Here is a 70873-nt window from a genome sequence, read left to right as displayed (position 1 = left end):
ATTCTGTGAATATCCCCATCCAAAGTGTGCAGCTCCAAGTCTGAGGAACTGCCCCGTCACAGGGTGCAAGATTGAATAGCTTCCAGAGAGACGATGAGAAATGTTAAATGAGAAACAGAGTTGGAAAGCAAATGAGCATAAGTGAGCCAACACACTGTCTGTCAAATATAAAAGCAGTTTTCAAACTGGTGACGGTTGAAAGTAAAGAATTAAATGCTCATATTTATCAGACACAACAACAGCACCCCTACCTGACATGAATTCAGTGCAGCAGTGGATGGTCCTGGGCTCAGCCAAGCTCTAAGGGGCTTCAAGTGGTAACTTTTGACAGATGATGATGATTCCTCCTTCTGCCACCAAGAAAGCCAGCAGCAATGCACAAAATTGCTCCTCAAACCAGAAACGCCTGGTGCTGGCCAGCCCACTGACCATGTTTGTATAGAACTCCTCCAGTCCAGCATCCCTGCCACGTCCTTGTCCCCTTCCCTGATGCTGTGCCAGCTCTGGTTGCAGGAGCGTTTCTGTGCTCGTGGCTCACGGCCCGCAGCTGAGCCCCAGGGAGTGATGGATGTGGGCAGCACAGGTGGTGCAACCCATGCCAAGTTCCCCTATCTCTGCTGGGTGGGTTTCAGGGCAAAATGCTGGCTGTGCTGAGAAAATTCAGGAATAATTCAGCAGATTTGAGGGAAGTTCTAAAGAAAATGGCTGTGCTATTATCTGGTCTGTCTCTTCTAAAAACCTTCCCTGACTCGTTATGTTTGTATGGGTGTAAAAGGCAAGTCCTCATTTTTCACCCCCCTGGTACCTTGGCATGGCAGGGATGAGAACCTCTGCAGGCTCCCTCTAACGGGAGGAGGATGAAACAATCAGATTTACCAAAGCTCACCTGACTCCATCCACTGGAAGACTGTAAATTTACATCCCCTTATGGACCCTTTGGGATGTGGCCATTTTGTACAAGCACAATGCCAACGTCCTGCAATGAACGCACATGACTGGGGGAGAGCAGGAAAGGATTGCAAAGGGCATAGCACCGGGTTTCCCCTGTGTGACATGCAGGCATGTAAAATGGGACAGCGGCCACAGGCAAACCAAAACCAGCAATTAAACCGTTACAAATTCCTTTCAGTTCTTCAATGGAGTTGGGCAAACTTTGCCTGCACTACTGCTGTACGGTTGTCGTAGCTCTGCCCTCAGCCCAGCTCCTAATCACCCTCCAGCTCAAGGGTGTCAAAGCTCAGACCATTTTCTCCAATGTACAGGGAAAGCCAGGAAGCTAGGATGGTGCTGAGACACCCCATGGTGCCCAGTGGGACAGGATGTCCCACAGCCCCAGAAATACAAGCATCAGTGCTATCAGGGCTTGGACATGAGCAGAAACATCCTCCACCTTCTTTCCATCCCTGCTATCCCATAGCCTGTGCCCAGAGGAGAAGCACAAGGGAATTCTGTTCATCTGTCATTCCACAGATGCTGTTACCTCCATGGGTGCCTGCTCCCAGGACCCCTCGTCCTGCCCACCCCAGCACCCTCTGCTCCCACAGAAGCGAGCGAGAAGGGGCTGCTCTGCCATGCAGTTCTTGCTGTCATCAGCAGATGGCCAAATATTACCACACATTCCTCACATTTACATCAGAAAAGGTCACCTAACTGGGTAGAAAACTCCTTTCCCTGCCAGAAGTGTTTATTTATAAAATGGCATACACTTGGTACACTTGGCATTTACTTTTCTATAAGCAATATTACAAAACGTGTGACAAATGTTAACACTCATTTCCTTTCTTACTCTTGGTGTGCTTGCCAAAGTAAAAAGCACTAAGCAAACAAGGAGTAGGATAAAGCTCTGCCCTCAAACACCTAAGCATTATTTCTTATTCCAAATGGATTTCAAATCAAGAGAAAAGCCAAGGCCCAGGGCTGGCCTGTGTTCTCCCAGCTGGCAGGAGGTGGCAGAGCAAAGGCTCTGTCACACAGAGCTGAGAGGCAAGAGGCATTTGAATGCAGAAAGTGTTTCATTAAAAATGTGGAAAAGGCACAGTGAGGGCTGGTTTTTGGAAATACACGGCCTGATCGTGTGTGCTGCTTTGAAGCAGGCGAAGTGCCTACCGCACTGCTGCACCAGGGCTCAGGGGTTCCAGCTTGGTGCTTTAGCGTTGTGTGGTGTCTGAAAATAATCAATACAGGCAGCGGCACCGATGTGACTAACAGGAGCAAAAAGCCAAGGAGTAACCTTTCCAGCATCACCTCAGGGCACACCTGTGCAGACGGCTGGGCTGATTCATCTGCGGCATGTGATGGGCAGTGGAAATGAGCAGCTGTAGCTCGCAGAGCAGGTCCCACATTACCTGATGCTATGCCGTCTTTGCAGGCAGAAATGCATGGCTGTGGTCTGGGCTCTGGGGCCGTTGACCTGCCAGATTCACCTTTGCTGGGGCTGGACAGGAAAAGCAGCTTAGCTCCTGCCTCTGCATCCCATCATCCACATCGGACACAGGGGACAAAGGGAGAAGAAACAGTTCCATCACCTGAGCACACTTTGGGAGATTGATTTTCCTGAAACGCTGAGCTTCCAGTAGCTCGGGAATTGCCATTTAATGTCTAAGTGATGAAGGATTACTCTAGAGTGCCAACTGTAAGCAGACTGATGTGCCTCCCCCTTGATGCAGCACTCCACTTCTCCGCAAGCTGCTTGAGCCCTGTCCCAGCTAGCTGGGTTGTGATGGGGGCACAGGGAAGGTGTCATCTTTCTTCACTGTCACCTACAGGAAAGGCATGGTTGCCCCACTGCCACGTCCCCACCTTGGTCCTGGATGATGTTTGTCAAGCCTGGTGGCCCATCACTCTCAGTTATGCGGAGGTGGTGGGATGGCTTTCTGAAAACGCATAGGACCTAATCTGTGGACTGAGCTGGCAAAGAAGGTAAAAAAGAAGGTAAAATTCATACTTGGGTTCTGCCTTTTGTGCCAAACCATTAGGATTACGTATATGCCCACAGGGCTTTCATGGTGGGAGCCAGTGCTCCCACCTCTCATCCCTGCCTGCAGCCCAAGACTTGGACTTGGAGATGAGGAACTGGGCATAAAACACACAGTGAGACTGAACAGGGAGATCTTCAGAGATCACCTCCCTTGTGTAGGAACCTGATCCCTGGCCCGGATTTGAATGCTGCCGTCATGCTCTGAGATATGAATGCTGCAACAGGAACTATGGCACTTCCCAAGGCTCTTGGACTCCTCTGCCAGCAGCAGCTGGGATGTGCTCACAGCAGTGCACCAGCTCGGGCTCCTGCTGTTTTGGAAACCTGTCCCTAGAAGTCCTTTTTACCTACCGTAACTCATTTCAGGATTTTCTAGCTTTAAAAGAAGCCTGTCACGGCATGGAGACTTAAAAGATTTTTTTCTTCAGCTTAATGTATTTATAAGGTTATCTGTGGCTCAGCAATCTGATTTAATCAATTTGGGCAGATATAATTTAGGTACCAAACTTTTCAATTTGAGAAAATAACTCCCTTTGTCTTCTGAGAGCCCTATTATGACTAAGAGCATCACTGACTTTACGACAAACATAATTCCACCCAGAGACACCAGCAATCTTGGTAGGCAGTTTTAGAAACACGCAATTCTATATATGTCAGAGAAAACAGATGATCTGAAAGTAAAATGGCTCACTAAAGAATAAACAGAGCATCCTGCCAATCTTTTGTGCTCTGGGTTTCCTTGGCTGCAGGTTGGGGACTTTCAGAGGAATATTTGGAGCCCGATCACTGTTTTAATGCCTGGCCCCAAGCAGGGAAGAAAGGGGTCTGCTGTGCGTAAGGAGTGAGCAGGGGACAGGGGATACTTAGACCTGAGGATGGAGATCCTCCCCTGTGATAGAAAAGCACATCCCCAGCCCTGCACGATGCTAGATTTTTGGACAGTAACTGAATGGTGGAAACCGCAAGGTAATCTCCGCACGTGTGCATTAATAACCGCCTGCTCCCGTGCTAATCACGCCAGCCACGAGGCGGCTGCTAAGCAACTAAACCCCGGCGAGAAGGCACTTCTGAGATAATTCTAAAAATAGGCTCTGGCAGGCGAGACAGCGTGAGCACCCGAAGCGGTGACGTCAGGCTCCTTGCTGCCGCCCGCAGCCCGGGCAAACACCTCTGGGCATCCCCAGGGACGGGCAGCAGGGACTGACAGCGGTCACCGACACGGTCGGCAGCCTCTGACATGCTGCTTCTGCTCATCCAGCCCCAACCTGTGCCCAAAGGTGGGAGCAGCCCTACAGCACCTTTTGGGGATGCTGCAGGGCACGGGGATACCCCTGCTGCATCCCTGCCTGGATGGGAAAGGATGCCCTGAGCAAATCTGATGTTAAAAGGAGCAGTTGGATTAAACTGAGAGGACCATGCACATGACTGGAAATGAGAAATGACATCTGGGACTTTGGCATAACCTGTCCTGCCCTGTAGGGCTGGGGCGGGCAGGATGGTGCTGTGGTGGGAGCTGTGGGCAGGGAGGGCCGGTTCCTCGCAGGCGGTGGGCATCCTCCTCCTCCTCGCTACACCACCGCAGGAACAGGAAAGTCTGGGCAGCCACCACCCACGCTTCAGGATGACTGCTGCTGTCAGCAGTGCAGCCATTTCTCTCCTCCAAATACCACTTTCTAGTAAAAGAGGGGCCTGAGGGAGCTGATAAGCAAGGCTCTTTGACAGCAGTAAGAGCCCCAGGGTCGAAGGAGCGGAGGCAGATGAGCACCCCAACAAGCAGTGGGGTCCTGTGCCACCCCCATGCAGACAGCCACAGACCAGTGCCTCCAGGAACCCCAGCAAGCACCTTTGCCATGCTTTCTCCTGCTCCATCACTTCTCCTGAGAGAGCAAGGTGTGGAATTTGGCACCAGCCATTTGGCTGCCTGCTCTTCCCAACAACTTCCTCACCGAGCATAAAAACACACTCAAAAGTAGAAAGAGCAGAGCTAGAAACTTTCACACTCCTTGCAGAGGAAATGACCTCTGAGCTGTGGAGAGGGCCATAAATTTCCCAGCAAACATACTTGAGGTGTGGGTGTGTGTTCATCTCCCAAATACCAGCGTTGCCTCCAGTGGGAGCAAGAGCAAGCCCACCATTAACACGCAGCGCTTGATCTCAGCGCCTTTTGTGCACCAACACTGCCGGTGAAACAAATACCAGGCTTTGATAAAATGAGCGTGTGTCAACAGACTTCTGACTCACGAGGTTTCAAAGGGAGAGTCGGGAGGAGCCTGTTGCAGTACTTTTTATCAGGCCATGACACAGACATCCAGGCAGGAAATCCTGCCATGCCCTGGGCCTACCTCGCTCAGAGCAACGCCAAGATCTCGGTGCACTCGGAAGTAGATTTCCAAGGGAGATGCCCTGTACCCATTCACTCTACATGCACCATCTCACAAAACCTCTCTACGAACCCAGAAGGAGAGCTCAGACAAAATACAATGCCCATAAACATTTTACAGAAGGTTTCTCATCACCCATCCCTGTCACTGATGTGACAACGTGACAAGTGTCACGTGTGGGGTGGCACCAGGATGCTCAGCCTGTAGCTGCTGCTGCCATGAATGTACTCACTGCTCCCCTTCATGGGTTACTCTGATTGCTTGTTAAAAAGCCGAGGGCTTGATACCTCCCAGCTGTGAAGTACAAAGAAAACCTTTCGAGAGATCTTGCACCGCAAATGTACTTGCCTGTGCTGGTCTGTATCTGGGAGATAAATGAAGCCCAGCACACTTGAAAGAGCTTCTTAATCTTTGAAAAGCAAACCAAACCCAATAATCCTTTGTACTTTCATTATACCATCCACCCAGTTTCCTTTACTCTCCTTCCAGCAGTGCTTGTGGCAGACAGACGGCCTGGCCTGGCTCCCTTGTGGGGTTGGTCGCACAGGGGCGCCGGCACCTGGGAAGGAGAGGGGCAAGGAGGGCGAGAAAGGGGAGAAAAAGGGACCTGGAGGGACAGCCTTAGAGCAAGGAAAAGAACAGCCTCTCTAGAACGCAGGCACGGCCTAGCTTGATGCATGGCACCTACAGGCAGGTTTTTGCCCCATCCCTCCTACCCGGAGGTGGAAGCACTGCAGAGCAGAACTCCCAGGGCACCCAGAGGCACCTCACAGAGGTTCACCCCACTCGCAGTCAGCTGCTCTAGCAAAGGGTCTCCCCAGCACTCTGCCAGCAGCACAAGCTGCGTGGTTTCTTTTTTTACAAATGCCAATGATCTTTTCCGAGAGATATTGTGGAGCCCCCGAGGCCACCTCTGAACGTCCTGCTCCCCACAAGACCTGAATTCAGCAGGCCAAGATATGCTGGTGTCTGCTCCAAACTGCCTTTGCCTGCCACAGCCTTGACTCATCCCAGGCAGCCAAAGGGCTTCTGCTCCGCTGTCTTATCACTGCTTCAAGGAATACAGGAAGAGATTTGAGCTCTCTGGCATCAGGATGTTTTGAAAAATGACTCAAGGGAGCAGTGAGTTTGCCAACTTTTCCCTGCATCTCTTGGTCCAAGGCATTTTTACCTTTTTAACCATCAGGGCAGGTTCAGATTCTCAGTGAGTGGAAGGGAAGGAAATACTCCTAGGACCAGTGCTCAATGTGTTTGCCAAGAAGAGGCATTAGGAAGACCATAAACTTCTACTTGCCAGAGCTCCCCAGGACACCTCTGCTCTCCTGGTGACTCCTCTTACATGTCCACAGCTCCCTGCCACAAAACTCAGGGAGCCCAACTCAGCCACAAAAAGGAACTACCACCACTGCACCCCTCCAGCACAATGGGAGGATGCTACAAAACCAGGAGCATGTTGCTAGGCTTTATTTCCCCCCTAGGCTCGACCATGAAGTCTCTTCAATAACATTTTTATGGCTCCATCAATCTTATTTAAACTTCAGTATAAATAAATTGCAGCACATTCACAGTCCCATCACGGTGCTCTGACTCACCCAGTCCCAGCAGACGCTGTATATTAAATTAATTTTGGAATGTATTCCAAAGAAATTGTTTCAGCTTCTTCAGCTGGAGAACTCCCCATGCCTTCATCAGGGCAAAGCAACACTGGATATCTAATAGGAGGACTTTAATTAGCTGGTGATTAGCCTCATTAGGACTCAATTCATTAATAATGTAAGTCACCCCCCCTCTCCCTTGGCTCAGTGGAGGAGGGGGAAATAATTATTACACTCATGTGGGGGACAATGCAGCGTGCATTCAGGGTTTCCTTTCCTACACAGGACAAGGATCCCTCACTGGATACGGGGCCAAACTGCATCTCGTTACACTTGAGGCAGCTCTAACACACCAAACAGACTTCATATTTACTCTGGCATTACTCAGAGCAGGGTTAAGTCCACAGACTAAAATATTTACCAACTAGGTGGAAAAAAATGTATTTTCCAGCTCTTAATTTCTGCTTCATCCAACGCATACGGCTTCACTTATGCCCATGGGAAACATACGAGACTGATGGGATCAGGGACAGAGGTAACCAGGCCACCTGCCAAACACAAAAATTCCTGTACAGCTGGTTCAGACCCACGTCTCTCATTAAAAATATTTGGGCTATTATTTTCCAGCTAGCTTTGGCCCTTGTAGACTACCCCCCTGGTACTGCAGGCTGAAAGCTTGTTTGCTTGAGGTTTGTCTTTTGGTTCCATCCTTGCGATGTAAGTTAGGGTCCTGTGGAATGTAAAAGAATATATATATATATTTAAAGGAAAATGTAACCTGAACCCAACATTTTGTCCTGTTTTGTTCTGACACAAGGGTGCAATGTCACCCCCGGGACCACAGGTGGGTGCCAGGGCGCCTTCCTGCAGTGCCGGGTGAACAGGCTGCAGCACCACAGCGTGCAGGGAGATGCTGAAGTGCCCAACATGCTTAGAAATAAGAAAAGTGTAATTAAACTGAATCACTATTTGACTGACTGGCTGACAAGATAATTAGCTGTCCCACACAGCTAATTAGCAAATTCCTGAGGCTGCAGTAACCAGCAGACCTAAAGCATACCAAACTCCTTGCTAATTCAGCCTTGCTGCACGTCTCCTCTTCTGACGCAGCCTTATCTCCTCTGAGCAAAGCCTGTGCGTGAGCAGGAGACACCTGCCTGTTTAGCTGTGGTTCCCAACCAGGGACATCAGCCCATTGCTTTCTGCATGGGAAGACACTTTCTCCTCGCACCCTGGGCTGCGCAGCTTTGCCAGGGGTGCAGGCACAGACAGCCCCGGTGCTCCCACAGCCCAGAAGACAGGCTGTGCCCATCACCTTTCAGCTCAGCTCTCTTAGAGCCAAGCCAGTTTCCCAGCAGGAGACGGAGAGGTGCTGCAGAGACAAGGACTTCCCAGGCAAAAGGGCATTTCAACCAGCCCTGACAAAGCTACTGAAATACATCACAGTGCAGCAAGATGCACTGTGTTCCACCAGCATGTTTCATTGTGCTTTGCCATCTCTGGCTGTGCCCCGGGTACCGACCTGCACCTGTACTGCACAGCCCGCCAGCCAGCTCCAGCCACCGCCTGACCTTTGCTCAGCCGTGCTGTTCGATCCTGGAAAACAACTACAGGCACTGAGGCTTTCTGATTTTCCTTCTGCATCACATCAGGCTGCCTGGCAAGGGATGCTCAGTCACATCCACATCCTGCAGCTTTCCTTGAGAGCACCCGGTCCCCTCTGGAGCGCAGAGGCCAGGGGAGAAGGTTTGTTCGGTCCCACTGCTCTCCCCATGAGGCACCTCCATGCCCTGCAGGCATCCCAGATACATCCTGGGGCACCACTGGGAGAAGCCCCTGGTTCCCCACCCTGCCTCCAAGCTACAGGGTGCTGCGGCACAGCCCAGCCGGCCTCGGGCAGCTCCCAGCTTCCTCCCCTGCCCATCTCCCATCCCTGTGCAGGAGCAGGGGGCACCGCTTGCTTCGGTACTGGAAATAAAACCCAAGGTCTCTGGCTCCTGAAACCACACTTCAGTTAACCAACAGAATTTTTGGTGCCAAGTGTGGCCAGAATCAGCCCCACTCCTGCCAGCAGCACTGGAAAGCAGGGGGTTTGGGCAGCAGGCGCTGCGAGGCACTGCAAACACCATGGCAGCTGATAACGTCTGCCCGTGATGACTCACCGCTGTTGATTTGGGCAGAAGCAAGAAAAATAGCCTGAAATGTGCCTGCTCGGCATTCATATCCACAGTGATGGGATATTAGCTCTGAGCACGTCCCCGATCCCCCTCCCTCTTTCAGTTCAGCATCGCTGAAATTTGTTTTTCTGCACTGGAAAGGTGATATATTGACAGCCATGTATTTGGGGAATCGGTTTGTGTCACTGCCAGAGATGTCACATTCAAATGGATCACATCTGCATCAACAAAATACCTGGCACCGTTTGACCTTCTCATCTCCCCAGGCAATTTTTCTTCCTTTCTCTTTTTCCCCGAAGCTGCTCAATTATTACCTTTGTTACCATAGGGGTGCCTGACAGAGCCAATACTCCCGATGGCTTTTCAGGGCTGTTTTTGCAGGGCTGTTCTCCCCAAACAGAGGGGTGAGGTATTTTGCCACAGCTGCCAGGCAGGACCCCGACCCCAGGGAGCTGCAGAGGTGACCAAGCACCACTACCAGCGCATCATAGCCAGGGATGGGGTCAAACAGTGCAACGTGACCTCAGACATCAAACCACCACACTGCAGCATGGGCAGCAGCTCATCTCGAGCTGTCAGGTCACATTTCTGGTGCTGAGCCTCAGCGTACTGAGTCCTCAAACATTATTTTTCAGGCACTGGTCCCCTCCCCCCCCCCGAGAAGTAGCATCTCCTAGAACCACAGGTGTGAATGAGCCAGGGCTGCTCACCAAGAAGTCAGGAGCTGCTGCAGTGACCACGTGGCATCACGGGGGCTTGTGTTCCTGGCTCACCCTTTGTCCTGTTCCCCTCTCCCTTTCTTTCCTCACTTCAACATGTATAGCAGTGCTGTGTGAGCATGAACAGCCTCCCCATGGAAAGGGCTTCATGCCTGTATTCCAGCTTTAAGTGCTAAGAGGTTGAAAACAACCGTCCAGGTGTAAGCATCAAAAAGTCAATGGGTGGAGGGAGTTTTCCAAGGGGCAATGGTTGCAGCTATGCCTGGAGAGTCCTGACCACAATCCTGCACGTCTGCATCAGCAGCCATGCTTGTGTTCTGCCCAAGAAGTACTTGCAAGGTTAATGTTTCTCATAAAAGCCTTATTTTTGCAATTATAAAATTGAAAAACTTAATGATCCTTGTATTGAGCAAAACTGGCCATGGAGAGCCACAGCCATAAAACCTTACCTGCAGGGAAAAGCAGCCTGCCCATCCAAATGACCATTTATCTTGTTATTACACACATCCCTATTCATTTCTATTTTTTCCAATAATTTCCATTTTCTTTTCCCTTTTCAAAAGCAAAGAACCACAGAGGAGCTATCTGAAACCACATGAATGAAGAAGAAAGGCTGCTGCACCGACAAGCACCCTCCGCAGCTGTCAAAGCGTACATAACCTGCTCTCTTTGAGAGAAAAGGAGCTGGTGAGGCTCGTCGTTATCGACGGAAGGATGGACAGAAGGGAGGACGCAGAGAAGGCTGCGTGAAATCTCTGGTTATCACCAGAGGGGGCAATAAGATTCATATCTGAAGTCTGTTGTGCTTAGTGGTAGCATTTGCCATTCAGCCCTGGGCAGCACACACAGAGCAGCCAGCACATGTACCATGCAGTGCTCGCTTCTTGGTTGGAAACTCCATTTACAAACCCAGGGGAAAATGCTTGCTGCACGGTGCTGGATGTGCCACCCCACCAAACAGGAATTTCCGTCATCCAGTAAGTAATTCTCAATTTTGCACAAAGTCTTTTATCCACGTGGGGGTGAAACACTAGGGTAGGGGCTTGTTGAAGCGTTTTGCTTGGAAGGACGGGGACACTGGTGGTCCCACAGCACATTTGTATGGAGGTGCAGCCGGGGCTGTGTGGAGCCACCACAGATCATTTTGGTGAGCCCCTCAGCCAGCGCTGGGCCTGGGGCAGGGTCTCTGCCCCCAGGGTCACTTCACATGGCAAAGGGAATAATGCATGGCCATGGGGATAACAGGCAAAACACACCAAACACAGAAAGGCGGCGCACAAGCAGCAATCTCCCAGCCAACACAAGTACTGCAGGACTCCTGTGTGTCTCCTCCACGCCTCTCCTGATTTGCATAGCCAAAAGATGGCAGCACTTTCTCACATATGTGCCACCACAACGCTCTCTCTCCCCTAAAAACGCACACACGCTTGTACAACTCCAGACCAACCCAGCTGCCGCCACATCCACCCGTCTCACCTGCCGATGGCCACGGGGCCAGGTGGGCAGTGGTGAGGCTGGTGTCACCCACGGCCACTGGTGGCAGAGCCAGCGGTAACGATGGCATAGGCACGTGGCCATCCACACCGGCACCCTGTGGGCATAGGCTGCCCAGTCAGGCAGCTGCGGGAAGGGACTCGCTCTTAGTTTTCTGAAACCTTTGTTATTATTATTTTAAAAAGGAAAAAAAATAAATAAACATTAACAAAATTTTCCCTCAGCCTAATTTTACATTCAGAAGACGTTGCATTCTCTGCCACACTGTGTGGTATGGCTCCCAGCACAGCCTCTCCTGGGTTAGGTGTAGTAGCAGACAGAGAAAACACTCAGCTTTGATTTTCCCCTTTCCCAAGGTGGTAATTCCACCCCAAGTTGTGAATGCCATTAATTCCACTTGCCTTTCCCCTGCCCCTCCTCCTAACCTGCACCCATTTCTCGTGTCCATCTGCTTCACTCACTGCTGAGCATTTCCCAGCCGGCCCCTGCAAACCCTCGGTTACCTGCATGGCTCTGCCAGGCCGCTGCCAGTGCCCAGAACCAGAGCAACGCCTTCTTCAGTCCTGAAGAAAATACTACCTGGATTTTAACTTGGAGGAAAATACATTCAAATTTTAGGCCAGGTGAGGCAAGGGCAGCAAGCAGGCCTGCCACACAGTCACTGGCAATCCTTTCCCCTCCTTTTTCTCAATATTTTCTGTGCTGCTTGAGCAGCTGAGCTGCCCGAGCTGCTGGACACTGCTGGGTCCAGCACTCCCAGCAATGACCAGGCTGGGGTGGACGCTGCCTTGCCCAGAGGAGCAGCAAAGCCAAGGAGAGCCCAGCACTGCTCTGCCAAACCCAGCTGGCAGCTCAGCAGCATTGCTAAGGGACAGGCAGCAACAAACATTACAGCAACCTCCATGGGATACACGATCTCTACTGTGTCCCTTGCAAAATGAAAGCACAATGTCTCCCAGCCTCACTTGCAGGCGTTTTGTTTTGGTCCTGGTGGTGCTCAGGGTTGCCTTGCTTGCACAAACCAGGCACCTGAGCTGCTTGCTTAAGACAAAGCTGCAGGGAAGCAACTTTTCTCCAACCTCCACCCCAGCACCTGCAGGGGGTGGGCACCATACCGTGGATTTTGGGGATGTGTTAGCAGTTTTTGTGTTGCATCTGAAATACACGTTCAGAGCATAAGTTTGTGACTTCTGCCATGGCTGCAAGGGCATTAATCCCCAAAAGAGCCAAGGCGGACCTCTGGGATAAACATGGGTTCCCCAGGAACCCAGCCTCCTGGGGAGACAGAAAGCCCCAGCAGGGAAAATTGTTATCCTCTGCAGCAGTTTATAACCATCGAGAACAGGCAGAGGCCAGCAGCAGTCACGGCTTAACAGCAGTGATTTCAGGCTTTGTTTTCAAACTGCTTATTTATATCACGTTAGGATGCAGATAGGAGCCTTTCTCAGTCTGGCATTGTTTGACACCCTGGGTGTTTCCAGGGAAGTCAGTGGAGGGGCACAAAGTAAATCAGTGCAGAATTGGGCTCCATGAAAAAAAAACACCACCACCACCAACAACAAAAAACTGTCCTTAGTGGAGAACCCAGTTCCCAAAATCAGCTAGCGGAGACAAACCACTTAACTAAAATAAATCATTGTGAAGGCAATTCAGAGAACAAGAGAGAAAATTGCTTTTGTTCTCCAGTCACAAACTCCAGACTGACAATCGCACTGGGTACTTCCATGCTTTCTTGCTGGCTGGCCCTTTCCCAGCCATAGGGTCTTGTTTGCACCTAGTCTTGCAGTCCTCACGTAGCAGAAAGAGGCCACCGGGTGGCCTCATTCAGGTCACGTAACAGTTTGGGTGGTGGCAAAGGAATAGGAAAATTAGGTGGCCAGAGGTGCTGCAAGTATGACCCTGCTCTTCCATGGTTACCTGCCTGACCTGGATCCTGCGGTGCTGGTCTGACCGCCCCATTGCTGCCCGTAAAGATCATATATTACTGGTGATGACAAGATTCAGGCTGGAGGCAGCCTCATTTCAGCAGTGGGAGCCATGATTCATTTCCTGTGGCCTATAGCTTGCGCGACATATGGCAATGTTTTTTTAAAACCCTGGGGTGGAGACAAGGAGTGACAGCACATGCCCAAGGAGGGTGCACGACCACGTCCATCTGACAGCAAAGCTGGCACGTTGCTGTGGGTAGGATCCTGCCTCCCTCCCTGCCCCGAGGAAACTCATGGACCCCATGAGAGCCACCTCCAATGCTCTCCATCCTGGCATCCCAACCTTCCGCCTCACCCAGGTGACAATGGAGCTGCACTGTGAGTGCTTGCTTGGGTTTGATTTTGTTTTTAATGGTGAGTCCAAGCAAGAAAACACTCATGGCAAACCATGTATCTTTTGGTGAATTCAAGGAGGTTAGATTCCACCTTGCAATAACAATTTGGGATGCTCCTTGTCCTGTCCTGGGTGGTCTCACTTCTCCTGAGATGCCGAAAGGTGGATTTAGCCACCCTATGGAGTGGATTTTGCCTCCGCGCAGGACCACTGCCTGGGCAAATCTGATGCAACTAAACCTTTTGGGACTCCAAACTAAATCACTTAAAGGAACTTGAAAAAAAAAAAAAAAAAAAAAAAAAAAGGTAGCCAGAAGTACAGAGTGCAAGCTCTAATACATTCAATAAGTCATCGGTGACAACTGAAACTAACTTATCAGTGCAGTTGTGGAAGTGGTACTTAATTAACATTCTCATGGTTTCCTGCCCTGAGCATCCAGAACTCCATTCAGAAAGTGGCTGGAGGAAACTGTGTTGATGGTAGGGATGCAAGTATTAGGCATGTTGCATCTAAAAGCACCCATCAAAAAAATTAAAAATTAAAAATAAAGAAGCAATCTATCCTTCAAAAAAATCCTTAAATAGATACCAATTTAGTTGCAACGGGGCACAGCCATTTAGCATATGCCATTAATTGTGTAGGCTCCATCACTGAGCGGAGACACGGCCACTGCCAGAATATTCAGACATATTCCCCAAATGGCATATTAATAATGAGATCTTTCATAGGAGGATCCGTGACTCATTTGAGAAGAAAAATGGGTCATTCACTGCACTGAGCCATCTGAAGAAAACGGCAGCTTTTTTTGGGGAGGGAGTTGTTCAGTTTCAACCAGAAAATGGAGAAGGCAAAGGGGGAGAGGACGGGTGGCTGGTGCTGCTGGATGACATTAGCAGTGCTTCCATTTTAGAGTTAAAATCCCCACCCTGAGAGGCATTTCATGCCTTGTAGGGCTGGATGCTAAAAAAAATAAAATCAGGAATGGAAGAAACTGCGAGTGTTGCTCAGCATCGCCTTGCCCTGCTCCACCCAAAGCTACAAGCTGTGGCCCATCCTTCCCAAAGTCCTGTCCTGGTGTCCCCTGGGGTTGAAGGCACCACATGCACAGGGATGCTTTGGATACCTGCTGGTTCTCAGCTACCTTCCCAGGTAGATGAGGTTTCCAGGTTTCTGGAATAATGTGCAATAGAGGAAGAGTTTATGGTAGATGCTGAATACACACAAAAATGTCAAATCAGAGAGAGCCTTTTCGGTGCCCTGCCTGTGTTTCTGCCTGCACTCACTCAAGCAGGAGCTGCTCCCTGCTCCTGTGTGATGCTGATTGCATGCATGTGGGGCCCAGGGTGATAAATAATACAGAAATCCTCATTGGCACAAGTATGTAGGGGGGATTGGTTGGGTTACACGCAAAATGACAGCCAGCTCCCCCGCACAGCTACAGCAGAGCCTTTGAGAGGAGTTAACGCATAATAACAGGGCAGGTTACAAAGCTGGCTTTTAAGATTTCATTATAACCATAAATCTTACTGCTACTACAGAATTGTAATCGCTTTCACAACCCAGCTAAATCCAGGGTAACTTTCTGTATTAGATGAATGCATTCATCATTCCCATTCAGCAGTTACTTGGACCCATGACTTTCCATGATGCTTTGGAGATTAGCAAAGACCACAACCCTTTCCTGAGGGCATTTGTCCTCTGCCCTGATGAAAAGACTCACATTTCTTTGCTTTATCCCTCCCTTCTGCTGTTGCCTTCTCCTCCCTCTGCCCTCGACCTTCCACTTCAGAGCCATGGGCCCAGCCGGAGGGAGGAGGCGATGGGGAAAGGATGCCCCTGTGCTGCACGCAGGGTGTTCCCTCCTCATGCAGACACAAAACAACCTCTGTCTGTAGACCTGCTGCAGTGTCCTACCTCCCAATTTAATTATCTCAACAAGATAAAAGAGGAATTAATGGCAAGTGGATTTTCTCGGTTAAACAAATACTTGACAACCAACACTGAGCTCTTAAACTGCCACTGGACTGTGGATAAATTGACTCTCATGAACCAATGGCCACTGAGTCTAAACAGCAACCAAATCAAATTAATTTCCTCTTCAGGATAAAAACACCTTCCCCACCCCCTTCAACAGCCACCTCTGAACATTGGACCTGGTCTTGCAGCACCGTTTTCCCCTGGCGCTCCACAGGTTTGCACCACCAAGTGAAAATCAGTAAGCATTTAATCCAGGCTGGCCCTTTCCCAGACCACAAAGCCTTCAGGCACTCTGGAAGCTGAAAGTGGTGGCTATTTCTCCTGAGAAATACCCCGCCAGACCCTACCTCCTGTCCCCATCACACAGGTGATGGTTATCCCCCAGCCTTCGTCCTGGTTAAGCCTCCCCACCTCCCTACCCTGCACCATGCCCAGACCTCTGAGTGCACCCAGATGAGGATATTTTATTGCAGTCCTCTCCATGCTAACAGGGTACAAGAAAGAAATCTCTTCCTGCAAACGCTTTCCTTTCCCTCCCTTAACAAGGTCTCCAGCAACTTGGATTTACTGTTATCCCAAGCAACTTCATGATACAACGAGCGGACATCAGACAGGATGAGCAGAGCAAACCCACCCTGACTGTGGGGTTATTACCCGGTCTGGGCAGAGGGATGTGGCTGTAACACACGTCACACCCCAGCAAAGTTTCCATTTGGAAATATGCTCTGTAGCCATGCCAGTCACTCATACACAGCCCTGACGAGTGCTGGTACATCAGCACCCTGATAGGCAGCTCCACAAACACTGCAATCAACAGCCGAGAATAATTTTCAAGAAATACAAATGAGCAAATATCCAGTTGCCATGGCAACCCCAAGAGCCGGACGGTATTTTAACAGATGACAAAACACAGCTCTGGTTAGCCAGTGCAGCAGGAGCTCTGCATGCACAGCCCCCTCTGAGGACACCACCCAAAGGAGCCCAAGGAGCATCACCTCCTCCTGCTGAGAGCAGCCCTGGCCGAGGCAGTGGCACAGCCAGGCATGGAGGACACAGAGGACACAGAGGACACGGAGCAGCAGGAGGGCAGCAGGGTGGCTGCAGCAGCATCCTCTTTAAGCAGCACTGGTGACTTCTGTGTGCTGGTGCCAGCTGTGACTCCCTTCTCTACCACATCATCTGCCTTCTGGCACAGTGACCCTCAAGGATGACCGGCTTTACCAGCAGGAACCAATTACTCTCTCATTAGTTCTGATCAACAGCACCTCTGATGATTTGCAACTGGGAATGGAAGTTTCCAGCCAATGTGCCAAGCCCCTGCCAAGAAAAAAGCATTTAATAAAAGAGCTGTCACCCTATTTACACCACACCAAAAAGGACTGCAAACCCAGGGACTGGTGCTCTCTGTCATGTTAGATTCCACTGGAAGCCCACACCTTCCCTGTTACCCCCCAGTGGGGGCAGAAACCCCCATGGCACAGAAAGGAAGCCCTCAATACACCAAAGTCTTTCTCCTGCTCAGGGGCTACATCCTACTCAATGCCTTCTTGTAAATGGCCCCAGAACATGGCCGCACCCCTTTCCTGGGGCAGAAGCAGTCTGAAAGGCTTTTAAAAATGCACTTGCCTTCTCAGCACCCCAAGTTTGGCTTATCAACCTTGCACATAAGTGCTAAATGCTCGAGAGATGCACAGACCAAAGACAAACCAGACTCTGGGCAGATTTTATGCACATTCCCAGGTTTTCAAAATGTAATGGCATTGGCAAAGGGTGGTGCGGGCTGCTCACAGCTGCACAAACCAAATGCACTGAGCCCTGCCCCTGCCTCCTGCTGCCCTCCCCACATCACAGCACCCACTAGCCGTTTTGGTGGCTCAGAGGCTGGAGCTTGTCCTTGCAGCTTCCTCTCCCAGACATCCATCAGTGAATTTCAAGATACAAAAAGAAACTAATAATAGAAAAAAAGAGAATTAAAAGGCAGTTGGTCCAGGCAGTCCCATCCCTCCTGCCTGTCATGACAGAGCTGGGGGCAACATCATCTCTACAGACCAAGAAACGCGGTACAGGAGGACAAAGACATTTGTCACCAATAGGTGATTATTTTGTTTGCTCCCAGTGTATGCAACTGGCTTATCCTGAGTTTCATGTGTTACAGAGGAAGATATTCAGCTCCTAAAAATCACAGAGGTGTAACAGGAGCCTCCTGCAGCCATTGCTTGCAAGTGAAGGAGTTGGGGGGAGTCCCCGGCTGTCAGCCTTGCAGGGCCTGTGGCCAGCAGCACAGAGGCAGCCAAGGCAAGAGGGCAGCTGGGGATCACAGGCAGGGGCACAGAAAAATAAATAAATAAATAAATAAATAAAATAATTTTTAAAAAATAGGAGAATCCTGGAGCCTGGGGAGAAAGCAGGGGAGGTTCACAAAACAAAGCCCCTGTTAACTCTGGCACCAACTTTCTGGTCATGCAAGTTCACTTCTTTTTTACCTGGAAATGAAGACATTGATTGGAGATGACAGCTTCCATAGGCTCTGCCCATTAGCAATAGTTTTAGTCACTGTAGGGTCCAACTCTTCAAACACTTTCCCAAGGGAACTTTCCAGACCTTTCTTTCAAAATGTCTTAAGCCCCTTGCAGGGAAAAGTGGGGCTCTTGGCTTGAGGGGTGCCAAGCCCCGCGGTGCTGAGGGGAACTAGTGGTGGGGAGGCAGCACCAGCCCCAGGCCCAGCACTGCCTGCACCCAGCCACCTCCTCCAGTGCCCAGCATTTTGCTAAGCTTGTCTGAACCAGGAAGGCCCTGTTCCACAGCTGGTTTCTTTACAAACCCTTGTTATCTGTATGCATTGTCTTCTGATAGCAGATGAAGCACAGGCCTGGAGAAACCACATGCATTACCTCCTGCCCCACATGCCAAAACCATCCTAAAAACCTTATTTTCACATGTAAGAGGAGGAAAAGCAGAAAGAGAAGGCAATGCATGCATGGTATCCACAAGAACTGGTATAATTTTATGGGTTAACCCATGCATCAGTGGCCATGGTGCCTTTGAGGAGCCGGGCTGCTCACAGCACCCACCCAAGGACTCACCAACTGCGGCCTGATGCCTTCTTGCCACCTTGGCCCAGCTGCTTTTTCTTCCCTTCAGCACCATTTGTTGCTCAGCCACCAGTTCTGGGGGACAGCAATTTGTCTAACCCATTAGCCACTAAAAGAAAAACAAAACAACCAACCCCCAAAGGCTGTTCTCCATGGAGAAGCAGGGGGAGTCTTCCTCAGTTGACTCACTCCAGCCACATAGCAGCAATAACTAACTAACGGAGAAGATTTGATGTCCCTGGAGGAAATAAATGGCCTTTGTCTTCTGGAATCTTGCAGGCTGACAAAAAATTGAGTGTGTGCTTGCCTCCTGTCCATCTCACATCTCAACCAAGATCTTCTGCCGGGGTGCGAGGTTCCACACATGTCTGCGACCGAGGAAAGACACAGCCTCCAGGCCAGCGCCATGACAGCCTGGCGGCACGAGGCATTCCCCACTTCACACCCTGATGCCAGAGGGCTTGATTTTCAGGGGGAATTATGGCACTGAGCCCCGGTCCCCAGTCTTGGGAAGGGCAAAGGCTGGGGCCAGCCGACAGGTTCAACGTCAGAGCGCAGGGGAGCTGGGAGACCCTGAACAGCACACTTTCTCCCTATATATATTTCTCCCTTGCCTTCCCTTTATAAATATCTTATATAAATACAAATTTGTTATATATATATATTTTAAAAGTATATCTTTTAAATATATTCCAGAGATGATAACATTACCTCATTTTAGAAACGGGCTCCTACACTCATTCCCACCGACAGCCACATCCTTACCCCCACCAGCTTTCACATTTTCACTCCAAGCTCCCAGTTTAGCCAAAAGCAGCAGTGACACTGGGGGAAGCTGTGTCACCCCTGTTGCCCTTTACCTAACTGCACCCAATGTAATCACTCTGGAAAGTGTGAGCTTTCAGATGTTATATGTTTCAGATGGTGACATCAGGGGCAACCGAAGAATTTTATGTGGATGCTTTTACTCATCCTCACAAGGGATTTGCCTTGGTTTTGTGTCAAGAGGTCCCTGCCCTGCCTGGGACACCCTGTGGAGAAGCTCCTTCACCTCCAGAGAAGCCACCATGCCTTGCAGGTGGTTTTAAAAGGAGAAGGAAATTTGGTTTCTTATTTTATTGGTGTGTGGGGAAAGAAATCTATCTATCTATCTATCTATCTATCTATCTATCTATCTATCTATCTATCTATCTATGTCCTATTCAAAGGACCTGTGAAAATGATGATGTTTTATATGCCAGTGACAAGTTTATAGGAAGCAATTAAGGGGCATTAATATTACATTTTCTCTTTAACAGCAAAAAGTCGAACCTGCCCACAGCTGAGACGCACAGACATGCTGTTTAGCACATGTGCATGTTATATGCACACACATACACACAGATATCCCCTTACAGCACAGCACAGCTGCTCCAGGCACTTCCACCCACACTGAGTTGCTTCACCCCAACCAGGCAGGGCCCAGCCCTGGCCCCAGCCCTTCCCCGTGTGTTCCCATTCCTCTGCTTCTGCCTGAGGTGCCCTCACAGAGCCGCATGCTCTGAGGGAGAAGGGCATTTTTAAAATTCTCTTTTTATTCTAACATTACTTGTATTTTTTTCTTTTTATTTCTTATTTTATTCTTTTTTAATTTAGTTTTTTTGTTATTACTATTATTAGTTTTTATTAGTTTATTTGTTCTATCTTTTAATTCTATCTTTTTTATTTTCTCATTTTTTATTTGATAATTTAATCTATCTTTTAATTCTATCTTTATTTTCCTTTATAACTTTTTCTTTATTATTATTATTTTAGTTGTTGATTTTATGTTTTAAGGAAGCTCAACAGCGCTTCTCTCCCCTCAGGCACCCCACTGGGCTCCCCCACAGCACCACTTACACAAAACCCCACAAATCCCCCCCAAATACAAGAAGCAGGGTGCCAACCCCTATCAAGCGACTGAAACACAACCACCACCCCAGATGAGCCTCCCCCAGAACAATGCCCCTGCTGGGTGAGGGCACCCCGCTGCCCCCAGCTGGCACACGTCAGCCCCATCCCATCCTCCTGTCACCCACCCATCCCCAATGGGTGTTGGTGGCCCAATGCTGCCCACCTGCCCTCGGCCCTGGGGGGCTCCAGGTGAGGCAAGGGCCAGGCACGAGGCATGGCCCGGGGGGGAGGGGCAGGTTGGGGAACCCACTGCTGCCCCCCAGCTCCGAGCCAGAGCCACCTCCGTTGCTTATTTCAGTGGGGACAAATAAAATGCCTGTGACACAAAGGCATTTTGCGTAACTTAACAGAAAACAACACCTTTTCCCTGCTCATCACATATCAGCAGCCATTTTTTTATTTTTTTATTTTATTTATTTATTTATTTTTGCTAATGGTTTGGTGTATTGATAAAATAACAGATTTCCTCCAACCTGGTGCAATAGTTTATTTAAAATCCAACCCCAAGCTTAAATCCGGGGCCTCCTTCGCTCTGCAGCATGCCTCCTGTCACCGCTTCCCTGTGGGGAGAGCTCCGCGGCTCCAGCCTGCGCAGGAGGCCTCCTCCATCCCGTGACGTCCCGGCCAGCTTGTCCCCACCGAGGCAGCACAAAGCCGGGGTGCAGGATCAGTCCAGAGCCAGCGAGGGGATTTTGCAGACGAAGGGGAAGGCTCGGCCACAGGCGTTGTCATTCCAGGAGCGCAGCGCTGCCCCAAAACAAGGCGTTAGTGGGGATTGAGGTTCAAGGCCTTTAGGGATTTGGCTTGTGGCACAGGCAAGGCCTCACTGTGCTTCAGCAAGAGCCCATGGTATGAGTGAGGACCCTGGTCGAGGGATGTGTTTTGCAGCAGACCACGTGTGGGAGGGGTAGATGACAAAATTTGACCTTTGACTAAATTTATGGATTCTCTAAAGTGATGTTCCCTTCCTGCTCTGGGAGAGGAGATGGGCTGTAAGCAGAGGGAAAGCACGTGTGTGTGTATGTGTAGTTATAAAGAAAACACCCTTCTCTAAGAAGAAAAAGAGAAAATAATAATAATAAAGATTTAAAAAAATGCAAATCACCACCCTGCCAGTAGCCTCTCCAGAAAAGCCCAAGCAGCAGCTGGAATTTATTCACATGCAAACAGCACTCAGCGCACCCTTGAGCGCCCCGTGCTGTGCTTACCGCTGCTGGCCCGGTACCAGATCTGCACGCAGTCCTCCTCCTCCGGGATGGAGTGGATGCCATCATCGGGCTGGCTGCCGTCCCAGTAGTTGTAGTCGTAGGAGGAGCCGTCCGTCCACTCGAAGTTACCCTCCTGCAGGACAAGGGCAGAGGGAGAAATGTGGCCACAGCAGAGCTGCCAACCCCCAGGCACCCATGGCCATGTGCCCAAGCAGAGATGGGTGCAAGACAGCCCAAGGACATGGGGAGAACTGGCCAAGCAGCATGTTGGGGTTGTGCAGCCGAAAACTTACAGGGAAGTGAAGTTTTACAATAAATTTTGCAGGTAATGCCCGGGACCGCTGCAGATGCAGAGGCAGGGGCACTCACCTGCCGCAGGTCATTGAGCCCCGTCCAGATGTCGGTGGGGATGCCGGGCACACGGCTGTTTACCAGGTCATACACAAAGACGTTTTCTTCCCAGCTGGCAAAACAGCACAAAACACAGCAGTTGAGAGGTTACAGCAGGCATGGTGTCATGGACGTTCCCCTTATCTTCTGCCCCAGAGCTGGACAAATGGGCCCCTCTTTTGTGATTGCTGGTGGGAGATTTGGTGCTGGGTCTTTGCAAAAGGTGTGTAGGGTGAGGGAGAGGGAGTGTGTATAATCGTGTTAGATCTCTACCCCTTTTTCAAGTATAAAAAATGCACTTTGCAGGGAACTTGGGGAATATTACAGCACTATTCCTGCCAGCACAGCTAAAGGCATTTTCTACACCATCTTTGCATGCCCAAGGCATCAGGCCTGCCCCAGCTGTTGCACAGAGGTTGTGCTGCCTCGGTGTCACTGTGCCTGCATCCCTACTTCCCCAGGAGGAGGACGTGCCCGCAGCTCTCACCTGTGAATGGAGGCCAGCTTCGCTGATCTGATGCCAATAGAGAACTCGGCACAGTAGAGGTCAGCTTCAGCCCAGGTTTTGTTGATGGGGAAGTACCGGTAGCAGTGGCCTTCATACTCCGTCCAGAAGAGAGGGCAGGAGTAGGCGTGCACGGGCTCTGGCAGGGCTGGGGCAAAGCAGAGGACATGCAGGTGGTACAGGAGAAGCAGCGCCCAACCCTGCTCCCCGCCAACAAAATAAAGCCACATACGTGGAAAAAAGCAGATTTTGCAGAAGCCAGGCAAAAGGTAGCTAAAACCCAAAGAAATTGTGCAATAGCCACAAGTTTCCAAATTTTAGTGTCTACCTAGGAAAATCAGGAGGCTTGCAATGCAAGCCTGTTTGATGTGGCTTCAGGCAGGGGGTGCTTTAAATGGAGGCACTCACTTGTGCTACTGCAGATGACAAGATAAGGGCTGCTCTCGCCCCCATCAGACAGCACTGGAGCCACTGTGCTAGGACAGAGCTGGCGCTGGGGCTGCAGGGTCGCGGCCACATGCTGCTCTCCTGCTCACACCTATAAACCCAGATTGCATCTCCCCCCCCAGCGACCCCCCTCGCTGCCCCCTTGTCCCGGCCTGGTGGCAGCCGTGCATGTAGACACGCCTTGGATTTTGGACCAAAAATAGCCCCGTGGAGGCTGCAGGGAGCGGTGCCGCTCTATCTGCCTCCCTGGGAGATAAGAGCTGGGGCCCCACAGAGCCACGAAGGCTCTTCAGCAGGACAGGGGAGCTCCCCCAGATGAGGCTATTTTGGGGGTGCAGGAGGCATTTCTGGAGCCTTTGCATAATATAAACACTGCAGCAGCATTAACACGTCCCTCTGCCAGCCTCCTCCAAGCAGAAGGGAGGACACGGAGCACACACCATGTCCTGACAAACAGTAACACATGCACAGTCCCCAAAATCATGTAGTAAATAGGTTTAACCCTTGTACCTCCTGGCTTTTGAGCCCTGGGGTGTCACCAGTTCCCCCAGAGCCAGCTCCTGCATCCCCACTGGGTCCTGGCAGAGCAACCATGGAGCTGGGAGCAGGGGTTAGGGCACACCGAGTCCTTGGGAGAGGCAGATGCCACTGAGCTACCCAAGCAGGTAACAGACTTAAGCCCAAAGAGGTCAGGGCGCTGCTGAAGGGCCTCTGGTGTTGAAGGGCCTGGGGGGAAATCGCTGTGACCGCGGGTCATTGGTGGGCAGAGCGAATCCCTGCCAACAGCCACATCCGATGTAGTAGCAGTGAAGGCAATGTTGGTATAGAGAAAAAGGAGAAATGAGATGAATCCAAAGCTGAGTGGAGCTGAACTCTTCTCCAGCAGCTCCAAGTGATAATTTAATGTATCATCAGCTCTTCGGCACAGGGTCTCTGAGCATTTCCTAAACACCCCTCCTGAAGCTGCTTTACAGCACACAGCAGAGGAGAAGCCACAAAGGCAAAGGGCACTTTTGTTCTTCTGACGTCCAAGGCAGCCGCACTTCACACCCCTGCTGCACTCCCTGCAGGAGCCGTGCCTTTGGGCAGCTCGCAGGGGCTGCACAGCCTCTGTGAGGGGTAAGGCCAAGGCACACCTGGTCGGAAGCAAGAGGAGCAGCTTTAGAGGAGTGTGGCAAAGCCAAAAAGGCAGCTCAGAGGTGGTGCAGGGCTCAGAACAACATCCAGCCAGACTTGCTTTGGAAAATCCTTAGAACAGCCTGCAGAAGGGTGAATTATTGCTGTTGTGCCAACAGAGTAGGACCAGGAATGCCACAAGCTGATGCGATTTCCTGCAGCATGGCACTGGCCAGGGGCCCCTGTCCGTACCGCCAGCAGACACGGCCAGCAACTGTCTCTTTTATAGAGGTGTAAAAAGCCCCAACGAACTCTTCACCTCCAGCAGCATGGTGGCAAAATTCACGGGGCTGAACCCAGCAGTACCCTGCCTTCCCATGGCACTGCGAACCACAGCGGGTCCCCAGCACCCCCCTCTTTGTCCCGAGCAGCCAAAACCTAGTGCGAGATGGAGACAGTCATCCTTTGTTATTCTGTGCTGCTTCCCATTAGGTAGCATTAATTTGATGAGCTTCAGCGAACCAGAGGTGCCTGAAGGAATTTAAGGTTAAATATACCAAAAAGGAAAAGAAGGGAGGTCAGCATTTAATTAGCATCCTCTCTGTCGGGTCAGGATCAGAGGCTCAGACACTCTCTTTGGAGAAGGACTTCTGCTCTTACATTTACAGGCAGCAACAACTGGGGGTGCTGCCCTGATCTGGGAACTGCAGGGGCTATTTTTAGCAGGAAAGCCGTAAGAAATTGTATGCATGTGTGTATGAGCATACTCACAGCTCTGTAGGAAAACCTCATAACCTAAGCCAGCAGCTGATAGTGGTATTTGATGTAAAAAGAAAGGGGGGAAGCACTGGGGGGATATTCAGACCAGATTCTCACCTTTACGTGTCCCAGCAAAACATTGCCCTCGGCAGCATCAGCTCCTCTGGGCTGGAGCTGCACCTGCAGCAAAGCCACCACCTGTGGGACCATGTCCCTGCCATCCCTTTGTCCCCAGACTTCTGGCAGAAAATGAGGGCACGAATCCTTCCATCCTTCCTTTGCCTGTTTGCAGTGCAGCAGTTTTGTGGCCAGAGATGTGTTAAAACGCAGCAACAGCAAAATGGTTGTCTAAACTTGGCTGAAGATAAGATCCGTGTCAGGCAGATAATACTTACCCAGAAAAGCTGGAAAACAGGAATTTGGGGTCAGAAAAAGAGCTCTGCACTCTCTGAATTTGCTTTGGTGCCAATACAACTGGATTCTTCCTATTTAGTGATTTGCTGAGACCCAGCTCAGAGGCACCAGGATCCCCCTAACTGGGAAAACCCCATGTCAGAGCTGTGTAGAGTGTGACACAGCTCTGGCAGAGTTTCACTTCCTCAAGTGGTTGCTTTCCAGTGACAAATTATTGAGGGAGAAAACCCCAGGCAGTCCATCAGCCTGTTTCTCCCTGGGATGCTACTGAAGGAGCAAAGCACCGACTGCGCGACTCCCTGACTCAGCAGTGAAGGCGAAGGGCAGGCTTGTCCCTACCAGCTCCATGCCAAGGCTTCGTGCTGCTTCTCCTGCAGCCAGTAGCTTTGAGAGACAAAGGCTGGGGTTAGGACAGGGTCACTGGGAGATGCCCAAGCAGGGAAGACCCCTGAGGGGAAGCAGCTCCACTGAAGCGCTTTGGGCAGCGGGTAGGGTTGGGTCAGCAGCTGATGGCTCACCAAAAGCTTGTAGGTGCTCAGAGAGACCTCACTGACTAAGATGGTCTTAAAACCCCATTCCTGGCACATCTGTAAGCTGATGCTGCCTTCTGACCTCAAAAAGCAACCTACCTTGCATCAGAGCTGCTGACTGATGGGCACTCAGAGGGGGGCTGAGACTGCAGGGCCAGAAGCAGGCAGCCCCAGGACGCTCCAGGACAGCTCCAGCTGAAGCTTGGCTGGGGATAGGGGTCACAGTGCCACCTGGGGCAGAGCCCACGTCCTACTTATTGATTTAAACCAAAGAATAAGGGGAATTTGAGGGGCAGGAGCACGTAGCAGAGTCTAAGACTGCTACCATGTGATGCTGACATGCCTCAGATCACCAAGGGCTTTAGGAGCACATCCTTAACACTGACACCGTGCTCCTTACTGACAAACAACCCCACCTTCATGCTGTTTGTAACACAAATCTTTCATTAACAGATAAAAAAGCCTCATGCTCAGTGGGCACATTCAAAACAAGCAGCTCATGGGGGGGGGGGGGGGGGGGTTGGTCTCCTTGTATCTGGGGGACACAGGGAGCCAGAGGGGATGGCAGCCACTGATGGACACGGAGACCATTTAATGACCTGATGGTATCTTACACACACTGAAGTGGGGTTTTTAAGTGCACATTAGAAATGTCCAAGTAAAACTTTAAACAGCTGTTGAAGCATTTGGGAAAGTGACTTCCCTTCACGCAGAGTGTTTTGCTTTTTAAATCCCTGTAACAAAACCAAGCTGTCTCTACAGATTAAAATCTTCTGCCACATCCATTTGGAGATGCGAGGCTGCCACAGCCGCCCCCCTGCAGCCCGCAGTAACAGATAAGAGTTATCTTGCATTTTTTCTCCTTAATTAGTGCTGGTGAAGCTCTCGTTGATTGGCTGGCTGGGAGGAAACCCAGGCTCTATCACTCCTTTTTCTCACAAAGTCTCAGAATGACACTTATGGGTCCCTTTCTGCTCTCAGCAGCCGTAAACGTGACGGGGCACACCGCACAATGAGCACAGGCTCCCGCTCCCCCCAGCCCCATCAGAAAGTTTGCAGGAAACCAAAGTGACACAGAGAGGCTGCTGCCATGCCGTGTTCCAGGCTTACAACCAGCCCAGAAAAAAAGTGGGGAACGGGGAGGGAATCACACAACAGCGGCCTTTTTTCAGGGACAGGAGGTGCTCCTCTGGCACCCTGGCACACCAGCTCGCATTGCTAGGGGTGAAAGCCCAGCTGCCTGCACACAAAGCCAGAAGAGAGAGCCTCAGCGTCCAGGGGAGAGAGCAGGGCTCCTTGGGGCACCCAAGAGAAGAAGAAAATTGATGTCGAGGCAAGCCTGAGATTTCTGGAGCGAGACAAACTGGCGAGTCAGCTGCCGCCCCTCCAAGACCCCCTAAACCCCGCTTCGAGGCCATCCCCATCCTGCACCATCCTGCACGGGCAGTGTGGGATTAAATCCCCTCCTGGCGCTTTGCACTCACCTTGGCTGATCTTGATGTTGGTCTGGGGGAAAGCCCCGACGGCCAGCAGCGCGGCGGCCAGCAGCGCGCACACGGCGCGGCCCCAGCCCATCACCGCGGCACCGGGCGGCTCCGCGGCCGCGGCGGGACAGGGGCGGCTGCGGGCAGGGGGCGGCTGCGGGCAGGGACCGCCCCGCACCTCCCCGCTGCGGCCCTCCGCCCTCCACGGCCCACGAGAGGGGGGGGGGGGGGGGGGGGGGGGGAAGAAGGGGAGAAGATGCTTTTCGTAGGTCCCCCCCTACCCCAGGAGCAAGGCAGAGATGCTTCTCGTGGGTTTCTCCACCCCACGAGTGAGGCGGAGAAGCTTTTTGAGGGTTTCTCCCCCGCCTAGGATCAAGGAGGAGATGGTTTTTGTGGCTTTTATTTCTTATATTTAAATATGTCATCACCTCTTTTTGCACCTTCTTTACTTTTTTTTTTGGTGATGTTGCAGAAACAAGCCTGCTCCATTTGCTCACACACTGCATGTGCTGTGCTCATGCAGCCCCATGACATCAGACAGCCTGCAGCAACAAACAGCAATGGGATGGAGGCTCTTCCACATCTCCTTTCTGTGGTCAGAACTGTATTTGGAAATAAACTTCAGTTTTTAAAAATCTTGTGTAAAGTCCTTCTCAAGGAACAGGTAAGGGGAACAGATTACACACAAGTGCTATGAAACGCCGTGGCCCTGCTCCACTTCCAATTTCTGACCTCAGCCAGCACTGAAGGAGCTGCTTGGGAACGCAGCCAGTGCCTGTCCCATTTTATTCTCAGCCACAGATGAACATTTTCATGTTTTTCTGGGACTTGAGTTGGGATGACTCCTGTTTTCACAGGCAGGATACAAGTAGAAAGAATTTGGGATGCCACAAAGCTTTCAGTTAAGTATCCAGGCTTATTCCAGAGACAGCAGCTCATGAGATCCTATATTAGATTTTCTTTGCATTAAATAAAACTTTTTAAGAAAACTCCTTCCCCTTTCATTTGTAGTTCCATACACTGATCCAAAATGTTTGCATTGGCTGTTGAACAGCTGACGGAGTTTCTTCTCCAAAATGAAGATCCAGAAAGTCCTGTGCTGAGCCCTGCTGCCTTGCGGGTAACATCCTTCTGTAGTTTGATTTGTGAATCAGCTGTAAGCAAGATATGGATTTTCATGTGGACACAATGGTGATAAATAAAGCAATTTTAAAACTACATAATAATTTGGAACCTACTCCTGCAGAGGACAAACCCACAGCCCTGTTCAAACACACACATCAGACCCGTGCTTCAGCTGTATGCACACCGGCTGGGAGCCCTGCCCAGCAGGAGCAAGGCACTGGGCTGGCCATCAAGTCACCAGCTCTGCCTCAGTGTCCCCTAAATAACTCTGGGATCATCTGCAGTAGGAAGGGGTGAACTTTCCAGCTTTCCTCGTGCCATGGACGTAACTGAGCTCAACACAACGATTAACTCTGCCAACAACTACCACCTCCGCATGCATGGCACAATTAAATAGATTTTTATTTTCAATAAATATACAATCTGCATCATACCAGACAATATGCTGTGGAAAAAAAAAGAAAAATGTACAGAAGCAACCAACAGGACAGCCCGACTGCAGCTAAGTTCACGTGGTGACCTCAAAAACTACCTTGGTTAACACACACAACACAGAAAGAGCCACTGCAGTCTGTCAGGAGTTAAAACTGTGCATTTTGGGTGTTTTTAACTGCAAAAGTCCCCACAGCAGGTTTCTTTTGCACAACACAGGGAAGTATTGGAAAGTATAAGTGCTACTGGAGACGTTTACTTCGCTATATCACGGTATCTACTTGACACACACAGACTGCTATGGAGAGTGGCAGACCTTACTGCTGACGGTACATCAGACCCGCGTGCACAGGGCTGCGTGTGCCTGGCACGTACTAACAAGAGCTTAATTCTGTTGAAACGAGTACAAGGACAAAACTGGAGCCAGAATCGATTTCACCACAGCTTCTACCATTTAAAAAAACATCCTAGCCTAATTACCACGTTCACCAATGAGAGCACACAGGTACGTATATCTCCGAGAGGACGAGTCATGGATTTGGACCGTAAGGAGAGCAGAGGCAACTCAAAACTCTTCCCCATCTCGGCATGTCCAGTGACACCTCCGCCTGCAGCCCGCCCTCCTCTGGACGATGCTCTCCATCGCTAAAAAACAGTGAAACCGGACGCGGGTAGCAACAGGTCCGGCTGGCCAGGCCGCTGGTGGCCCCAGGGGAGCTGCTGGCATGGGACCCAGTGGGATATGGTTGGTGCTGCGGAGGTTTGCACAGAGGCCAGTGCAGCCAGGCGGGGACCGGCAGCCGCTTCAGTCCAATGGAGCTGCTGTGGGGTGGGTGTGAGGTTGGGTGTTTTGGTGGTTGGGGTTGTTTTCCCCCACCTCGTCCGCCTGCTCAGTTTGGCTGCTGCTGGTGCCACAGCTCATGTCACCTCCAGGGACGCCGGGGAGACGCGGTCACACTCCTCCCGGGAGCGCAGGCTGTGCCACTGCTCCACGGCCGTCCGGTGCGCGTTGAGCATCCGGCGCCAGTGGTTGGACTCAGGGGCACCCGTGGAGTATTGGCCGATGACAATCCTCCCGATGAAGTCGTTGCTGCTCTTCACGTTATGCCCGTACACTGTGGGAAGCAGAAACAGGGACAGGTCAAGGTAAGTGCACTGCCTGTCCACCCTGAGCCCTGCCTGCTCAAGGATGGCCATCTCCTGCGGCCATGCCACCCCAGCACCACACGGGGTGGCTCCTGTGGCCTCCCCCAAAACCAAATCCACCCTTAATAGTGAGCATCTCGCTTGCCACACGCGGATGGTAGGACACCAAGGGAGAATGTTTCTTGAACAGGCTTTGCAGAAGGTGTAACCTGGAGGCTGGAGTTTTCAGCATGTAGCTCAGCACCTCAAAATCATCCAGAAGACCCACCGAGCAGTTTGGAAGCAATAAGAAGCTGTACTGCAGGTTAAAATACAGCTCAAATAAATAGGACCCACAAATCTAGGGTGATATTTAGCAAGAACACGGTGAACAATTACACCTTCTAAAGAACAGCCAGAATCTTTGTCCAGGCACACCGGGATGCTGAAACACGCGGAACAGCCTAGACCTGGGTGAATGAACAAGAATCACCCTCTGGAGTATGACATCCTTGTCATCCTTCAAATGCAAACATTAATGACTCCTTCTAGCAATAATCGTATCATTCCCAAATTGAAGACACGAATAACACACACACAGGCTGTCAGCAGGATGTTTATACAGAACCAATTTTCCATAATTATCACTTGTTAAAAGTCCAGGGAAGTAACCAAGGGAGAGATGCAAGCCTAACGCCCCGTCCTTTGTATTAGCCCAGCCTCGCGGAACAAAAGCTTGCAGACAGCCACAAACTATAATTACGGGCCTGATCCTGGCAAATGCTGCGCGCTCCTGTTGGACAGGCATAAAAGCACTTTGTGTTTTGAAAAATAAAGCTTCAGATCATTAGAACATTGAACCAAAAGTCTGCAAAAGCTGAAGCCAGGATATCCACAGGCACTGGCTAGAATATTAAAGATTAAAAACCTTTCCCATGAAAGAGGGGGAGTTTTAAGAACAAATGTCTGCAGGGGCTCCAAAATCCATGCAGGTTTGTGCATCCAGAGGAGGTTCAAAGGTGGGTGCTGGCACAGAGCCCCTCCAGCACTGCCAGCAGAGCCAAATCCGGGATCCCTCACTGCAGTACCAAATGCACCCTTCCAGGCAGGAAGGTCACTGAGCAGCAGGCACCCGGCCCCTATTTAGGGGTGCATTTGCTATCTTAATATATTCTGTGATTAATTAATATTGCTTGAATATGCTACCTAGCATATCTGCCATCTCCATCCTTATGCAAGTGCTGATTGCAAGCTGCTGTACCAGGATGGGACCTTACTCTGGGTGACTCAGGTGCTGCCTGCTAGTGCAGTCCTGAAATAAAAACGCGCAAGCTTGCATCTCACTTCGTGGCTTCTGACAGCTCTGACACATGCAGTTTAAGGGCTGAGATGCTCTGCTCATCGAATAACTTGGGGATGTTTTTGGAAACAGCAGAGATGGTGTTTTCATGGACACAGGAGCCATGCAGGCTGCTCTGTGCCACCATGGCACATCCAGCATTGTGGCCAGTCCACTTACCACTAGCTCAGCTGTCTACACCACAACGCTCTTGGCTATGCAAGCAAAACCTTCACACATCCCCAGCAATTCTCCAAGTTAATGCAATAAAAACATAGCATTAGAACTCAGATCATGTTAGAGGTACCTCCCCACATTAGGAAGTCCATATCTTCCCAGATTGCCACCATCAATTATCTTGAGGTGATGCCATCAGCTCTCTGAGTGCCTCTCCAAATGCCAGTGTCCAGGGGACAGCTCTGTGCTCTTTGGAAAGGCCACCTTCTGAGGATGTGGTGAGGAACTTTAAGCCATCCATTCCCAACCAGTATGCAGCCTGCCAGAGTTATTAATGAGGTCTCCTACAAGGCAATGGATCACAAATGTAGCTAGCATGACTATGCTAAATGACCTGCTATGATTTATTATCCTAGTGAAAACAAATATTATGATAAAATCACATAGAAGTACCCCCAAATCTTCCCTATTTTTTTTCCTTTTTTTTTTTTCCCCTTCTCTCCTTTATTTCAAGCATGAAAGAAGATGAAGCTTAATCCTAGGAGACGATACCAAATCAAACCATGAAGTCTTAAAGCCACCAATTACTCAGTTTAAATTAGCAGTGGCAAAGTATCCCAGGCATACTGATTTTTCACAAATAACCCATGTCAGTACTGTGAAATGAGAAGGTGTGTTACAGCTCCTCATTTTGGGACAGTTTATTTTACCATTGATCCAAGTATTTTGAATTCTTATAACGTGAAGCACCTTGCTAGAAGTGTTACCTGTTAAACAGAGAAGGCTTTTTACATTTCTAATGGAACAGTTTGAATCCATAGGACTCATCCCCTCATCTCTATGGAGAATGTGACCTCTAATCTCATCCTGTTGGGTAATTAGCATGCTGATCCCTTCAGGGTATTAATGTGCTAATTATACAAGAGTCGTTGCTTCTATCATTAACGAATTTAGATACCACAGAGGTAGACCTACTGCTGAAGAAGAGAGGAGATGCTTTTCAAGGCCAAATGCTTATTCACAACACATCTGTGGACCATAAGCAGCGGCACTATATCCCACACAGGTTTACAGACTTGCAGTTTCCCATGGCAGCTTTCCCTAAAGATGACCCACCGTTTGTGTGCCCACAATCCAGATCCACAAGCCTTTAAAATTCTAGGACATGCCTTTCTTGGAGGTTAATTGCTTCGTTCTGCTCTCAGAAAGGCCATTGTTTGCCGAGCAAGTTTGCTTACAGTTCGAACACAGAGTTCCCACGTGGACCTTACCCAGGAGCAGGTGCTGACAGTACCATCGCAGAAATAAGCCCTTCCCTTTGCCCACACTCAGGAGCACCATTTCCCCTGTTGCTGTCACTGGTTCTTCCAAGAACGGCTCAGAAAACAGAACTGCAAAGCCCACAAAGCCAGGTGAGGAAAGCTGAAAGCAGAGCCTGGCTCCATCGGTCGCGCTCGATGCATGGTGGGCTGGAGCAACACGCTCCCGTTCTTTGTTTCTCGTGCAGCCATTACTTTTCAGTCAAACAGACGAGGAATCATTCCTCAAGCACCGACCAGCGTGTGCTGGCCACCACCTCGGGAGGAAGAAAGCCCTGGCTGTTCCTTTTCACCTCCTGCACCAGGCAGAGGAGCCCGGGCAGCTCCGGTCCCACAGGCCGCAGCTGGGCACTGCTCCGGGCCACGGGTAGGCCACGAGCGGGCTGAGCCACACAGCCTGAGGTCTGAGCACTGCCTTCCAGTGGCCAAAGGGAGGTCAGAGGAGATTTCAGACTAAGTGTGCTCCCGCTAACTCCGTGGGGCTGCTCAGAAGCAGACAATGAGGTAATTACCATGTGGGTCTTTCAGAGTGACCCAGCCTCTGGTTGTGGACAGGTAGGCACTGCTTTCCAGTTAAGAAACCTATTTTCCTGACAGAAGCCACACACCTGATCTCATCAGCTCTCTTTCCACCATCGCAGTAATTTACACAACAGCAACATCCATTTCCAGGCCAACACAGAGCAAAAAGCAATTAAGGAAGCAGAGGTCAAACCAATTCCTTCTGCAGCTGCTCTTTACTGAGGGATGCATTTGGAATCAGAAATTCTTCTTTAAAAAAATCTCTTTCTAGCAGAAATGCTGAAATATAAAAGAAAATTGGGTTCACTCATGTCCACTAAAAGGGTTGAATTCTTGAGGACAAGCACTGTGATGTAAATCAAACACTTCTATGCTTCCTGCTTATCAATGCATTGATTCTAAGTGATCCATATCAAACTGGAGGCAGCCTGTGTGCTCAGGGAAGCTTTGCTTGGAGCAGGGACCAGTGCAGCAGCCATTCCCCATTCCCCATGGGGCACAGGATGGGCTGGATCGCACCCCAGGGCCAGGCTGGGCACGACCACACAACCACAACTGCCATCAGCCTGATTCCATCACTCCAAAAACTGGCTCCGGCGTGGACTTTCCCTCCTCTCCTCCCAGCCTTCGTCACATCAAATTGCTTTTAACCATTTGACAGCTTTGTCTGTTGCTATGCCACCAGGCACTTGCCTCTGACCCCTGAGTTTGCCTGGACAGCGTCAGCCCAGGCACTGGATCCAGCCCAAACACCCTTTGCCTTCCTCTGCCTCTGCACTGACACTTCCACACAAGTTCTTGTGAAGAGCATGACAGCAAGATATTTGTGATTTATGACCAATTTGCACAGTAAAGTTTAAACTGGCATTTCAAATATAACTCCTTTAACTGAGTATATTAGCAGCCCTGAAATAGCAAGGAAGACGTACCAACTCACATTTTCTTAAGCTATCTGCAGAAGCATCTTGCTTGGCTGGAACCACGCAGCATCTGCATCCCCTGAAAGCCCCAGGCCAGATGTGCCCAAGCTTTTCCCATCATTGTGGTGCTGAGCAGCTCTGCTGCCGCCTGCAGGCATGCTGGGCCCAGGGCCACAGCCCCAGAGCCTCTCCCCAGGCACTGGCCCCAGACCCAGTCCCAGAGCTGGCAGACAAATCCCAGCACACAGCAGTGGGTGGGCACAAAGAATGTAACTTCTCCAGCCTCCTCCATCAGTTACCTGCAAGGCAAGTGGAACCTCAAAACTCCGAGAGAGGGTACAAATGACAAGCAGGAATCGGCCTCTGGTTTTTTATCTGTTTTCTCCTTCAGGTTAGACATCAAGCAGAACACGTTGACCCGATTTATACGTCTGCCATCAGCTTATTTACAGAATATTCGCTAACAAATAACCCCCAAAGTGTGGTGGTTTCACATTTATCAATTTAATCTCCACCAGGCTCCAGCTTGCATGGGAAACTCATTTACCAGCATCTCCTTCATCCTCTGTGGACGCCCAGCTGCAGCAGCAATCTGAACCAACTGAGCGTGCAGCCAAATCCTAGCTATGCACATACCCACCTGCTGCTTCATAGGGGAAACCACCACAAATTCAAGGGAACTTTCTTTGGAAAACCATCTCCTCTCCTCATCCTGCTGCAAGGGCAGCCCCAGTGCTCCAGCTGGAGCATGTGCAGGCTACTGAGAAGAGGCAAAACCAATTCACAAACTCCTGCATGGCTTTCTCCTGGTAAGCAGCACTTTGTGGCATTCACAACAGCAAATCGATTGTACAAAGGCCTTTTTTCTTCCTGCATGTCCCATCATTTGTTTCCTAATTAAACAGATCTAATCAAAGCAGAGCTCCAAGTAGCCAAGCTACACGCAGAAATTAAAGCAGTGACCAGAGAAGCGTGTGCTGTCCCAAAGGGCGCTGCAGGGCTCAGCCCCCTGGCAGCTCAGGTCCCTTCCAGGTTGGGGGCATTCAACCAGCACAGTAATTCACACCCAGCAGTTAGAAAGCAAATGCCTAACCTGTGCCAGCAAGGCAAACACGTTACCAGTCTCTCCACCTGTCATAGATGGACTACTGGAAACGAGGGGAAAAACAACAACAACAACAAAATAAACCACTAAGACATGTAAATACAGAGGTTGGATTTACGCACAGAGCATTATGCTTCGATGCAATCAAGTTTTCATAGCTTTGGAGGCAAAGCAGACAAGGCAGCAAGCCCCCACGCAGAAGCATCCCAGCTGGGAGGGGGGTAGTGCGCTCCTGCACCTCCAGCAGCCACGGTCATCTCATCTCCAGGCTGCCCCGCCGCCTCAGCAGCTAGCGCCTGATTTCTCCTCATTTGATACACAGGAAGATTACACCCAGTGAGACGCTTCAGCAATTTCTTTCACCATGGCATGAGCAAAACAAGATAAAGGAGCAAGGCTGAGAGAGGTGTGACACTGTTTAAATTAATGGGCTTGGGAAAATCAAGGAGTGCTGGAGGTTGGCCTGGAGAGAGGAAGCTTTGGTCCTTTCTTTAGGAGAAAAAAGATTCCTAAAAAATTCTAGAGACCTCCAGAAAAATACTATTTTGCCATGCCTGCAGTGATGCACAGACTGAAGGCACAGATTTCTTATTAACAAGGTCGGTCAGATTGAAGAGTCTTCATTCTGCCTTGCTTGCAAGCAACAGATTGGCTTGGGAAGCACAAACATCTTGGTGCTCTCACCACTATTAATCCTGTCTCGCTCATGAAATCAGATAGTCTGTGCAAAAAGCCAAACCCAGCCCCAAGCATCTTCCTCGAGCAGCCCTAGACCTGCAGTACAGGCGGGGGCTGCCGGACTCCCGGCATCACAGGGAGACCGGCATCTTCTCTCCACAGCAGCTTGCCCACAGCCTCAAGGCCGTATCTGATTATTTTTATAATAATCCTGGGTGTGGTTGCTTGGTTCCATCACCCCAAGAGCGGAGATGCCCTTGCAGGACCTGCTGGGTCATGTTGTGTGGAGCAAAGCAGCAGCACCGCTGTTCTCACTAGAGCTGGGCACAGACCATATGGTGCCTAGTGCATAAATGCATTAAGTATTTTATAATGCCAGACACAAAGGCCAATTTCTGATCTAAATTAAACAGGTATAAATCCTGAGAAAATCCTCTGCTGACATCAATGTTTTTCTTTCTTTTCCCTTTGACTAAGAATAGGATTACACAGATTTAAACACAGATTAGATTCCACTTCAGACGTGCAATATTTATATATTCCTGATATATGGAATATATAGATACCACAGTGCTTCAGAAGCACAGGTCTAATAGAAAAAAAATTCTAGCAGCTAATTGCCTATCTATTCATCTAAGAGATATTATGGTACCCAAAATGATAGCACTAAAATCAGAAGCCACCTCTTATTACTGTGTGCCAGCACAAAGAAAAAATTCATTTGATTCTTATTAAAGGAGACAGTTTTCCCCCATATATGTGTGCAAAAGACAGTACCTGAATATATGTATTTTTTTCATAAAAAGCAATAGGAGATACAAGAGATCAGTATCTGAAGCAGCCAGTCAGAAATTAGATGTGTAATGACCCCAAACAGATTGGGTTTTCCATCCCTGCAAATGGGCACCTGAAGATGATGAAAGCATGACCTTCAGATGCCAACATACAGCCAGGCAAATCAAAATTCACATGTATTTCCAGAGAAGCCTGAGGCCAAATCCATTATCTGCCTTCAACCTGGTCAGCTAACTTGAACATTTGAAAATCAGCCTGTTAATTAAAAAAATAACATTAAAAAGCCTTAATATGTCTCCATCCCATTCCCGGGACTCTTAAAAATCTCATGCAGGCCCAGTAAAAACCAAAAACATCACCCTGACTCCAAAGCCTACACCATGAGTCTGACCAGTCATCCAGAATGAATCCTAGTTAGGTTTATTTCAAGCTGCTTCGGGTAAATGTGGGTTTGGGATCTGTAAGCCTTTGGTACAATGGTTTGCCTGTCTGCCTAGCTTTGGCTTGCCTGGAAGGTGTGGTGCTGATGACGACCTTCAGCTTTGGCCCATCTCTCCAGGGTTTTCTGCCCGGTTTAAAATTGCTCTCCCCTTCATCTTCACCAACAACTGCCCCAGAAACACTGTCGTGTGGATCAATAGCACCCCAAACAATTTTCTAACATGCAAAAAATACCCATTAGACAGTGTACAAAATCAATCAGGTTTGTACCAGACCATCTCCACCAGCCACAAGAGCAAAGGGCTACAGTTGTGAGCCTGTGCTCCCAAGTGTCTGTTTGTGCCACTAGTGACCACTTATTCCAGATCTTGATCCACCTGAAATATCCACCTCCAGCATGAAGTCAGGATTTCAAGGAAGACGCCGTCCTTCTTTCATGCTGTAATGGCACAGAAGGAATGAATATGCTCCAGCAAGCACTATTTCCTCAAAAAGAAATCATTTCAGCCAAAGCAAACTGAACTACCCCAAACTAAACCATTATCAACACATCCTGAGAAGGATTTTCCTCCTCTAAAAATTCAAACTTCATTAAATGGTCCTTAAATTTTCCCAAAGGCCAAGGGAAAGGGAAAACGAGGCAGTAGAGGAACAAGGTATATTACTATTGAACAGCAATCTGTTATTTTAATTAAGCACTCTCTGTTAACTGGAAGTTAATTAGAGCCGTGGGATAAAGCATCAGTGTGATCTTGTGGGCTGAAGACACGAATTGTAACAGCACTTGGTGGTGTTGTCAGAGCCCCTGCAGTGCGTGGAAGCCCTTGAAAGCACGGGTGTAGGTTTTCAATATCTCTCTGTTCAACAACAATTCACTGGGAACTCAAAAAACAAACAAAACAAAAAAGAAAAAAGAAAACCAACTTGGTCCTAAATCATCATTAAAGCATACTGAACAGTGAAGAGACTCATAAAATCCTACAAATGGTTCAGAAGAGAAAGTGCCTGCAAGCTGTAAGCGTTCAGAAGATGTTAACAAGTCACCAAGATGTGGTTTGCTCCGGAGCTCTGGTGGTTTTTATTGGGCCATCTGGGCTTTGCTGCAACGCAAACAGCATTACCGCCGATTGTTATTAACAACGTTATAATCATTAACAAAATACCACAGTGCTCAGATTTCAGGTGTCATCTTACCTCCTGTCGTGCAGCCGGGGCTTTCGGAAGGTTAGGCTGGGATTTAGAGGACAGCCTGCCCAAAACCCATCAGCAGGGAGAGCACACCTCTACACGCCAGCATCCAGCCCTCTGGAGCACAGGGCTCCAGGCACAGCCCCTCAAACATCTCTTTGTGTGCTCGGAAATGCCCTCGGAGCATCACTGGAAGGCAGCAGCTGACAGCCCTGCTGCTGGGACCAAACTCCACACCTCCCTCACCAAGGGACAAGGAATAATTAATGCCTTTGTTCACAGGTATATGCAGCTAGGAGAACATGTTGTCCTTTAAAGCCCTGTTTGTCTGCAGGAGACAAATTCTGCCTGCACCCAAGCAGACGACGGCCCGTGGCGGGTGGCGGCCACGCTGCCAAAAACAGCACGCGGAACAAAGCACCACACCGAAATGTGCCTGTCTGCCACCATCTGTAAACAGATGCTCATCACCTAGACAAGGTGTTTGATGGAGTAAATTAAAAATCAACATCCTCCCCATGAGATATTGCCTCACTAATTGTCTTTTTTTTCTGTCAGGACATTAGATTTCGTTTGAATACCAAGCATTTTCCTGGTTTTAGCCTCTTTTGGCAAGAAGCCGTGTACAGCTGACATTCTGGTGGAGACAGCCTCCCCCGGAGCTCAACCCACCCCATTTTAGGCACCAGGGTGGGATACTGAGGCAGTGACACCTCCAGCAAGCATCTGAGGTAGGCACAGAGGGGAAGGCAGACAGAAAACTTGTACAGGGGACCCTGCCCCAACGGAGAAGGAAGGAGAAGCACTTTGGTCTATAAATGCCAACAATCTCCAGTGTACAATGATAATATGTCCAAGGAGGAGAAACTATCTAAGAACTGGTCCAGAATGCCCCAAACCTCAGCTAAGGCAGTTTGTGTGCCCCGACCTGGAGGCACGCACTGCCCGTCTCCCACAGAGGCCATATGTCGATCCCACGGCCAGTCCAAAGGACAGGACACCACAAGGAGAGAGGTGGCTTCTAGAGAGCTGCCCGCTTGGAGGGTTGGCGCGCACCGTCTTTAGGAAAGCCACAGGAAAAACATGCACAAATTGTTATTACAGTGCACTGAAAGCCAGACAGTCTATTCAGGACCAAAAAAAGAAAAAAAAAAAAAAAAAAAAAAACGGCAGAAAAAATAATAATCATACTTTGTCTAGATAGTGCATCACTTTGTGGTGGAGCTACACAGAGGGAGGCAGGAGCCCCAGCTGATAGGGACTGGCACGGCTCCACTGCCTTCAAATGAAGCCAAGCCAATGTAAAGACAGCTGCAGACTGGGTCCAAAATATGAAGCCACAAAAAGGGCTCCTTTAAATTATTGAAGATATACTCGATTTCTGGCTCCCACAACAGCTTTTGTGGCTCTCTATCCATTCAAAGCATCATCAGCCACCCTTCAAGCAGGATTATTTTCCTTTTCAATTGGACTTTGACTCAACAGCAAATTTAATTAACTGACCTAATGGACTAGAGCTGTGGATTGAAAAAATAAAAAAATAAAAATCAACTCCCACAAAACAAACAACAAAAAGAACCACCATTTCAGCAAAAACAAAAGAAAACAACCTAGAGCAAAAATGCGGCTTGTGCTCCTGCTTTGTAGAGATGCAAAAGAAACCAAGACCTCAGCTGTGCTCCTCACGCTGTGAGGTCCAGAGAGCTCCTCTGCTCTGGCAACCATTTGCTCTTTACTGTCTTGTATTGGAAGATCCCAAAGCCCTTTACCAGTTTCCCTAACTTGCCAAGTGCAGGCTACGTGGGGAATGCTGCCTCCCCACCCCAGGACTTTAATTTCACTAAAACCACAAAGATCCACCCAACCAATGCTGCAACCCCTGCTGGGGACACACTTCCACCAGTGTCCAGAAACTGAAGGTGGCTCTCAGCCTTCACCACCACCACATCCCCGTGATGCCACAGGTGTCTGTGCAGGCTTCCTCACAGGTCCTCATGATGGGACAGGTCTCAGTTCCTCTGCTAACCAGACAGGAGACATGCAACGCAGCAGCGAGCAGAAGACTGAAAACACAGCGATGTGAGTGACACATCTCTATTCTGGCACCCACAAACCCCACGAGTGCCTGAGCTGATCTCTATACACGTGGCTTTTAAACTTTTCCCATTGGTACCTGCTAGCAGCTACTGCTGGAGACAGGACGGAGCTGCATGGAGCTTTGGTTTCTCCTGGAATGACAATGCAGGCTGATCTCAACGTGCTGTGTGACCTTGGGCAGCCTCTCCGCCTGATCCCGTCCCATCTCATCCCGACGGCCATCTCCATGGTCACAGCATCACTCACTGCCCATCAGACAACAGAGTCCCAACTGCAGCAACGATGCCCACAGCCATGCCATGCCTGCATCATCCCTCAGCAGCGACAAGGACTTGGCCCCACTGCTCCTCTGCACACTCCTCACCAGCTCCGGAGCTGCCATTGACATTTTTGGATTATTTATTGCAACTTTCAAAGCAAGCACCGCGTTACTTAACAACGAAGTGCCACTTAAAAGGCATGCCACTGCAATCTGGCTGCATTACGTATGGTTATGAATCAACTGACAAGTGACTTATTTTAAAATACATCCATTTGCATGCAACAACAAAAAAGTGAAATAAATCAGACATCCACGCATCAATGCCAACTTCATCAGCTGCTGTGAGGAGCAGTGCATTCCACTCATCCTCCCTGACTGTGCAGAGCTGATACTGTTTGCCTTCTGTTGTACTCTTAGAAAAAGGGGAAAACAAAGAAAAGAGAATTTCACATCCGTCACGTGAGCACCTGACAGAAGCTTCCAAGAACAAATTCATCACTGCACATGAAAGGTACAGTCAAGAACGACAAGCACGCAAAGCAGTGATTAATTAGGCCTTTTGCTGAGGAAATTTTCGTACATGAAGGGTAGGATTTAAATCGCTGATCAGCATCACTTCTGCTATGACACGTTTGGAAACAAGCTAATGGGTTGGAATTAGGCTCGTGTGCAGGCTGTGACACCTGTATCTGCCACATAAGAAATAAAATAAGAAAATACTTCAAAATATTTTCTTTCAGATGCAGATTCCTTTCTCTTCTTCAAAAAGAAACAGTGAGTAATGGGTGGAAAGCTGTGAAAAATAGAAGTAAAAAAAGTTTTGGGAAGCACAGGAACCCCGAGTGGCCAAGGGTGCAGGTATGTCCCCAAACCCACCACTTGGACCCAGCTCCTGGGCACCTGCGGTGAAGTTGTATTGTGGGAGGGAAACCCACCACCTCCTAGGGGTCCCATACTTCCAAGGAGCAGAAGAAAAAGCCACCAGCCACAGCAGTTTCTACAGCAGAACTGCCTGGAGGGCCACAACGCTGTCTCAGCTCTACCAGCGCCCAGCTCCCAGCCTACAGCACAGCCAGGCAGGGCCCCTTCATCCCCATGCTCCACTACATTGGCTCTGAACAGCACACCCAACTGCCAGTTTCTACTGAGCACTTTCATACCTAGAGAACAAAAATAAGAGATTCAGAAACCATATAAAGTAATAATTCCCATCCAAGCCAAGCATCTCCAGCACTGGCAGAGCTCTCATGTGAGGTCAGCACCTGCAAGGTCTGGGGACCCCATCTGTGATGCTCCTCCAGGCTTGCCCCCAAATCCCAGCCTTTCAAAAACAGAGGTATGAACAAACCCACTAATGGAAGAGGTGATGTCAGTGTCAAACACCTGCACCTGCCTCATCTCCAAGGCAAAAGTTATCTTTGCCAATGTTTGGGCTTTGGGATCGCTCAGGGCTCCTCTCATTCTTCCGATTTTTGACTTCATGTCAAGTTGGCTACTGCCAAGAACTATAATTAATGCACAAAACCATTCCCAGCGGCACCAATCAAGCACAGAACAGCCATGGTGCTTCTCCAGCAGCTCCAGCCTTCAGCTGGGGAAAGGCTTTTGCAGAGGACAGCGTACAGACCGAGCTTCCCCAGAGACTCCAGCACTGGTTGCCCCTTGCGCAGCAGCTACCAGACAGGCACCATCCTGCACGGGTTCCTCTGCACACCTGCAACTACTTCTTCGTTCACCTTAGAGACAACCAAGGCCATGCTAGACCAGTAAGAGCAGTACATTTACCTGTGAACACCAAGCTGGCATTTTCCAGTTCTTCTTGGGGAACCTTGAAGCTGAAGGACTCATTGTAAAAGGGATCTATCGTTCCTCGCATGCAGGAGGTTTTCTTGGTTTTGGTTAACTTCAATCCATGAACAAGCTGAATTTTCACAAAGGGATCTGACAAAAACATCAGAAAAAAAAAAAAAAAAAAAAAAAAAAAAAAAACAGAGGCTGCAAAGTTACTGGTGTAGTGAGCCGATGCTCCTGGTTCGGGAAGGTTTGGCACAGCTGGGCATGCGGGAGCGGGGCTGGACCACGCTGGAGAACGGCGCTGGGAAAGGAGCAGGACTCTTACCGCCACACAGTGGAGAGACAAAAGTCGGGCAGCTGGCTTAAAAGTGCTCCTTGCTGAAACCATGCTGAGCACAATTAATGACAGCCTTGACTCAGACCAAATGCGCTGCTCTTTCTGGAAAATGCCAATTTTCTGGCAGCAGCAGCGGCTGGGGCAGGGAGCATGGCAAAAACCCACCAGGACATGTACATGAAGCAATTACCAACTCAGGAACAGCAGGGAACAATGCATGGACACTGTGAAAATCGAACATTGCCTCCAGAGCAGCTAGTTACCCTAAATAAAACCACTGCAATATTAACATTCATGCAGTGCTTGGCACCTGCAAATCAGAGCACAGCCTTAAATGGGCTGCCTTACAGCACGAAGCGTTGGGGTAAGCTGGGCTCCTGGTTTCTCGCTTCGCTCTGGGTCAGAGATTTTGACTTCAAGCAAGATGAAGGTATTCATACTCTCTATTTTATCTCAGGGTAAGTGTTCTGGACACTGTGGTTATTGCTAGCTATACATATAAAATGAGTATCTGGTGCCTTGTATTAATAGGAACTGAGCATCCAAAATCCTCCTGGGTCCCCCCCAAATTGCAGCCTTGCTGCTGATCTGCTTTAGAAGCACACAAAAGCTGTGCATGAGTAATGTGAGAAATACCCTGCCCTTTACCTGAACCTTGGCTCATGTCTGTCTGAAGAAGCTGTTTTGCTCTAATGATGTCCACGTTCAGTCTTCCTGCGCTGGGTAGGTAGTTTAGTGACAACAGCAGCTCCCCCAGCTCGACTTCATTCTACAGGGAAAAGGCAATGTGGAAATTCAGAACAAAGCTTGGAGGGGAAGGAAAAAGCAGGAAGATAAATTAAATAAAACCCATTTGCCTGAGTGCCTGAAAAACAAATTTTAGTCACACTCTAAGCTGCAACCAAGAACCATCTGGTGGTATCTTGTGCTGAGCAGAAACAAGAAACAATACTATCCCCAGATGAAGATCTGTTCCTTAAACCTCTGACCACTCATCAGCTTTTCAGAAGACACTGCAAAGAGGACCTATAAGAAGGAAGGAATACAGGGTCAGTAGTTTCTACCCCCTTCATTTTGAGTGGTTCCACGTGATTCTACTCAACCTCACCTCCTGATTAACGCACACAACACGGACCCCATTGGAGAAGGCCTTCTCCTCCCTCCCCAGCCCCCATGGACCACCACCAGCCACCTGGGAACTTCAGGTAAGGCTCAGGCAGGAGATGGTTTATGCACCCCTGGGGCACATGAAGAAATCCAGAGCTGTCCCCTTGGTACCCAGCTCTGTCCTACCCAGAGACCACAGCAGGATGCACTGGTGCATGCCCGGCTTAACCCTGCCCTTGCTTTTTGTCAGGCTGTATCACAGCCATCGCTTCACTTGAATATAGCTGTTCAGACATTATTTCCTTTCCTTTCACTTAATGGTGCTTAAAAACAGTAATTAAAATAAATAAATAAATAAATATGGAGAACTGAAAGCACTGCTCCTCAGACATGGCAGCACAGAACAACCTCTTCCCCTTAGCACGACCTGGCTCAGAGATGCTGCTGTTCTCGGCTGCAAAATAAGCACAAGGAAGCAATGCTGGAGGTGCAGAGCACACCTACCTGCCCTGGCAGGGCACCACTCCTTCAAACTTGTCCCAGGTCCATGCAGGAGCCCAGAGCTAGCTCTGCATCCCCGATGGCAGCACAAGCCAAAGCCCAGCCTAAACATGACGCCACCGCCCACTCACAGGAGAAGAGGAGCTGCCACGGTACTGCAATCATAGCGAAAGGCTTAAATATCTTTAACGCTGCCCCAAATATTAGATTACAGAAATCACAAAGTGACTGGGTAGGCAATAAAGAAAAAAAATCTCTGAGACACAGCCACAACCTGAGCTGGCCCGAAGAACCAAATTCATCAGCAGATGGGAACCCGGTGCCCATCCCAGGCAGAGCTGCGAACACAAACGCACCCAAATTCTCTCCAGACCCCTGGGTCCTCGGTGTGGCACGGGACTGCACCCGCTGCCTGGCAGGAAGGCAGCACACCAGCAGCTCCTGCTGCCCGCCGGCCATTCGGCTCCTCACCTAACAAGCCCAGCGCTAAATCTGACGTCAGGTAATCATATTAAAAGTTCTCCCCCAGGCATTTTGTCTCCTCTGTTCCCATTGACTACTCCCGGCAAAGGTGGCAGGATGCGCTCTGCATGCAGGAGCAGGTGGCAGGCTGAGGGAGCCCTGCACCTCCAATGCAATACAATACAACCTATTTTTATTTTTTTATTTATTTTGCCTTCTAAGGAAAATATGCCAATAGGCTGCCTGATCCTATGCCAAAAACACATGCCCTACTCATACACTTGACTGCCCCAAAGCCACGCCAGCAGCATCAACCCCCAGCTAGCCATCCCGATGGCATCTCTGCACCCTTGCTACAGCCTCTCTCCCATGCTATAGAAAGCATCTGATTTCTTAACTCTAACCCTTTCGTCACAGCATCTCTTGGGTCACATTACGTGGCAGGATGTGATTACACAGCACATGGACCCCTCTTTACCACGTGCTGCAACCCGTTCTGCTGCTGCTTCAGTATTTCTGCTTTTCCTGGAAGGCAACTTGCTTCCTTCAGCCTTTATTTTGAAGAGAACTGTGATGTGGGGCTTCATATGGTATTTTCAATTATTTCAACCAGAAAGACATTTCCCAACACCTGAACCAACACATACGCAGTGCTCACACCCCTTGGAAGGTCAAGCCACACCTAAACAAACCATTGTGCCCACCTGTAGCACAAGGCAAGGATCTAGGAATCTAGGACAGCATTGCATGCGAGGTAATTTCAATGACCAATTCTATCATTTTTGCTTTGATTTTCCCCCAAAACCTCTGACACATTTATCACTGAGAATGGTCCCCCAAGCAGGACCATGGTAGCAGACAGCAGACCTGGCCAGGAGCCCAGGGGCAGCACAAAACCACCCCGATGCTGTCACTCGGGATGAGTTCTTCCTGCCTTCTGGCTAACAAACCACAAGGGCTAATCTCAAAGTTCACACCTGGCTTGTAAAATCTATTACGAGCATGGTAACGAAGCACTCAGCATCCACAGCACACAAACAGGACCCACCTGAGGTATCCCTCAACCTCAGCTCGTTTTTTTATAACACCAGCAATGTTTTTAATGCATCCAGGCTTTAATGCTCGCATTCACTGCTGGGCTGGGCTCCATGCAGACTTTAATTCCTAGAAATTCAGGTACATTTAGACAGCACAAATTAGGAAACTAATTAGTGATGCTATTACCAGCTGGGAAGAGACAGTCAAACAGTTTAGCCTGTAAATATCAAGCTCCTGACACAGCTAGGAGGCCGGGCAGGAAGGTAGGACCTTTCAGATCACCTCAAACTTAGAGTGCTGGGGATCCACGGTAAAATTTGGGGTAATTACTTCTGGACCCACCCATGGGGGAACCTGTGAACCTTAACCAAGACGTGCAGGAATCGAGGGGCTCCTTGGCCAAAGGAGAGGCTGCAGGAAGGGGTCCCTCGGGGAGGCTCAGCAGGGACATGCAGGTCTCCCCTGAGGGTCTGCACCAATGGGAGCAAAATTGCTCCATCTTTTACACCCACAAAAACCAGGCTGGGTGTCCCTGAGGCCAAGCCAAGTTTATTCAAAGAGCCCCTGCAACGTAAGCACCATGGTGTCACCCAACATGCAGCCTTGCTAGGGAAAGGTAAAGCTAAATCCCTGATTTTCAGGAGGACCTAAACTAACAGCAGTATTGGCAGCTTGGCAAGAACCTTTTTGACCATTTGGGTCAAAAATAAATTTGAGTGAGGAGAGATATAAAATGCTGTATTTTGTAAGTGTGATCCACCAAAGTCAGAAGACTACAACCAGCTTTAATCAGTCTCAGCTCAGGCTTAATTTCCCAAATCCCAGTAGTGCCTTCTGTCTCTTGCTGCTTTTCAAGTGTGTCCAGATTTTTGCTAATTATCTTAGGGGAAGTAAGGTACAAGCCAGTCCAGAAAGACCGTGGCAGGATGAGTGTGCTCAAAAACAAAGCAGCCCCACGGCAAGGCGGAACAACAAAAGTGTTCCTGGTGATAACAAAAGGTGCTTTCAGAAGGAAACCCAGCTCCCCGAATAGCTTCCAGTATGAGTGACTCAGACCTTTAAAAGCACTTAACTTGAGCAGTGAACTGCCTCTGATCCTATAAACTCATTATTTCTACTTTAGCTGCAATGATCTAGGAATCGTCTCAAATCCTGCCACAGTGGCCAAGGGGACACCGAGCACTCAAGAAAACATCCATGGTTGGTAGCTACCATGTGTTTCTCCCCAGAACATCGAATGAGCACCTCCACCCTGTGATGTCCAACCATGCTCACCAGCCTCCCCTGTTGTTTGGCCACTTGTCGTTTGCAGTCATCATTAAGCAACAGGCAAGGACCCAACTGCGTGCGCCAAGAAGCCCTAGACCCAAGGTGCACCGCCTCACGTTTTTGCTCCCTGCTCTTTCCCCAGCAAGCTCACACCAGGCATGCCCTTGCTGATGTGACAGCCTCACTAACAAGGGATGCTGATGGCACACTTTGTGTCGGACAGGGAAATGGGATGGAGGCAGAGGAGCTGTTAAAGGATTCAGTGCTCAGCATGCAGAACAGACGTAACTGGGGAGATTCTGGAGTTCACCGTACAATGGACAAAAAGGACCCTTCTCATTAGAGGACAGGCAGGAGACCCAGCTCAGGGATGGATACATGGATGTAGAGGTCTCATGGTGCAGGGGCTGGCCAGGGTGCTCCTCCAGCACACGGACCTGCTGAGCTTGGGCACCCACACTGCGCTGCCATAGCTGCTGACCCCTGTGGCTATTTATAGGTATTTTTATCAGCAAGAACAACATCAAGACGTCTTCCTGGGGAGACTCCAGGCACAGCAGCACAGCTGTTGTTCTGTGGCACACCGAAGCCTCCCCAAATCTCACACCCATGTATCAGCTGAGCGCAGAAGAGAGGGATGCGAGCTTAAGCACAAGACACGTCACCAGCACATTGGTCATGGCAGTGGAGGGAAGTGTCTGAATTTTCCTTTTCCTCCATCTTTGCATCAGAAAACTGAAACGCTGCTGGTTTTGCCTATGTGAACACAAGATGTTCACAGAACACAATGTGCAGAGGTGCCCCTCAGGCACGGCTGCGCAAAGGCATGGTTGAGTTACCATTATTATGCTGATGACGCGCTGATTTGTGCCGAGATCCCAGATGACCCTGGGAAAGCAATTTCCTGTTTGATTAGGTGCCTAAGTGACACAAGCCTAGATGTCTGAGACTCTCCTGAAGCTCTCATTTACATTTCACTCCCGGCTGTTCCCCTCCGCAGCTTATTTCACAGCCATCCTTGGGCTCGCCTTGATCCAGAACCTTCTACCCTTACTACTTGATTTGAACCAAACACACAAATGATAAATATATTTTTTCCTTTTCTGTCCTCTCTCAAACACAACAAGGCTGTGCCAAGGGAAAAAGAGTTTTTAATTAATGCCACTTGCACATCTTGTTTGGATCAGGGCAATTCCTTACTCGCAGCCCCCCCGAGCTGTTCACTTCGTACTGCTACAACACCAGCAAAATCCTGCAGCTAAAAACTCTCCCCAGTTCCCGATGGGAACCAGAGCACATTACATCAGCACAGACATCTATGCAACGCTCCTAATGAAGTTTCAGATTGATTTTCCTCCTCAAGGTTATCTGTGATGATACCTCCAGGCACAGCAGAAAACTGATGGCTTAGAACAGTTTGCTCTAACAGGCTCTCTACAGCATCCCGTGACACACAGCGATCATTTCGGGGAGGCTGGGCTATTAAGGACCAGAACCTGAAATACATACACACACACATATATATACACACATATAGATACACACACGCACCAATGGAGAAAAATGTTAGCTATGTAATAGAGGCTGAGCAGATACATAGTGAAGAGAGTCACAAAATCCTTTCCAAAGTCATTGCAAATTCACATAGCCACAAGGAAACCATTTATTCCCACCCACCCTCCCAGGAGATACTGCCCACCTCGAGGTTCTCTGATATTTTGGAGCTTTCTGGCAACAGGACAAAAGCAGCTCACAAACAGTGTGTTTACAGGAGCCGTGCCACAAGTCCTGCTTCTGCAAACACACACCTCGGGGTAAGGGAGGTTCGCAGGCGTTTGCTCTCTGTGTGGCACCTGCAGCGATGTGCAGTTCCCCCGACTCTGCCTCTTTGCCAGACCCACCAGCGTCCTCCATAATGACACCAGCGGGGAGAAGCAGCTTCTTATTTTCACCTCACATGGGGAGGCAGTGCAAGGGGAACTGCCCACAGGGCAGGGACCAGTCCCTAGAGGAAGGACTGTTTCTGATCCGGATCCCTGGGCTGTACGAGTCAAACAGCCCCGATGTTTCAGCCATAAAGCAAGGATCCATCTGGGAACCTGAAACAGGAGCAGAACGTCCACCTGCTACCTGTTCCCACCAGCAACTGCAAGAGGAGGTATCTCTGATTTGCCTCTCTCATGAAAAAGCCTCCGGGCACAAGATGGAAGGTTTGCTGCAGGGAGCACCAGCACCTCTTCTGGACTCCTCCTCAACAAAATAATCCCCACAGCATCGCGGTCCTCCTCAGAAAGGGCAAGGAGCGAACGACACATGGATGAAGGGAGGAGGTGACTGAGGTGACAGCTGGAAGCAGAAGAGACAGATAAGGGCAAAAAGAGAAAATGTTCAAGAAGAAAAACTTCCCAGTGCTGGAGCTTTAAAGACTGAAAAAAGGGGGGAAACCAACCAACCAAAAAAAAATCTGGAATGGACCTGGGGAAAAAAATGGAGAAAAGATACAAAGAAAAATGGTAGAATGCCATAAGCCAAAACACTACAACAAACCACAGATTTAGAGCTGAAGTGTTGTCGGGAGTCAAGGCCAGCTGGGAAGGGAGCATGAAGACCTCGGAGCCAGCTGTGCTCCTGCTGAGGCTGCCCCACGGCCACCGTCACCGTCCCTCAGCACCAGGCACCCAAGGGTGGCGGCAGCTCCCCAGACCCTGCCTCTAGCCAGGCACGGGCAAACCACCAGCTGGATTTCAGCATCCCCTTAATGAGAAAGCAGACATACATAACCAAGCCACGTTCATCAGCAGTGATTCTGCATCACCCCTTTAATTAAGCAGCTGCTAATCTTCTGGACAGCTTAAAAAAAAAAAAAAAAAAAAAAGCCCTGACAATGCTCACTTCCATATTTAATTTCCTGCAACTCTGTTTTACCAGCATGGAGCCCCCTTCCATGCTGACACACACGAGGTTGAACCAACACTGCGCCAAGGCTCTCTGAACAAAGTCTCCAGACACCTTTCCATCTGTCCTACGCCCGTATGAGAGATGTGCACTGGCATGTTTTTTTTAATAATACCCAGTGCTACCAAACACAAAGGTTCCCCATGTTCCCCAGGATGGCTCCTTCTCAGACTGCAGTGGGCAAGCCCAGGAGTGCCGGTGCCAGGAACAAACCCAGTGCAGGCACAACTGCGGGCTCCAAGCAGCGTGCCAGGGCCACCCGCCTGCACACCACAATTCAAGGTAATGTGCAAAAGAACTGCCCCAAAGTGAATCATTACCTGAATTTCAAATTCCCTCCTTGCTTTTCCTTCCCTAGCAAGGCATGGTGAGAACAACAGTACAATGCTTGCCGTAGGCTTATCCCTGAGATGGGAATCAAAAACTGTAGAGCCCTGCCACAGGAGAGCTATTTGTGCAGCACATGCTGTTTTGAATGGACAAAGATGACAGCTCCTTAAAAGACTGTCACTCTACTGCTCTCATAGTATGAAGTTAAAAAAGCAAGTCCAATACTTATCCCCTCTATTATAGAAATGGCTTAATTTGAGGGGAGAAGGAATTTTTGTGCTATTTTCCCGGACTGCAACCACGCAAGTTTTTTTCTTTTGCAGAATGATCTCCAAGCTCTCATTACTGCTGGTCTAAAACGTTTATTCCTGCCTACTCAAATCTGCCAAAAGAGAAATGAATCATATGTCAATAAAACTTGGGGTCCTGAACATGTGTTTTGGAATTAATCTTAACAGAGAAATGTGTGAATCTGAACACAGCCACGGCAAGGGCTGCCAACTTCATTCATGGTAATTAAGCAAAGCCACACACATTTAAGGGGATATTTAAGGAGCGCAGAGCGTTCCTATGGGGACTGGACTCAATGCTCCTCCATGAGCAGCTACTGCACTTCAGAAACGCTCTAATTATCCTAGGAAAAAAAAAAAGTCATCCAGAACTACTAGGGATAACGAATTTGGCAGTACCTGCACTGACATTTCCTACAAGGAGTCAGACTTTTTGCTTGTTTGCTGGCCCTGATCACATACTGGGCAGCAGCTCACCTGTGCCTCCATTTTGGACACAATCTCACCAAATGCTGAACACACTTTCCAAACCAAGAAAGTGCTTCTGTACAGGTATGGTCTTTCACCTGATGTTTAGCACTGAGTATCTCCTTGCACTGATTCCTCAAGAGGACAGCACGCTGCTCGCCCATATTCAGCTTCCCTGGTGACACGATACGCTCCTGATATAACAACTGTATGTACCCTGGCACGATGAGCAGTCCAGTTCATCCGACTGGCTACACAAATTTTCATGCCGTCCGTTAACGAGCAGCTCCGTGACGGGGCAATGGAGACGTTCTGCTACCGAACACACCGTGCCTGTGCCCACCCGGGAGCTGCACACCCCATCGCACAGCTTGCAGGAGCTTACCCCGGTCCAACCCCAGTGCAGCCGGGGAGTTGCTGCTGCAGGAGCTGGACCATGGCTCAGTCTGGGAGACAGGCACCCGTCCCACCAACATTGTGCCCCAAAACACTGCTGGCACTGCTGTTCATGGTCCCGTGCTGAGGCTCTGGGCTTGAAGGGGCTTAGGGTGAGGGTGGGACCAGAGCTCAGTACCTGCCCTTTTCAGCACATACCTTGGCAATGGATTCCAGGTAGCAAAGCAGATGGTTATCTTAGCTGAGCCCATTTAGGCTATTTTCCCTGCTCTTCTGCAAACCTTGTCCCGTCCCACCCCATCGCTATGAATCAAAAACCCTTCTCTACAGCTCCAGCTGCCTGGATTCACTTCCCTCCATCTCACCACGCTTCTGTCTATAAATGCCAGTTAAAAAAAAGAAAAACCACCACATATTTTCTGTCTTCCATCTTTACATTTCTCATCTACGCCTGTCTGTCTTTCTCTCCCTCCGTGGCTGGTTTTACAAGCACCTGTTGCAGTGCTTTCTTCCACACGGGCTCCATCACTGGTGGCGGAGCTGCTACCGCTCAGCCTCGCAGCCCCGGGCAAGCCAGCCCAGCCTGGAAAGTTTTCATCACCTAATCATCAGGGTGGCACCACTGAGGCTCTGTCTGGCTCTCAGGAAACCCACAATACCTTCTGTAAAAGACAGTACCAGCGCCGGTGGGTTGTTCTGTCCTATTCTATCCTGATCCCACTACACAAAATGCACTTGGGCAGCCTCAGATTCAACCAACAAGAAGTGATTAAAGGCTGCTCCATAACCAACTAAGAAAAAAAATGATAAGTATTGAAAAAAAGTCAACATGTCAAATCTATCATATCAAAGGCAGAATCTTTCAATTGGCAAACAAAAATTTCAAATTTCTAGCCTAAGCATTACTGTTATTGAAAGACATTAAAATGCAGATTTTCAAAGTAATAAGCTTTATTGTTTTACTGCTTCCAGGATTTATTTTAACCCTTTGATCGATGCTTTTATCTTTAATCTGCACAAGCAGAAAATGAACCCTAGTCAATGAGCTTTAAAACCTTATCAGTGAGAAAACATGGAAAAATGATATAATACATCCTCCCTGGATGTCCTAGTACAAACACTGCTATTCTCTTTGCAGTCTGGCAGTTAGTTAGTGCCCAGCTAGAAAGAACAATGAAATATGAGAAGACACTTATCTAAAGCCACAAAACAAGGCACTTAAATGACCGAGGTGCAAAGGATTTTTTGGTTAAATCAAGATTTGACTTTACCTGTTTGCCATCTTATGGAAAAAGTCTTGTAAGGTTAAGCCTGTCCATTCACAGAGTTTTCTTTTTCTCCTTAATTTTACAAAAAAATCAAAATGCCAATTCCTGCATAAATAATTTAGCTGAAATCCTGCTGGAGCAGCCAGCACTGCTGAAAGCAGCAGCAGCTTTCAGTGGAACTTTGGAGAGGCCGAAGGAAATGCTGGCTCCTGGCCAGGCACGTGAAGGCTGAGATGGTCTTGGCGAACCAGGGTAGGCATTAGCTGTGCAGTGACTCCAGGTTACTAATAAAGAGATGCAGAATGCAGAGACGTGTTTGTCATGCAAAGGCAAAGAAAAAAAAATTAAAAAAAGCAAAGCTGCATGGCATGAGTCACAGGAGGATAAGAGGGATGCAAAGAGACTTCTATCCTCAGATATATATCATTGCTGAACCTATGATGAACCACCAAGACCAACAAGAAAAAAACAATCATGTGTATTCATGAATAAACATTTGGGAAAAAAGGTGGTGAGAGGAGCCCAAGAATATCTGTTCTTGTTTATTTTCCTTATGCACATTTGCCCCTGCCTCTCCAACCATAACACAAAGCGGACCGCAGCACAGACACCAGAGAGCCCACAGTTTTCACTCGCACTCAATTTTCAGATCTTTCCTTTTTGCATGAAAAAATGTCCTGGCTAATCCCGTAATGCTACTGTTTCTACTCCAGCAAATCCAGCCAGCTCTCCTCCAGTTATCAGAGTCTTGATTCTCCTATCCCTGAGCTCTGAGGAAGCACAAAGCTCTCTCCAGTCTCTACGCACCCAGGGCCTGGCAGAGACCTTACTGACTGCGCACAAACACTGCCTGGCTGGCTTTTCTTCCCACCAGCACCTGATGACAATTCCCATTCCAAATCACGCTCTCAGGCCCACTACAAACCAGAGACAAGGTCAATGATCTGATGTTCACCTCATCCAGCACTTGTGGCTATGACACTCTTGTGTGGACACAGGAAAATCAAAGGAGCTGCAAACTGTCCGTGTTCACATGGGGTTTTTGATTCAGCAAAGGACTAAGGCCTAGAAAATGCACTCCCACAGTTGGTGACACACAGACAGGGGCAACTATGTTAGACCAACCTTCAGCGATACTCCCATCCTTAGCACAAACAGGTGGGACATCCATGCCTAGCTCTTGGCTTGGCTTTTTACTTTGTCACTGCAGCTGATGGTGCTAAAAGCAAATCTGGTAGCTAAGGGCAGGTCCTGGTTGCAAAGCTCAGACCTCCCCACCAAAGAGCTCCTTCCCTTGCTGCAGAGGAAGTGGCACTGCCCAGGGCCTTCTCCTGAAAGGACCCTCTGCACCTTTCTCCCATCTCACCCAGACCAAACTGCTGACCCAAACCTGCAAGCATGCAGCAGGCCACGTACATCAGATATAATCTATGGCAAGTTTAATTTCCTTCAGGGACACAACACAAAATTATCTTGCAATATTTTGCTCTGGGATAGATTTGTCTTCCATATACCTTCTTTGCATCAGGTCATTACTGAACTGGTGCCAGTGGTTCTCCATGTGTACAACCACAGGAGTGACCCAGCTGGGACAGTGTCACTGCAGCGTCTGGGAAGAGATGCAGGTCACTGCAGTGACAAGAAAGATCTTCCACAAGGTGCAGATTTCCAAAGCAGTTTTGATTTGTTCTCATTAGAGTTGACATAGATCTTCTGTCATTCCACCTCCTCTGCATATGAAAGAAGGCAGCTCCTCTACCTCACCGCAAAACAGCTACAAGGTCAGCTACAGGCCAAACGTTATTTCAACCTGACAGATGCTGTATTAACAAGATGATGATGACTAATCAGAAATAGTATCAACTGCCAACAAGCAAAGGAACTACACACACATACACACAAAAAAAAGCAAGAAAAAATATGGCAATAATCTGATAAATTCTATTACCTGAGAACTAGGAACAAGGGCTTTCCACCAGTGACCGCCTTTCACAAGGTCTACATCACTCAAGGGCATTGACACTTTGCCAATAACACAATGGCGCGAGAATTTGTCAAAATCCACTACGGTTAAAAGCAGAGTTCTTCTCTGGGCTTCTAAAAATGGGATTTCAAATGTGTACCTCTCTTCAAACACCGGGTTCTGAGTTTTGCGCTTAACTCCAGTCTGCTTGGAGTTCTTCTGGTCTGGAAGCAGGCAGATCTTCACGTAGGGGTTGGAGTGAGCCATATCTTGCCTGGAGCCATCGTACGAAATCGGGGGAGGCAGGTCCTTAGCCTCAATGACTCGCACTATTAGGTAATTATGCAACAGGTCATACTGAGTGCTAAAGTGCAGCATGCCCAGCTGGTACTTTGATAAGATTTCCTCATCTGTCAAGGAGTCCATATCATCGCTATTCGAATCAAGAGAGTACAGTCTTGGTTCAAATTTTCTAAAATAGTCATCTGGGCTATAGGTTTTCCGCAGGATAGTTGGCTGAACTATTTCTTTCTTGGCTCCTATTATTCCAAACTCAATAGGTTTAATGTCAATTAATGGAGAACTTGGCCTCCTCGACTCTAAACCTAAATGAGAAAAATGCACAAAAATGATTATTAGAAACTCAGTTCATTACAGGACCAAGTCATGTTGTGGTTCTTTGAGTTCAGCTATTCTGCATCTGTGCAATGCCTCGCACAGCAAACATTGCTAAGTGGGACTTTTCACCATTATATTTGCAAACAATTAACAGTACCCTTAGTTATGCTGCAGTGCAACCTCAACTACAATTTTTTCACCTTGTCCATTTTCACCATGCACACATTTCAGCATAAAAAAAAACAGGGCCAGACCCTTCCACTGTGCTCCTGTAGAGCAGGATAAGAGTTTAATCAATGTACCTTCAACTCCACTTGATTCCCTGTCTAAGAGATGAAAGAGCAGGCAATACACTCTGATTTTTTTTTCCCCCACAAGAATTACATTAATGTTGGAAGGACGACCTTACTTGAAATCCGCCTGGTGAGGCTGTAAGTGGACCGTGATGCATCTGAAGACGACCGCCTTCTGTCAGGGGAAACATCCTGAAGAGTGGGAGGCAGTTCACTGATTGTATTATCAGAGTCTCCATCTTTCTCCTCATTTTGGCTGCTTATCCTGTTATAACAAGAGACCTTTAGGTGATTCAGCCCAGTAAAAGGACTATATACAGAATAAAAACGTATTCAGATATTCTGTGTCTAATCTGGTGTGCACATCCCTAGATGCCGCAGAGTATCTCCTTCACATCTATTTGGCAAGCAAAAGGCTGAGCAACTGACTTCATGCCTATGTAAAAGGGAGATGTTTTATCTTTCTGCTTGCCTTTCAAACAAGAGCATATCAGCACCAGCACATGACAGAGGCTACAGAGGCACGTGTGACTTGGACCTCAATCAGCAATAGTATATTAATCTTTGAGGAAAATAAAAAAGAAAAAAATAAAGCCCTCATAACACAGGTTTATTGCTGTAAATCCAGGGCCACCCTTTGGAAGCATGACCATCACCAGGAAATAACTATCATGGGAGCCACCATGCTCAGACACCTGAATCCCTCTCTAAGTAAAATATTACTTTGCAATACAACACTAAAGTTTCAAAACTCAATAAGTAGGATTAATTAACAGCTATCCATTGACATATTTTTAAATAACTGGTTCCATACACCGGAGGTGACTCTCAAAAGTCAGGAATTTTACTGCCCAGGGGTCTTGGTGAGGGAGGAAAGGGACAGAGGGAAGTCAGCAGGATCTCACTAACAAAGTAAATGTCAGTGAGAGCTGTAGCATCCTTGAGAAGACTCAGTAGGAGACTTGGATCATAAAGAAGCCTGCATACAATTCCCATCTCAGCTTAGTTTTCATCTATAACAGCAGTTCAGTTAAAAATCTCAGCTTCTCACAGCTGCTGTGGTTTGCACCACGGGCCAGGGCCTCCCAGCTTTGGCTGGAAGAAGAGCAAGAGCCAGCAGTAACCCAGCTGCACCTTCTGAGGCAAGCCACTGCTAGAAATCTGCAGGTGGAAATGAAATCAAGCAATGGTATGAGACATGTAAACCATCATGCTAAACTAATCCATGAGACAGCGTACTCAGAAAAATAGCAGCAGATCACAAGGAAAGCATCAGCGTGAAATGAGCCAAGCAAGGGGAACACTGCTTGAGCCTTGCTCCTGATTCACTCATCCTATGTTCATGGCCCGGCGGGGTATAAATGAAGTATGTTGAATCCTTTGCTCTAGCAATCAGTGACTGAACTAGAGCAATAAAAACGTTCTGGAAAAAAATAAATAAATAAAAAATAAATGGAAACTCATAGAAAAGGCCCTCTGAATATAAAATAGACTTAAACTAGAATTCCTTATCCAAATTCACAAAATTCCCATCAGGATCTAGCGTACATGCTCACCAACCCAAACTCTCACAACTCATCCACACCAAAAAATAAATCACATCAAATCAAATCTAGGAATCAAAACAAAACCCTATATTAAAGAGGACATGCAGTATTTGCACAATCCTGCAGCCCATTAAGGGCAATCCAAACCCTGCAGTTTGACATACAATCAGCAGTAGGAACACAAATAGCTTTTTCATGCCTAAATGCAGGTCTACACAATCATATGTAGCATTTGGACATCTCTGTGTTTGAGAAGCAAATGCACAAAATGAGGAGAAGGCAGGGTGAAAAGGGAATCAGGAAGAGAGGCATTAAAGATGTTCTACAATGGGTAAACGTAATAGTGAGTTAATAACGTACAGATGACCTTTAGTAAGGAAATTGCTACTGAGCCACAATAATTTTTTCTCAAATAAACTTTGGCTCTGGTTAAAGCAGCTCTGTTTCTGTTTAATCAGAGCCTTTGGGAAGAGGAGTCACGTTCTGATTTCAATTTAATCTCACAGAGTGGGCAGCATTTATCTTTGGGTTTTTAGGAAGAATACTCCATAACAGGCAGTGCCGACATACACCCTCCTTCCCAGCCCATTTTTGCAAGGACTGGGATGCAAGCACTCATTGTGAAATAAGAAGCAGCAGATACCATGCATTCAGGTCAATACAATTAGCCTCAATTCAGTAAAATTTTATTTATTTATTTATTAAGTTGCTACTGGAGGCTACTATAAAAAATTCAGGAAGTGAGAAAAATCAACAGCCTCCCAAGAGGAAGGACTTCAGCATGCAGCTTTAGACACCCCTCCTGAATTTCCAGGATACCAGGTGTCTCACAGCTGCCAAAGGGAAAACCGCTGGCAAAACACAAAGGACAGGCTATCAAGCACAGGCATTTAGGTGCTTGCTAAGTAGGCAAATGAAGACCATAAAATCAGTTCTTCCCTGGGGACTGAGTGGGGAGGTAGGGGAGGATCAAACTGCACTCTCCACGTATCAGCATCCTGGGTGCATGAAGAAGTGGCAACCACAAAAGATCTCAGCAGAAAACCTGGATCTGGTTTTAAAACACTTGCAGGCTGTGAGCAGGGAATACAATAAATTGATTTGCTCCCAAATTCAATGCATGTATCTAAACGTAGAATAGTGTTATCAAATCCATCTTCCACTTGAGAGGTTTCCATTGTATCTAAAAGCCTTCTTTAAAAAAAAAAAAAAAAAAAAAGTGTGTGTGTATCAGTTAGCATACACAGATGTCTGAGCACTTTAAAAACACACCCATTAAGCACATTATTCTGAGACCAGTTCCAAGCCCCTGCTCTGTTCACGCATCTAGCCCCAGACATTGTCTCCTACCTCCAAAAATGCATAAGGAGATTGGAAAGTGTAAGATTAACAAAATGAAAGTAAAAACCTTCAACTTGTGAACTGCAAGCCAGCCGAGGCTGTGCAGCATCATTTCCACCTTAAATCCACATGCACTAAAAGCACAGCCCTCCTATTGATCTGCAAACAAAATGTATCACTTCTGTCTCCTGCCTTTTACTCTCCTTTCCTCTTCATTTTCCAGACCCTTGCTTCTCTGCAGTTCATCTTCTCCCCCTTTCCTCTCAGTTGCATCTCTCCAGCTCCTTCCTCACCTCCTCACTCCAGCCATTTGGGGCTGTCTCACCGCTTTCCAGCAAGGTCACTCCAGAAGCTTAAAGCATCGCCATCCTCCCTGGCACCCCCTGGGTCCATGCCTGCTGAGAAGCAGGAGCCAGCAGCCTTCTTCAGCAAGCAGAGCCCTACAACAACGTGTGTCAACAGCCACACTTAGAGATCACAAGCTTTGCAGTAGTACCAGAGGAGATGGTGATTCAGTCATCCTAAGGCATGACAGCATCCATGCCTCCACTCCAAGCACAATTGCTTAGTTCCTGCCTGCCCTTCCCAGGCACTGGCTTTGGGAACTTGCCTTCTCTCACTGCTACAGCACAACAGAGAGACCCTAATTGTACCAGGCTGCCTGAAGCTGGAAGGAAAAACAGAGATGTGATACTAAAGGCACAGCCCTGGGACTTGACCCAGGCTGGGGGATCCTAGGTCCATCAGTAAGTGCAGCACAAAGCATGATGTGGCTGAAGAACTGGGCTTTTTTTTGCCAAGTGTGCTGCCTTCTGCTTTTGGTCACTGCAAGAAACTAACCACCGAGGCTTTCAGATGGAGCAGGACTGGGAGAAAACAATATAGGCTGGAGACAGCATTTTGTGAGTCCAAAGGTCACTGTGTTTTCAGCCCATGGCAAAGTCCAGCTCATCCACAAAGTCACCACACACCTGAGTTTTAAGGCCACAAGAGGAGCAGAGCCTCCATGCTGACGGAGGAACCAGCAGCCCAAACCCACGGGGTCAGACACCCCCCACCTGCTCATCGTGTCCCTTCTGCTCCCCACCAGAGCAGAGCAGCTCTGAAGCACACTCTCGCACCAAGCCTTGGTGCTTGTTCCCAGGTATGTAATTGTTTCTGCAGCAATCTTTCTACATCCAATACTGCTACCTCATCACTGTGTTCTCTTGTGCCCAAATGTTTTCCTATTTAGCATTGATTTTGCTTCCATTTCCCACTAATTGCAGGTGAATCCATTTCTGGGCATACATCAGACTCTTAAACATGCTGCTCCAAATTTAAAAACCACTCTAACACAACTCGAACATTTCTATTTTTATTGCTTCAGTATTAATTACCATCCTATTCTACCATTATTCAAGAAAGTATAGAGACAGGACTGTGATTTAAACATGAGACAACTTACTTTGTGCAGCCACAGCACGCAGACCTTGCAGACCTAACAGAGTGGATGAAATTAACCGAGTGCCTTAGTGCCCAGGCACAACATCTCAGCAGCATATGAGCAGCTAAATGGGCAACTCCTGTGCCCCAGTTTCTGGACACAGTGAGGTTTAGCCATCTCCATCAAGTTATCCGCGCTCGCAGAAGACAGCCCAGCCCAGCAGACAGAGCCAGCACTAAGATACAGGAGACCTCTGTTTTCTTCCTGGTTTCACTAATACCTCCACAGCCACCTCTGTAAATCCCCAAGGAGAGGGAGTAAAATGAGGAAGACATCACTGCCTTTCTTTATAATAGGTTTGCAAAAGCACCAGCCAAAGCACCAGGTAAAGCCCAGTGTTGTCACTCTCATTCTTTACTGATTCAAGAGGAAATCTTGAAAAGTACTAAGGCGACGTAAGAGATCTGGTCTTGCTAAATGAACCGTTAGATGGATTTCCCCTTAGAACACATACAAGGTATTCCTTTCATATTCCTAGGTTATAACCATCTTAATGCCAGAATAAGAAAATTTTCTGAAACAACCTCGTCAGCATTTCAACTAAGTTAAAGTGCTCCCAAGGGCTGGTCCATGTGCAGAGGAAAGAGGACTTTGGAAGAAAAGCATCTTTAGATGCCAACCCAACAATTAGCCTGCGATGCTAGCTTACAAGCTAACTTCTGTTTTACCTAGCAGAAAGTGTTTTATAGATTCCCATTATTATTTGAGCTAATGGGACTGCTGTTTTTTACCTTGCCATTGAGTAGCCTACGTCCCCACCCTCAGCAGGAGACCCTTCCTTAGTGTATGGCATCCTCCTAGCTCTGAATGTCCTCTCGCCGTTTCGTATCAACTCTCCCACCGCAGCTGAACAGCCCTACCCTTCAGTTAGAGCTGTGAGACTGTGCATCTAAACTTACAGCCAGGCTGGAGTCTGAGCAGGAAAAGGTCCCAGGATTTCAACTTCATCTTCATTTGTTTGACAACAGCTACAGTCGAAACACTTCTGACAACAATTTCTACAAGTCCACCGGCACAGCAAGAGATCCGAGATTCTAGCGAGCAGACCCTGAAGCCATTGGAAACCAAAGTACAAGATTACAACCCATCAATAGCTATTGAGAAATAACATTCAGCTGTATTTATGTTTGTGTTTCTGCAACAGCACATATTTATTTATAAAGAACTATATTTATTTTCTCTATATCAACAGACAAGTGCTGTGCAGTTACTAATCCAACTTCAGGGATGCCATAACAAGGCAGGAAAATAAGCATTCATGGGAGGTACTTTCCCTCTGGTGGCGATGTATGATTACATAGGTTGGCAAAAGGGTGATTTGCAAAACACTATGGCGTAACAACGTGCTGGAGTGGAATCATGCTTATTCTACCACGCACATCAACAAACTAATAGATTGGCAATGTATAACAAAAAGAATTTAAACCAGAAGGTAAGTGAAAGCCCCAACTTAATTCTGCAAGAGTCTATTTAATTTGAAAAGCTTAACATAGCAACATGAATACATTCCATCCCTGTAGATACATCAGCATGTAATATTCATATGATCCATTCACATACAGCATTACAGCCCAACAAATTCACCGCCAAAATGGATTAGCAAAAGCATACTGTCCACGTGCCTCCCCTCTGCTAGGACAATTAACTTAATGAAGAACTTACAATGATTTTTTTTAAGTTACTTATCCTAAAAAAGTATTTCATTTGTGAGGTTTCCATGGCGGCACCAATAGCATTTCCTGTAGCAGTGGCTCCTCTGCTTTCACAAACCCGTCACACGCCCCATCGGAGGGAGGACAGATGCTTCACCATGCCCACACCATCCCCACAGCCTTCCTCCCGCTCCAAAGCTCTGCTTGCTTCAAGTGGAGCAGAAAGCCCAAACCAAGGCCATCTCCCACCCATCCCAGCTCTGATTCTGCAGTAAGAGGCCTTACTGAGCAGCACCAGGCCACTATCAACGAAGGGCATCGCTCTGTGGTCCTGGGGGACACACAGTTGTGAGAGCACAGCATATCCCCATCCAGAGTGGAATCACTTTACAATTGTATGGGAACTTGAAAAGTTCATTAGAAGATGAAGAAATAAAGTGTGTGAGCATTTCTCCACAGATATCCCCCAAAAGTACTTGGTACAAGGGCGCTATCACACCACACAAAGAGGTTTTCTCTTGGGAATGCAGGTCTGCAGAGAAGACTCCACAGGAACATCTCTCAAGCTCCAGTAAAACAGGTTTTCCATAAACAATATCTGAGCCTTGCAAAAAATAAAATAAATTAAAAATTACCAGCCCAGAATGCGGTCCATTACTTATATCTAGGACATCAGTAAAGAGTCAGAAAATACGAGACAATCCCCTCAGGATGGAGCGAGGAGACAGAGTAGAGAGTGAATCATCAGATTAACTCACCTCATTTATTGGTTCCAACTGTCCTTTTAGACATCCATGATGAAGCAAAGGGGAACAAAATGAAAGAGACAGAAACAGGTTAGCAATGCTCAAAAAACTTCAAAACTTCTGCCATGGCGTGCCCTAGACTGGGACAGGCTTTAATTTCTGGCAGGATGGTCAACGCTCAGCGGAGGCAAGGTCTCCTGGGCGGACATCGGCTTCTACTGCTTCCAGCCCTGTCCCGCTAAGTTCCCTCTGCTTCCCGAGGAGTGAAACTCCCAAATCCATCCTGAAGCATGAAAATTCTTGCTCAGTGCCCCCTTGCTAATGGGCTATCGTGTGCGACCACTTTGCTTTTTCCTAACAACCTGTCTCTAATTGCAGCTGACAGCGAACCGCATCCAAACATTCCAGTTACACGCCGCGGTGGAAAAGGCTTTTGTCCAGATCCTGCCCTTATCAACAGAGCTTCAAGGGCAGCTCATTAGAGGCAGCATTTCTAGGAGCACCTCTCCATTGCGCACGCATCACTCGAGGTAGCCGGGCTTCTTCAGCCTCACCCTCCAACTTGACTCGGAGGAGAAAAGACCTGAAGTCAAGTGCTCAAAGCCTGCGTCGCGCACTCCAGCTCGAACACTTGCACGGCAGCCACTTCCCCAAAGGCACAGAGAACATCTACAGCAAAGGAAGAAATTATCGCAAGCCACTGTTTTAATCACGAAGCCATCCTTGCAACATTATACTCACCTTGCTTCAGTTACCAACAGAGATTTAGCAGCATTTTGTGTGCCTGCTGAAATGCTTTTCCTACCTATCTCTCTTGCTAATGACTAAGAGTTTCTTAATTGTGCTGGCTGTCCTTCTGTAAAGGGGAAGCCCTAAAAAAAAAAAAAGAAGCAAAACGGAAAACCTCTCTTCCCTACTCTTCCACGTGTAAAAAAACTATGCTCAGGGACAATATGGACAAGAGCTGGCTACTACGAAGAAGCCAGGATGCCTAAGTTCAGATCCAGGATCGTTCCCACGGGCTGCCCTCCAGCACAAGCCTTCCTTCCAAACTTCTCCGCAACCAGCACCTGGCAGGAAGGCCACCACTCATTTGCAACAGAAATTAGAGACTGAAAACGCTGCAGTGCAATGTGACAAGAGCGATTAGATACCCGCAGACCAACTGGTTAAGGAAATGCTGAACGGTTTAAAGGGCTCATCAGTCCTTATTAATGCGAACTCGCAGCCAAGGTGCCGCAGCCAAAGCAGCAGCGGTTTAGCGAAGCTGCAAAGAGAATATTTAAATTGCTCTAAAATGAACCTGCTGGATTCCTGCCACGCAATCAAACACCAATCAAACGCCATAGCACGCGCCGTGCAAAAGAGGTGGCATTTCCAAGTGGCCCACAGGGACTCAGGGCAGGCTGGTGTCACACAGCCGTGCTGGCGGCCACCACCAGCCCCCAGTTATGGGAGAACATTCACGTGTGCCACCAAGCCATGGAGCATGAGTGCCACGGGCACCATAACAGTGACTCTGCGACCACCCCCAAAATCTCCACCAGGAGAGGGGAGGGCAGAAATAACAAGAGCTAGGCATTACAGCGCTAACGGGCAAACCAGTCAGCAGTGCCACGCAGGGTATAAGGGCAGGGACCCATGAAAGGAAAGCAAACAGGAGCAGCTGCGTGCATCCACCTGGGTGGTGCGGGGCAGGAGGTGGGCACTGGGGAAGGGCAGAGGTTTGCAGAAGGATGGGACAGAAGGCAGTGGGGGGCTGGCACCCCTGGCAGCACCCACGAGAGGGAAATCTGCTCCAAGCCAGCGCTCAGAGCAGGGTCGAGGCACACAGCAGTGTCCCCCAGCGATGCTGGGACGGGGTCTCCATCAGTGGTGGCCATGTTGTGTCCCTCCTGTAGCACCTCGCATAGCAGTGCAGGGACAACAGGGTCCCCCCAGCCCCACAACCTCAACACCACAGCCTGGGGACAAGGGGGTGACCCCAGGCAGCACCAACCTGGGGGTGCCACCAGGGTGCTCCCTGGGACCCCTGCTCCATGTGGGGATAGCAGGGGGGGAACAGTCACGGATGGCGGGGGGCAGCGGGGGGCAGCAGGGGGCTCTAGCAGAGCTCCAGCGCCCGGACGTCTCATCCAGCTGGAAACGCTCTGCTCATCTTAATAATGGGGGTGCAGCCTCCGGAGCTACAGAGATTGAAAAACAAACGGCTGGAAACTGCTGGGCCGGAGGGACAAAATCGCTCCGGATTTTACAAAAACCGCCCTAGTTCAGCCCAGCCTTACCAGGGACTCAGGCTGGCCGCAGCCGGGGGCGCTCGTTTTCCCCTCCTTTCCCCAGCCTCTACCGGGCCATGCCCAGGCTGGGGGGCTCCCAAAGTCACCGCCACCCCTCGGGCTGCCTGCGGGCTGCGGCAGCCCCCTCTGGCTCAAGGCACCCAGTCCTTGGAGGGGCTCTCCCGCACCCGGAGCCACCCTGCTCCTACCCACGGACAGAGCGGGGCTGTCTGCGATGTCCGGAGCACCTCGAAAAGCCGGGGTCTCGCTGCCAGCCCCCCGCCCTCCTTGCCCGGAACCCCCAGAAGTTCCCCCAAAGTTGCGCGCACCAAGCGCGCAGTGCCCCGGCCCCGTAGACGGCGCCTACAGCGCACGGCGACCCCCCCTTTGCCCCCTCCCAGACCCCCTCCAGGCCGGATTCTCCCCCTCAGCACCTTCGCTCCGCACCCACCTGGATGTACGCCATCTTCCGCGGGGCTCCGCTGCGCCGCGCTGCGCCCCCCGGCACGGCACGGCACGGCACGGCACCGCCCCGGGCGGGGAGGGGGCGGCCACGAAGGCACCGCGGGGCTGGGGGGCGCCGTCAGGGCGGGGAGAGCCGCCAGCGAGCCCCCCCCATCCCCGGCTCGTCGGGAAAATGCGAGGGGGCTTCGTGCTCCGAGGGGGGGAGCCGGCGGGCGGCCACCCGGCACGGCTCGGCGCTGCCCGCGGGTGCAACAGGTCCGCCGCAGCGCGGGCAAACACTGACCTCCAGAGGGCCCGGCGTGGAAATTCAGGGCTGGGAAGCCCTCGGCCCCCGGGGGGACGCTCGGGAGAAGCCCAGGGATGTAAGTGTGGAGCTGGCGTGGCCGCGTTGGGTAACGCGGTTGTTGCGCCTGTGCTTTCCCCCGAAGAGCTGACGGTAAGAGGAGATGCCCTAAACGCACCTGAGCTGTGACAGGGACGCGGTTGTTGCAGGAGGTTAAGCGCACGGAGTTATAGCACGTACGCTCGCGCCTCCCCGGGTGAGGAGGAGCTGGAGGAAGGTGCCCACAGTCCCTGCTGAGCATCGCTGCTTGGCTTCGTGCCCTCCTGCTGAGGGGTCAGTCCCCGGGCTGAAGAGGGGGCATGGGATGAAGCCCAGTGATGGGACCTCTCGGACAAACCCCACCGAGTGGGTGGCTGGGCCTGGGTAGCATTTCGAGGGAGCTCAGTAATGAAAGCGGCCCATTTTAAGGTCAGTCTCCCAAAAATGAAATCTCGGGAAATGTGGAGATCTGGGGCTGTTCCTCTTGAGCACCGCCTTGGCGGCACACAAATTACAGCTTCCCTACACGCCGCCCTAAATGCAGGCTCCTGCCCACAGCCTTGGAGGAAATTCTGCGACTGGCACCTCCCCAGCCCGCAGGTTTCCACGAAACCCAGCACAAAGCCAATGTTTGTGCTGTTGGAGTAGAGTGCCTGTGCCACTCCCTGGGGACACGTACGTGTGCCCGCCAGGCAGGGGCTCATACCGTCCTGCTGCTGGCACACAAACACCTTCAGTGGGAAATAGCCTCCCAGATGGAGATTTTCTGATGGGTCCTGGCCCCAGTCTCTGGAGGGGACCAGAACTACAAGCACCTTGCATGAGAAATTGCAATGCAGCACCCTCCTGCTTTCCTTCCCTGAGCAAAGCCATGCGTTCAGAGAAGAAAACCCCTCTTGTGCCCAATGTGCTCGCCATGGGACACAGAAAGGGCCTGGTTTAGGCAGTACCAATGCAAGGCAAAGGGGACTTGGGTGGCCAGCCTCAAGCACACTGCTCTGAGCAAAGCACAGCTGCAGCAAGGCCAGAGGTTTGCAGACCAGCCTGGCCAAGCATTTGGGAGCCACCTCCCTGTTGCCCAATGCTCCAATGCATTGCAGCGTAGCGTGGCAAGAGGTAAAAGCATGCTGCTCTGGAAAACAGGGCAGGTACAGTTTCAAACACTGGCCAGCCTAAAAACACAGGTCACTACTGCTCCTTGTGGCAGCGAGCAAGTCTGGAGGACTTGGAAGGCTCTCACCCCACTGATCTCATTTAATGTCCCATTTAAGTTCTCACTGAATTCAATGAAAAACTCCCATTGACTTCCGTGGGAAGGGCCTTACTCCCAGTTAAAAACATAAATTCTCTTTTTCCCCAGGGAGAGCAGCTACTGCTGTAGAAGAACTACCACAGTGGAGATAAGCAAGACAAAAACCATAATACTTTGTTTCAGGCAGTTTTGAGCATATGATTAAACCGTGGTACAAGCTGTTTGTCAATTTGCGTTCTTGGATTATTTGTCATTCCACAGCCTCTTTCCAAGTGCCAGTGTTTAAAATGTCAGTCTTTACTTTGAATATCACTGCTCTTTTCATCTTGACTCACCACCGCCTTAATGCAGCTTGCAATAAGCGAACACATGGATTTTTTTCATATTACAACATAGTAGAGAGAGGCTTAGACTTTTAAGACAGATTTTTTTTGACTCTTTAAAGCCATAATGCTGTGAGTCACAAAAACTATGACCCACTTCGGTATACAGACACACACACATTTGTACTTACTCCTTTGACAACGTAAAGGAGAGAGGAAGACCCGATGCCACGGCCATCCTCTCTCACAGACCGGAGCTCTCTGTGGTGTACCTGGCACGTCCACAGAGTCAGTGCTCTTCTTCTTCCTGAGGCAACAGGCCCTTTGGATGGCACATATAAGCATCATGAACCCAAAAGGAGAGCAAAAGAATGAAGTTTACATGAGGTTTCACTAATGCTATTGATTATTACAAGGAATTAATTCACATGCTTTAGTAGCAGACTGTAGTACAAAGCTGCAAAATAGATGTGCCGCCACTGCATGCTCATACATATACATGCATTTAGGTGCCTTTTACGCTGTCACATGAAGGCTTTTAGATTACATTCTCTCAGCAAATATATTCACTAGGCAAACACTGCTCTAACCCAAAGAATCTGATGGATTCAGAACAGCAGACAGGTGGTTATTGTAAAATCTAATTTCAAATCTGCATATGGCTGATGCTCTGATTAAGCTCTGCTTCTACAGCATTCAGAATAAACAGACCCATTTGACATGATGACAACATAACCTTTGGATGTCCTTTGCTGTGCACACTCTGTGTCTGATAAGACACATTCCATGCTTCCCACATGCAGTGGCTGCAATGCAGATGGTGAGGCTTACAAATGCAAGATTTCAACACAGAAAACAATATAATTAACACCATGTTCGCAGATTTTTTTTATGATAGATTTCTCTTCTTACTTGTGTTAATACACAATGGGAATAGCATCAGCTACATCCAGAGGATGCGCTTGAATCACTACAACCAGCCCAGCAAGTAGCAAAATCTACCTCCAGCACAGGAAATCAGTTCAGCAGCTTCTCAGGAAAACCAAAATCAGGATTCAGAGAGCCATGTCTGCATGTGTCCTGCCAGCCCTAGTCAAAGACTTCCAGCTACTTCATGCCTCTAAGTTAGCAGAGAAGAGCATGACTCAGAAAAAGCAGAGAAAGGAAGGAAAGGAAAGAAGTCTGAGGGCTACTTCTAAGGATTTTCATTTGAATCCTCCTAAAGCAATTGGCACCGCTTTCTGCTGCAACAGGGGAAGTGAGGAGAAAAGTGGCAGTGCAAGATAAGATGAGATGTCTTACTCTGTTGTTCATATGCCAGGTCCTTATCATCATTGCTTGAGCCTACTGGAATAGCCAGCTACCACTCTGCCTAAAAATAAGACCCTTATCTCCAGAAGTTTTTATAAATGGCAAGCCATGGTAGCTGGTGCTTCCCTGCTGCTGTTGGCAGCCCACAGAAGTCTAGGTGCTCCTTTGATTGCAGGCCTTTTTTTTTTTTTTTTTTTTTGAGGCTTTTTCTGCTGTGGTGTTTGTACCCTGATCAGGCAAGTCCATGAGAGTTCATTCCAAAAGCTCTGGACCACCAGCTGCAGGACTGTCCCCTGCAACCTGCACCCAGCAGAGACAGAGAGCACTGCTCGTGGCACGGCAGGGATTGATGCAGACATCGAGCAGTGAAGTGGCACACAGCAGAGAACAAAAGCGGGCAAGTACCTCCACTGGGGAGTGCAAGCCAGGCTCTGAAAAGCAGATCTGCTCCAGCTGCCAGGGTAGAAAGCAGCAACCTCTGCTCACCTGCCTCTGCCCCCAGCTGTGTCCCAGCAGACACTGGACCTGCCTGCCCCATTAAAGCCTGCTGCCTGCGAGCCTAAACTTTTATTTGTATTTCATCACACTCCCCTCCTCCTTTTGTGTGATGTTCCTAAGCTCATAGCCTCTTCTGGCTTGGCACTACCTGCCCCAGGATCTCTCTCCCATCACATCTCCTGAAGCCCATGCTCCTCCTGGCCTGCTGCTGTGCCCTCAAAGCACTCCTCTGCCTTCCCCCACAAACAGCCTCTGCTGATTCTGCATCTTCTGCGGCGCAGCTGGGTTATTAACCAGCCACCTGGCAGCTCCCTAATTGGCAATACCGGTAAAAGCACATTTTTCTCTTTTCTTAAGTCTCCAGACAAAGTGGGTAATTTTGATCTAAAATCCTCAAATCCTTCTTGCCTCATGTAATTTGCAATGTCCTAGCTCATGCCACAGAAGTTACAGCTACTGTCTTGCACTCGCACATTTTCTAGTTTGTCTTTAACATACATTCTGGCAGGGAACCGAATGACGCAGCATAATCTCCTCAAGCTATTTCTATAGTAAACACAGATAAAAAAAACACAGCCAAAGGGCACGCAGCCTCTGAGGAAGCAGGCACCACATATTATTTTATGAAGCCCTCGGATACAATCTCTGCCTCAAAAGAAGCCTGTCACCGTCGGGTTAAGTTGTGTTCAGTCCCAACATGCTGACCGCAGCCTGGTCCCCTCAGAGCGCAGCCCTTGGTGGCTTTTGGCTCCTGCAGTAGTCACTAGGCCCAAACTGAGTGTAGCCAACCTGCAGTGCTGAAGGCAAACAACTGCTAAGTCACACGTGTAAATATGAATTTAAGGCCACGTTCTTTCACTCACCTGATTCCGCAGTAGGGACTGGCCCGTCACAGCCTGGCCGGCCTGCTGCCTCGGTGCAGCCACGGCAGCGAGAGCGTCCCGTTGAGAAGGCAGAGCGCTGCCAGGCTCTTCTGCTTGGAACTCGCTCCCTGCATTTAGGCCAAAAACACTTGGATACGGAGTATGAAAAAAAACCAGGGTATTTTCAGACTTCCGATGAGAGAATGCTGTATTTAAAGGAAGTTCAGTTTTACAGTTGCTTTTATAATCTATTTTGTTTACAATTGGTTTATTCAAGCTGTATAGCTGCAGAGTTAGCTGCTAGATTTCTTTTCCAAGCTCCCATTTCTAACTGTTTGCAGACACAGGACAGAGCTATTTTTGTAATATAAATCATTAGAGGGAAAATATCTCACAGTCCCCACTGAAGCAAATTCCTAAGGAAGTGAAATCTATTTTTATAGAAAAAATCTACTTAGTGTTTGTTTTAATACAGTGACTGAGAAGCAAGCACCATCGGCCTTTCTGAAGCTGAGGAGCAGTGTCCCGCTTTCTGGCAGCACAAGGGACATGTTGCCAGCCCAAGGGAGCTGCAGAGCTGGGCCGCCAGCCCCAGGGGACACAGCACAGCACCAGTGAGAGGGGCTGAGCAAATGGGGAGCTGAACCAAGGCCCCAGG

General features: G+C 49.1%; 2 protein-coding genes across 5 annotated transcripts; both read right to left on the bottom strand.

Moving 5' to 3' along the window:
- Positions 1-21134: 21134 nt before the first annotated feature.
- Positions 21135-27738, bottom strand: CLEC19A (C-type lectin domain containing 19A). The gene is made up of 5 exons (XM_035339208.1): positions 27520-27738; positions 22752-22917; positions 22244-22337; positions 21875-22007; positions 21135-21413 (listed from the first exon to the last, which is right to left on the bottom strand). Exons 1-5 carry the CDS (start codon positions 27608-27610, stop codon positions 21334-21336), a joined length of 564 nt encoding a protein of 187 aa, XP_035195099.1. The 5' UTR covers positions 27611-27738; the 3' UTR covers positions 21135-21333.
- Positions 27739-29021: 1283 nt separating this feature from the next.
- Positions 29022-69002, bottom strand: SYT17 (synaptotagmin 17). 4 transcript variants are annotated; one of them, XM_035339185.1, is made up of 8 exons: positions 67735-69002; positions 62918-62940; positions 61407-61555; positions 56250-56398; positions 55208-55827; positions 43824-43944; positions 42830-42985; positions 29022-30191 (listed from the first exon to the last, which is right to left on the bottom strand). In XM_035339185.1, the coding sequence occupies exons 1-8, from the start codon at positions 67889-67891 to the stop codon at positions 29995-29997; spliced, it is 1572 nt and encodes a 523-aa protein (XP_035195076.1). In that variant the 5' UTR covers positions 67892-69002; the 3' UTR covers positions 29022-29994. The 4 variants fall into 4 exon arrangements, with proteins under 4 accessions (XP_035195076.1, XP_035195075.1, XP_035195077.1 ...); XM_035339184.1 differs by lacking the exon at positions 67735-69002 and adding an exon at positions 65930-66575; XM_035339186.1 differs by lacking the exon at positions 67735-69002 and adding an exon at positions 66108-66570 and having other exon boundaries at positions 62918-62935.
- Between the last annotated feature and the right edge of the window lie 1871 nt (positions 69003-70873).

The sequence above is a fragment of the Oxyura jamaicensis genome, chromosome 14, assembly GCF_011077185.1.
Source record: "Oxyura jamaicensis isolate SHBP4307 breed ruddy duck chromosome 14, BPBGC_Ojam_1.0, whole genome shotgun sequence".
Taxonomy (NCBI): Eukaryota; Metazoa; Chordata; class Aves; order Anseriformes; family Anatidae; genus Oxyura; species Oxyura jamaicensis.
Note: the sequence above shows the minus strand (reverse complement) of the source record. Positions and strands in the feature narration are given on the sequence as shown.

Excerpts from the sequence above, each read along its gene's own strand:
- CLEC19A (XM_035339208.1), bottom strand. The coding sequence starts at position 27,610 with ATGGGCTGGGGCCGCGCCGTGTGCGCGCTGCTGGCCGCCGCGCTGCTG. Across the intron at positions 22,008-22,243 it reads GGCTCAATGACCTGCGGCAG|GAGGGTAACTTCGAGTGGAC; the intron begins GTGAGTGCCCCT and ends CTTGTCCTGCAG. Across the intron at positions 21,414-21,874 it reads CTGGTACCGGGCCAGCAGCG|CGCTGCGCTCCTGGAATGAC; the intron begins GTAAGCACAGCA and ends GTTTTGGGGCAG.
- SYT17 (XM_035339184.1), bottom strand. The coding sequence starts at position 66,230 with ATGCTCAGCAGGGACTGTGGGCACCTTCCTCCAGCTCCTCCTCACCCG. Across the intron at positions 62,941-65,929 it reads CCACGCCGGGCCCTCTGGAG|GACAGTTGGAACCAATAAAT; the intron begins GTCAGTGTTTGC and ends GATGTCTAAAAG. Across the intron at positions 55,828-56,249 it reads CCTCACCAGGCGGATTTCAA|GTTTAGAGTCGAGGAGGCCA; the intron begins GTAAGGTCGTCC and ends TTTCTCATTTAG.